At 39.4% G+C, this 72,089-nt stretch overlaps 1 protein-coding gene and 1 long non-coding RNA gene across 3 annotated transcripts; one reads left to right on the top strand and one right to left on the bottom strand.

Annotated features, from left to right (window-relative positions):
• Nucleotides 1–3,341: 3,341 nt before the first annotated feature.
• Nucleotides 3,342–45,189, bottom strand: ARG1 (arginase 1). 2 transcript variants are annotated; one of them, XM_066373218.1, is made up of 9 exons: nucleotides 45,086–45,189; nucleotides 19,017–19,133; nucleotides 12,523–12,595; nucleotides 8,120–8,294; nucleotides 6,003–6,162; nucleotides 4,714–4,808; nucleotides 4,259–4,363; nucleotides 3,912–4,048; nucleotides 3,342–3,674 (listed from the first exon to the last, which is right to left on the bottom strand). In XM_066373218.1, the coding sequence occupies exons 2-9, from the start codon at nucleotides 19,071–19,073 to the stop codon at nucleotides 3,508–3,510; spliced, it is 969 nt and encodes a 322-aa protein (XP_066229315.1). In that variant the 5' UTR covers nucleotides 19,074–19,133; nucleotides 45,086–45,189; the 3' UTR covers nucleotides 3,342–3,507. The 2 variants fall into 2 exon arrangements, with proteins under 2 accessions (XP_066229315.1, XP_066229316.1); XM_066373219.1 differs by having other exon boundaries at nucleotides 19,017–19,125; nucleotides 45,086–45,165.
• On the top strand, nucleotides 36,013–37,083 carry LOC136397214 (uncharacterized). The gene is made up of 3 exons (XR_010749853.1): nucleotides 36,013–36,073; nucleotides 36,116–36,222; nucleotides 36,632–37,083. It is a non-coding gene; the product is annotated as an uncharacterized lncRNA (long non-coding RNA).
• Nucleotides 45,190–72,089: the final 26,900 nt, after the last annotated feature.

Raw genomic sequence — 72,089 nt, forward strand, 5'->3', positions numbered from 1 at the left:
CATAAAAGAAGTGAAAATCAATGTTACTTTTCGAGAATATACACATTACAATCATTTACTAAAAATTCAGTTTTTTTCTTCTCTAGTTTAAAAAAAATGGGAATATGATTTTCTCCAAAAGGGCTTTTAAAAGACATTATAAATCAGAGACATTAATAGAAGGCAGATACTTTATTTGGGTTTAAAATGCACCTGAGGGGGGAAAAGTGACTTTATATTCATTACTTCTTAACTTTTTTTTAAATAGCAACTCAAAAGTGACTGCCCAATAGGACTTTCTGCAGCGGTGAAAATATTCTGTATGTGCTGTTCGATGCAGTAGTTAGTAGCTACATGTGTCTATCAAGCACTTGAAATGTGGAACTCAAGTTTAGATTTTATTAAGCTTTAATGAATTTAAGCAACTACAAATGGCTGCTGTATTAGACAATATAAAGTGAGATTCAGCATAATGGTGCTTATCTAAAAGTAATTCAGTAAAATTTTTTTTCTTAGAAAGTCCATACTGTCAAAGGTTAGGTTTAAAATTCTGAGCTGCATATGAAAAATATGGTAGAAGTGCTAACATATGGCTGTTACAATGGGGCCTCCTTCATTGCAGAGTCTACTTGAGTTTTGTGTAAGTTGTGCAGGAAAAGAGTTTGCTTCCCTGGTTTTGATCATAATTTACTCTCATTGTTTTGTTTTCACTCTCCTCTATTGCAGAGCCAAAATGAGGTTTGTAGGATGTTTAAAGGTTTCAGCTAATTAAACATACTATGACTGCAATGAGTGAAAGGTGGCATGTTTAGAAGTCACAGATAATTTTAAGTGAAATCTCTATCTGAATTAGCAAATTTTAGAAATGAAATAGCTGTTTTATTTATTTTTTCCACCTCCCAAAAGGCTATTATGCTAAAAATATAAACCGATATCAGTTTGAGGTTTAGAAAAAGTAAAACATGGCCATCTAACAGGAATGAACGTGGAGATTGCCGAAGCCTCGTGATGGCCCAGTTCACGGATGAAACCAGAGCCCCGAGGCCAGTTTCACCCGGGGTCTCATTGTTTGGGGGCTGAGGATTTCACTATGGCTGTTTGAATCCTTGTAGTAGTTTTAAGCAGGATATGTTTGTGTGAGTGTGTGTATTTTGCATATATTTACAAACATGTAGACATGATGGACCCTTACATAGAGTTTATTATACAAATTACATCTTTTGAACAACATGGGAACATGGTCCCTTTTCAAGTGGGGTAGCTTAACTCCTGTTTCAGGAATCCTACTATGGAGGTGTGAGTTTTATTTTATTTTTTTTAATTTATTGATTTTAGAGGGAGAAAGAAGAAGGCAGAGAGAGAAAGAAACATTGATTCGTTGCTCCACTTATTTATGCACTCATTGGTTGATTCCTGTATGTGCTCTAACTGGGGATCAAACCCACAACCTTGGCATGTCAGGATGACACTAAATAATTGAGCTATCTGGCCAGGGCTATCAAATAACTTTTAAACCTTAGCTTCTCCATTTGTCAAATGAAAAAGCAAACTTATTAAAATGGCCTTACAGCGTTATGAAGGGCCAAAGGCCTTGAAGTGGTTAGGCGAAAGTAAAGCCATTCTGGGCGCAAGCGCACGATGCCCGCCTGCCCGTCTCACCACTTACGGCAGTGCAGTGGTGTTACCGGACCGGAACCGGCCCGGAGTGGGTCCACCTCTGGCTGGTCTGTACTGTGTTGGTTCTTGACTTCATGCAGGAGAGATGTCACAACGCAAGCCCAGATGGTTTTGAGAGACCATTTATTAAAGCTGGCAACAGTGAAACAAGGAAGGGCTTAGGATAGAAGCACCAGGAAAGAGCCCAGGTGGGTTGCTTTGGCTCCTGGGAAGTCCGAGAAAAGAGGGCTTGGGAGACAGGTTCGGGGGTTTAGCCTGGGAAAGCTGCTGCTGCCCAGGCCTCCCCTGGTTGCAAGCTTCTGGGGACCCTTAGAATTTAGGAGATGCAGGCCTGTGGGGGAAGAAAGGCGTGTGCGTGCTCTGGGACAGACAGTGCCGCTGTTTATTTTTAACGCCAGGAAATTTTTTGTTTGTTTGTTGGTTTTTTTTAATTATTCATTTTAGAGGAAAGGGAAGGGAGGATGAGTAGGATGCATCAATTCCCATATAGGCCTTGACCAGGCAAGATCAGTTTGGTTTTTTTTTTGTTTTTTTTTTTTGTTTTTTTTTACAGAGACAGAGAGAGAGTCAGATAGATAGGGACAGACAGACAGGAACAGAGAGATGAGAAGCATCAATCATTAGTTTCTTGTTGCGCATTGCGACACCTTAGTTGTTCATTGATTGCTTTCTCATATGTGCCTTGACCCTGGGCCTTCAGCAGACCGAGTAACCCCTTGCTCCAGCCAGCGACCTTGGGCCCAAACTGGTGAGCTTTTGCTCAAACCAGATGAGCCTGCACTCAAGCTGGCGACCTCGGGATCTTGAACCTGGGTCCTCCGCATCCCAGTCCGACACTGCACCACCGCCTGGTCAGGCACCAGGAAATTTTTATTTAGAAATTAATTTGTACATTTTTTTTCTAGAGATTAAATCTTTTGCCAAAATGGGAATATAAGTTTCTTAAAGTAGTTGGGAGGCTGGGGGTAAAAGGTGAAGGAATCAAGCTAAAAACAAAAAACAACTCATAGACACAGACAACAGTATGGGAATTACAAGAGAGAAAGGGGGTGGGAGGAGGTAGAAGAGGGTAGAGGGGGTAAATGGTGATGGAAGGAGACTTGGCTCGGCGTGGTGAGTGCACAAAACAGTATACAGATGATGTGTTATAGAATCGTGCACCTGAAACCTAATATAATTTTATTAACCAGTGTCACCCCAATAAACTGAATTTAAACTTTTTAAAAAAAGTTAACTACAGCCTGACCAGGTGGTGGTGCAGTAGATAGATCATCGGCCTGGGACGCAGAGGACCCAGGTTCAAAACCTGGTGGGCTGGCTTGAGTGTGGGGTTGCTGGCTTGAGCATGGGTTCATAAGACATGACCCCATGGTCACTGGCTTGATCCCAAAGGTCCCTGGTTTGAAGCCCAAGGTCTCTGGCTTGAGCAAGAGGTCACTTGCTCTGCTGTAGCCCCTTGGTCAAGGCACATATGAGAAAGCAATCAATGAACAACTAAGGTGCCGCAACGAAGAATTGATGCTTCTCATCTCTCTTCCTGTCTGTCTGTCCCTATCTGTCCCTCTCACTGTCTCTCTCTATCTCTCTCTGTCTCTGGGGGGAAAAAAAGCTAAGTTTACAAAAATTGGAATTTCCAAATATTTCACACCAAAAGGGAATTGATACAGTTTATTATATTTTATTTATTATTAATAATACAGTATATGAATATTAATAGTACTAATATTGCCTAAAGCAAAAAACAGTTTTCTGAAACACCAAATCTGTAAGAGGAAACCATAAGCGCAAGTAAATTGTTAGATTCACTAATGATGTTATTAGCTGTGAAATTCTTATATAAAGTTTCCACATTTACTTGGGTGGGTTAAGGTAGTCAATAGGCTTGTGATTACCCTCTCGAGCAAGCCCAAAACAAGCCAAGGTTATTGCCACCGCTGTGTTGACTGTTCGAGTTACTTCTTCCGGTGTCTTCCCCAGGGACGGGTTGACTTCCATGATATCTAATCCAGACAGCAGCCCTGTAACAACAAATGGAAACAAGGTAACTTGTTAAATAGTTGACATTTGAAATTCAGGATCTTAGACATATCACTCCGGAGTGTGAAGAGGGGGTGACCAGCTGAAACCACGTCAGTTATTGCATCATGGGATGGCATTCTGGAGGTGACAGCTGGGCCTGATTTTCAGGTCAGGCGGTAGAAAGATAAATGGCCACATGTATACTTGCTTCTCTATTCACCCAGATTTATGCCTACCTGTTTTGCAAATTTCTTCTGTGATGTAGAGACCTTCTCTGTAAGACAGACCTCCAATGACGGGCGTGCCAGTGGCTGGTGTGACAGACGGATCCAGGCCATCAACATCAAAGCTCAGATGAATTGGCCTTTTCTTTCTTTTAAGAAGCAGAAGAATAATTTAGTTTTAAGTTGGTAGTTTAATTTTAGCAGATAAATATAGTTCTTAGTTTGCTGTATAAAAGGAACAACACAGCAAAGTTCCATGATTTTACATAAAGGCCTTATTAATAACTTACACTGACTGGTGTCAGCAGCGGGTTCTTTTAATATCATATAAGTTTATGTTACACACACGAGCATCATACCTTCCTATTAGATAGCTGAGTGTTTCTTCCATCACCTTGCCAATTCCCAGTTTGTCCACTTCAGTCATTGAAAAGTATTTAATACCCAGAGTTTTCAAAATGTAGCTATGAAAGAGGAGATATTAAGATAATCTATAATTAATGTGGAGGTCAACTCTGCCCTCTTGTTTCCTTTTAAGAAAAGATCAATGGGATAAGATCAATGGGATAAAATTAGTTAAGTTCTGTGAACTGTGTTAAATATATAATATTTTTAACATCAAGTCAATTAATATAAAAATCACCTGAATATAAACATATATATAGAAATGTATATATACATATAAACGTATATAGATAAAGGTTTAGGTATATAGACTTGATGCCTAAAATAATTTTTTTCTCATAGGTTTGGCCAGTACACTTAAATGCAAAGGGACAAAATGAAAGTAAATCACATCAAGGAATAAACTTACTGTTCCCCAGGGTCCACGTCTCTCAGGCCAATATACACAATATCTTTGGCCGACATGCAAGGCGTCACCCAGGAGAATCCTGGTATATCGGGGATCTAAAATTACAATGCGTCCATTATATATGTTATATGTGCTTCTCTTGAGCAAATCTTACACTTGTTGGATTGCATATGTCTTATACCTTGAACATAAATTTGTATGAATCATTAAAAGACAATACAAAATGAAGAGGAGAATGCCTGCCTCGCCGGTGGTCCCCTTGAGTGCTTTGGCCTGGCCCAGCCTCACCCTGTGGCCCAGACCTAATCTGAATCACTTGTCGGCGTTCATCAGCATTTAATCATTTGTGCATGATTTCCACTGGGCCCTGTCTTCCCAGAACTCATCTGTGAGAAATCATGCTGCATCACTTCCGTTCTTTCTTCTCTCTCTTATTACAGACTTGACCGAGAAGGGGGCTTAGAGGACTAAAGCAATCCCCAGTTGCTTTTCAAATGTCCTGGAGTCAACCTGGGCTGTTCCCATGTGCTAGTATATACACATTTTGCAAGTGTATATACCTATCATTTGGTTGTTAATTCAGAAAATGTTAGTTCTGGGTATTTAACAGAGCATTCCCAAGTGTCATCATAAAGACCGATATACTCCAGTTGTATCAATAACTATGGTAGTAACAAGTATATCAGTAAAAATTATGAACCACAGTGTTAAATCTTAGTCTGGAATGTCATCTTATATCTTTTAGAAAAGAAGTTTCTAGGGAGCAAGGAGGGAGTTCTGCTTACGACTTAGGTATGTGCTTCTCACACTAAAGGTGTCAATAATAAACGGTTGTGATCCGCATTTTAAAACTCCATTTTTGAAAAGGCCCTGTGATGTGAAGGGGACGCTTGGTAAGAATGAGAGCTGTGTGGCAGGTAACAGAAGTCGGCACGAGGAGACCAGTTCTGGCCCTTGCCTGGCCATATGCTTGGCATGTGATCTGGGTGAGTTGGTTAACCTCTGAGCCTTGCTAACTTGCTTATAAAAGATGACTCTCTGCCCCACCTACTAAAAAGGGTAGTTTAAGAATCAAAAGGGAAGATATCAAATCAGTTTGCAAACTGTCGAGGAAGGTAGTGGTGCAGAGCCTCACCACCTCTATCTTCCAACCCTGTGCTTATTGGCTGCCAAGGAAACAGTTTGAAACTATCCCAAGAGTAAGAAGGCAGAGGGGTCCTTGCTTCCCTCCATCTCCCGGACTCTGCGAAAGAGTATTGTCTGGTAATAGAATACACCCAGCCTTTTACCTTCCCCTTCAGTTCCTTCAGGAGAAAGGACACAGGCTGTCCGTGCATGTTCCCGGAGCTGGTCGTCTGCGGAGTGTTGATGTCGGTGTGAGCATCCACCCAGATGACACAGAGGTCTGGGTGGATCCTGGCATGGCCCAAGATGCTTCCAATTGCCAAACTTTAGAAGAAAAAGTTCGTGTGAACATCAAGTTTGCAATATCATTATATACATCCTATTATCATTCATTCAGTGCTCGGGCTGGGTTTTCCTGTAAGTCAAAGAGGCTGATATTTCTCAAAGATTTTAAATTGGAGATGCTAATTAAACAAATTAATAGAGAAACTACAGCTTACACTGAATATGTACTAAGAAGCTAGGGTTCCACTGAGGGCTCACGAAATAATTTGTAATAGTTTTCAAAATCACCTTCCAGTGAAATTGTAAATTATAGTTTCATCAAAAATTAAATATGTGCAAAAATGCTACCACATAAGGAATTCCTTAGCATGAGACTATTCCATTTTCAGGGTTAAATCAGGCTTATTTTCTGCTGTCTCATTTCTCTTGGTAAATTCTTCATTCTCCCAAGTGAATTATGTCAGAGTCCTTCCAGTCTTCTTAAAACCCAATTGTGTACTATTGGAGAGGGGGCATCACTCAGAAGCCCTTCCCTCCGCCTCCGCCAGCACATCCCAGGTGCTCGCTCACTCTATTCAATGACCAGGTCCTCTGCTTGAACTTTCTACTCTCCTCCCACACATTTCAGGACCTACTCTTAGCCAGGTCCAGAACGCTCCAAGTTCATCTCAGGCACACCAAGCTCCAGGAAATTGCCTGATCGGAGCAACAAAGTGATGTCTTTCACAAAAGTTAAAAGATTAGGACTGGCCATACAATGCCCACCTTCTCCCACGTGTGAGCGTTTCGAGTGTCATTCGGAGACTCGTGAACTTTTCAGTTCTCAACGTGGAAGCAATCATGCCTTGATGTTCAGGTATTGATTACTCAGGCTTGATGTTTGTTTTCCCTCAAGTTCTTTTTTTTCCATTTTAAAATTTTCCACTTTAAAATGTTTCCACTTAAAATAGAAAGTAAGCCTGAGCTTCTCAATTTCAGTTTTGTCATAAAAGCCCTAGTAACAGTTTGATTTTCAGGACGAAATTTGAGGGGTTGAAATAATTGACTCTTGCAATGAAAGCCATTGTAATGCTTTTACTTTTGACCTAATCATACTTCCAGTTTTTGGGAACTTAAAAATAAAGATTAAAGAGGCTCATATACAAAAATTATTTTGCCAACTATTGATAATGCTGAAAATTTGAAAATAACCAGAATATCAGACAATATGGGTATATATAATGATATAATACTCTAATGAAAAATTATGCAATGTTAAAAACATATGTTAATATATCATGAAGTATGATAAAGACATTTCTACTGTAGATTAAAAACAAGACAGACTAACACACATACACACAATTGTTAAACAAAATCATGTACAAGGAAGAAATAGGGCAGAAAGGAAAATATGACATTTTCAATTCCAGTTGAAATGGTTGTTAGAGTTAACTACAATTACCACTGGTTTGTTTTTCTTTCCTTTTATATGTGTGTGTATTTCAAAAATTGCATAATTATTACTTTTATAATGGAAAGCACTTTTAAATGTTGACCTCAATGGGATGATCCTGATGATATCAGTAATCAGGTACAACGAGTTGACTTTGAATTTCCTCAGTACTTATTTAGTGAGAAATGTAAGCCTGGGCTGAATATTTTACTGAAATGCATTCATATTTTGTTTATTTTCTGTTTAATAAAGATAATGCAAGACTTCAAGTAGAGCTAAGTCTGTTTTCAAAGCAAAGCGGTAACCAATAAGACTTTTCTTAAAGGCAGAAGTTTGGTGTGAGCTATTGGCTCAGTGCTTTCCCTTCCGTACGTGCTCTCTCACGTGGCCTCGGCTTTGCCTCCTCCGGCTCGACCCCAGACCCTACCGAGCTCGTCATCCAACCCCACCTGTGGTCTGCACCCAGCACCAGGCTGTGTGAGCTATTGGCTCAGTGCTTTCCCTTCCGTACGTTCTCTCTCACGTGGCCCGACCCCCACCGCGCTCGTCATCCAGCCCCACCTGTGGTCTCCACCCAGCACCAGGCTGGTCCTCCCACTCTTCTTCACTTCCGCCACCACGCCAGCCAGCTGCTCGTTCGCTTTCCCCACGGACCTCGGATTCTTCATGATTTGAAATGGACTGTCATTAGGGACATCAGCAAAGGGCAGGTCCCCATAATCTTTTACGTCACACTCTACAATTAAAAGGAAAAGTTGCAGGTTACTAAGTTAAAAAAAGACAACAACAGTATGTGCAGGGTACTTTTAAATGTACAAAATAGGTATATTTCCTGAAGTATAAGCACAGACAAGGTCTGAACAGACTGTAGAAGTTGTGCAGGTAGAAGCCACGTCTGCTGTTGCCTGCCTCCATCCTCCGACCCGTGCTGCGCACCGGGGCCTGCCCTCCACCAGGCTCGCAGTAAGGACCTCAGTCCATCCACTCAGGCTATGAGAGCAACAGCCGTGACCTTCGCGTTTGGGCTTAATGGGTGGTGTCACTGTCTTTATCTGTGTTTTTGCGCTTTCTGCTTTTCTGCAATAAGCATGTATTGTAACGAAGAAATTATTTTTTAAACACACACACACACACACACACACACACACATGAAAGTACAGCATATTTTAGTAGCAATTCTTGGTTTCAATTCAATCTTTCACCTACTGAAGCAGGCCAACTCCCGCTTCTGTCCCTGGTACCTGCCTTATAGTGGTACTGTCAGAATCAACGAGTCAATGAGTATGTGACTACCATCGATCCCAACACTTTAGCAAGCTTAGGGAATAAAGGCTTTATTATTTTGCTTTTTAAATAATGTAACCCAAAGTTTCTAAGGACCGGGGTGAACTTCCTAAAAAGCACTGCATTAGGCCTCAAGTAAGAGCTCCGTGTGGAGCTGTGATTCAGGCTCGGTTCAGAGTTCTGACTCATGTCATGGTGTATTGTATTTCTTCATCTCTGTGTGTATCCATGACCCAGTAACACCTTGAGGGACTTAACCTGATATAAAATGTGACCAATATGCTGGTTAACCGATGGACTAGTTCAGTTCATTTACCCAGAATTTCTGTTCTTTATTAAGGTCTCACTCTTTTTTAGATTTATGAGGTGTATTTCTTATTTGCTAAAATTTATTCATTTTAAGTGTATCGGTCAGTGAGTTTTAGAAATATCTACAGTCTATCAACTACCACCACAGTCCAGATCTAGACTCTTCCATTAGCACCCTCACCTCCCTCCTGCCCCTCTGCAGCCAGCACAGTCAGTCACCCTGTGGCACAGGTGTGCCGCCTTTCATTTACCTACCGGCTGATAGGCACTTTGCAGTTTCCCTGTTCTGGCTATTATAAATAATGTCGCTACAAACCTTCAAATACAAACATGATTTTGCAGGACACATATGTGTTCACTTCTTTGAAGTAAATACCTAGGAGTAGATTTTTTGGGTTAAAAGGTAAATGTATGTTTTTGTTGTTGTTGTTGTTTTTTGTGGCAGGGACAGAGAGAAACAGGGACAGGCAGACAGGAAGGGAGAGAGATGAGAAGCATCAATTCTTCGCTGCGGTACCTTAGCTTCTTATTGATTGCTTTCTCATATGTGCCTTGACTGGGGGGGGGGGGGTACAGCAGACTGAGTGACCTGTAGCTCAAGGCAACGATCTTGGGCTCAAGTTGGTGAGCCTTGCTCAAACCAGATAAGCCCACATTCAAGCCGCTGACCTCTGGGTTTTGAATCTGGGTCCTCTGCGCCCCAGTCCGACGCTCTATCCACTGCGCCACCGCCTGGTCGGGTAATGTATGTTTATTTTAAAAACTGCCCCTCTCCTTTCCAAAGTGGCTGTATTATATAATGCATTCTCATCACAAACATCCGAAGGTTCCAGTTGTTCCATATCTCAGCAACACTTCATCAGCATTTTATATATAAAGATGATATGTACTTTAGCTATACTTTTAAAATACAAAATACACTGTTTTGTCTTTTTCCAAATAGCTCTGATATATGGAAAAGATTTATATAGGTGGATGGGGATCCTCAAACCTTTCAGCGAGATCTTCTGAGCATGGCTTTTAAGATATCAAGAGGCAGAAAAAGCCCAATAGAGATCAGGGGAACTACCAGCTTTTAGGATACGCCCTTAAAGGCTCCAATGCCCCAAAGGGATCTCATGGGATGCCATCTGGGTCCTGCTTCAATAGTGGAAAGGAAGGTCATTGAGCTAAAGCCTGCCAGGCTTACATGCCTTTGCTGTGAGGAAAAAGGGACACTGGAAGGTAGGCTTACCCTTCGCTCCTCTAAGGGAGGGTTCAGTCTCTTCCAGCCCTGCTCCAGCCACCTATGACCTAACCTTGCCCAGAATGCTGGGGTTTGCCACTGAAGACTGAAGGTGCCCAGGGCCGTTGGCCCCATCTACGACACTGTGGACGAGCCTAGGGTATTTCTTCCAAGAAGCAGGTAAACTGATCTCATTTGCACAAGGGCCACTTAACTATGTCTTGCCTGAATAGTCAGGTTTTTTATTCTTCCCTTGAAGATCTCTGTTGTGGGTGTTGATAGTCCTATTTTCTGCTGCTTTGTTTAATATATAGTGTTTCCTTTATCCCTCCTACCTCAATGTCCCACTCATATTTCAGGCTGGGACCTACTCCTAATTTAGAGCTCTCTTTCCCCCTTTTGCCAACTTCTATTATGAATCTACCTTTGCCACCCAGCTTGGTATATCCCAAGGTTCTCTTTACCAAGCCACAGTCACAGAGCTCCAGGGAAAAGCACCCTGGTCTCATCTCTCCAGGCAGAGGAGAACAGAAGCTCCATCTCTACATATGCTGCAGATGGCTTTTCCAGTCTACCTGAATCATTACCAGCCTGAAGCAGCGGTCACTGGGACTTGGACATGAGCTGCAAAGTATAGAATTGTGACAACAATTCCAGTGCCATGCAGACTTTTCCTGGATGTGGACTTTTCCTGGACTCCTGCTCCTTGTGACAGCTCCTAACAGACTGAACGGGGGTTGGGTTGCATTTCTCAGGGATTTGGCAAGGTGCTGGGGCCAACTTGGACTTGGCGAACATGTTAAGGACACTACTCTTTTATGGATTCTTGCTGTATTGGCCAAGATTTTGCTTAAAGGCTTTAATCACTGTTAAAAAATAAAATAGAAGACTGGATAAAGATGTGGCATATATACACCATGGTATACTATTCAGCCATAAGAAATGATGACATCGGATCACTTACAACAAAATGGTGGGATCTTGATAACATTATATAGAGTGAAATAAGTAAATCAGAAAAAACCAAGAACTGCAGGATTCCATACATTGGTGGGACATAAAAACAAGACTAGGAGTCATGGACAAGAGTGTGGTGGTTACAGGAGGGAAAGAGGGAGAGGGAGAGGGGGAGGGGGAGGGGCACAAAGAAAACTAGATGGAGGGTGACAGAGGACAATCTGACTTTGGGTGATGAGTATGCAACAGAATTGAATGACAGGATAACCTGGACATGTTTTCTTTGAATATATGTACCCTGATTTATTGATGTCACCCCATTAAAATTAATAAAACTTTATTTATTATAAAAAATAAATAAAATACAAAATATTTTTTTCATTTGTATGCTGCTCACATATGTAAATATGTATGTGTGTACAATATGAGTAACGATACACACATATTAGAATTATTATTGGGTTTTGTTTGTTTAGATTCTCCAAGTTTATTCACAGCCGTGCTGTAACTAAATACTTCGTTATGATTTCTGATATTACAGTGAATTTCCCTGGGCGTGTTTTTGGATAGCATAAGCCTTCCTTTAAAGAAAAATAAGTATCAGTTCTTGCAACAACCAAGGGAACTGAACTCCAGCGAGTTCATGGAAGTGGCTGAATAGAAAGGCAAAAGCTGGGAGAAAGTCAAGTTTTGACTTAATAGCCCATTCTGATATTATAACCAGAGCTGCACTTCTGTGGTCCAGAAGTCATTTCAGACACCCCCGATGTTAGCAGGAGCCCACTCCTTCCTTCCGAGAGGGAAAGAAAGCAGCTGATCATATTTCTACTTAAAAGTTACCTTGTTCTTGGCCCTGGCCAGTTGGCTCAGCGGTAGAGCGTCGGCCTGGCGTGCGGGGGACCCGGGTTCGATTCCCGGCCAGGGCACATAGGAGAGGCGCCCATTTGCTTCTCCACCCCCCCCTCCTTCCTCCCGGGCGCTGGGGATGGCTCCTTGGCCTCTGCCCCAGGCGCTAGAGTGGCTCTGGTCTCGGCAGAGCTATGCCCTGGAGGGGCAGAGCATCGCCCCCTGGTGGGCAGAGCGTCGCCCCTGGTGGATGTGCCGGGTGGATCCTGGTCGGGCGCATGTGGGAGTCTGTCTGTCTCTCCCCGTTTCAGCTTCAGAAAAATACAAAAAAAAAAAAAGTTACCTTGCTCTTTAAGTTTCTCCAGCAGGCCAGCCTTTCTCAACACTGAAGGGCCTTCCTCCACTCCTCCTCGCGGCTGAACAATGAGAAGGTAAAGCAATTCAAACATCATCTTGATCATCAGATGCCCACAGCAGGAAACTTCTCGTTATTTAATCGGTTGAATAGCAATCTGATTTTGTGAGTCCCTACAGATCCAGGAATTTGCATTACCTTGTTTAATTATCACAGCAAGGTAGATCGGGTTACTCCTATGTTAAATTCGAGCATGGAGAATCAGAAAGGTTACATAATTTCCCTACAGGCACACAGCTAACAAGTGGCAGAGACTCAGGACCTTACCCACGTCTTTTGGATTCCAAAACCTGCACCTCCTCTTCCCATCACGACATGCTACCAACAAAGTACACATGTATTTTGTGCAAAAGCACTCGGACAGATGGAGATACAATAATTAAAAGAAGATGGTTTCTGTCTTGGAGTAACTTGTAAGCTCATAGGAGATTTGGATATTTCACTTCAATTACAGCACTTGGAAATTTTCCTCAATGCAGATACAAGATGTCATAACAATAAAAACAGGATTCTCCTAATACGGCCAGGGACAGAGCGTGTTAGGTGGAAGGGTGACGTTTCAGCTTAGTGTTGCAACACGAGTTCAGGACAATGGAGACAGTGATGGAGAAACTTTGTAAACCAGGGGGAACAGCGTGAGGAAAGGCATTTAAAAAAAAATAAAAGTGACACAGGAGAGAGCTACGTGTAGGTCCTCACGGTAACAAGGTCAGGCTCTTGGGGACAAAGCGGGCAATAGGTAAAATCACCAGGCAGCTGGCTGAAACCACTAAGACCAACCTAGTACAGAGTATTTCAAACTTTGACCTGCTTAATAAGCACAGTGAACAAAAACTTTAACCTTGCCGTATTTACATCCGGGAAGCTAATGTGCTTCCTTCTGGCAATAAAAGTTCTCTAGCCTTCTGTCACATCAGTGATCTAAAAAACAGTTCTTTCAGGTGTCTGGCTGATTCTGGTTTCCAACAAGGGTTTTGGATACAGAGTTATGTCCTGTTGTCAGATGAGGAGAGGTACCAAAAGACATGAATGTCTCTCCTTAGGATTGGGCTGTAGCCCCACCCAAGCAAATAGTTCTTCCCAATTCAAATTAGCAGATGACTTTCCCTGGCTGCCAAACAAATCCTCCATGCCAGACTCCTGTCCGGCAGAGGGACCCCAAGCGCCCTGGCTGAGGAATTTCATTCCTGCGCTCCACCCCCCTGTCCCCTGACGCTCTCCACCTCCACCTCAACCAACAGATAGTTTCTCTCTCTTTAAACCCCATAGAGTGCTGCTTGGATCAGATTCAGCCTTCAATTTTGTGTTCGTTTTTTCTTTTCTTTATTTTTTCATTCTTTTTTTAAAAATTATTTTTATTGATTTTAGAGAGAGAGACAGCAGTTTGTTGTTCTATTTATTTATTAATTCACTGGTGATTCTTGTATGTGCCCTGACCCAGAACTGAACCTGCAACCTTGACCTATAAGGATGACGCTCTAACAGCCAGTTTAGCTAAACCATCCAGGGTTCTTCTCTTCATTTTTGGATTTCCATCCAAGTTTCTTTATCCTTGCAGCACTACATTTTGTAGGGTACAGCTAACACTTAGTACATGCTCAAAAATCATCCATTTGATAAAATCCCCTGGCCTTTCCCCTGCTCCCTTAAAACGTGTAGAACAAATCAAATGTCAGTTGACACTATATTTGCATTAATGCAGTCATTAAAATTTCCCAGAGTGAGGTTTGCTAGCATTCTTTTACATTTGTTTCATTCAAATTGCTGCTCATGATTAGTCCTTTCTTATTGCTTGATTTACCTACCCACTTTGGACATCACTTGTTATCTTTACTGCCTTTGAAGCTGAGTCCCAGTTCCTCACTGGCCACGAGTGGGAGATTCCCTGCGCATTTAAGGAGGCATCCGTGAGGGTCAGGAGCACACAGGTTTTGGAATCAAACAGTGCAATCTGGAATCACACACTCAAGGCTGTGTGACTATGAGCAAATTTCCGAACTTCTCTGAGATTTAGTTAGCTCAACTGTAAAATAAACATAATACTTACCCCATTTTTTGCCACCACCTCCCTCCTACCTCCCACTGTCTTACCAGAAGGGAGACAGGGAGTAGAGTGCTTTCTCAAGCTCAGCCTTCTAGTCATTTGTCCTCTAATCCTTTCTCTTGCATGTCTGTCAAACTTTTACCTGCTGTAGGTAGGGACAGATGTTTCTATGTTGGCCATTTTTTCCTTCTATGTTATGTCTTAGTGTAGAAAAATACCTCTCTCTGAGTTCTTATTATCATGAGACAATAAGCTTCACTCTCATGGGACCACATTTTAATGGGAGAAGGGTTGTGGTGTGAAAAGAAAGAATTACTGAGGACAGAAAATACACTAGGCTACATCCCCTAGAGGGGCTGTTATCATCAGTCTAAGGCCTTCTGCTGAGGACCAGGGGCCAAAGCAAGTTCATACTCCTTCCTTCCTTCCTCCCTCTCTTCTTTCTCCCTTCCTTCCTTCCTTCCTTCCTTCCTTCCTTCCTTCCTTCCTTCCTTCCTTCCTTCCTTCCTTCCTTCCTTCCCTCCTTCCTTCCTTCCTTCCTTCCTTCCTTCCTTTCTTTCTTTCTTTCTTTCTTTCTTTCTTTCTTTCTTTCTTTCTTTCTTTCATCTTTCCTTCTTTCTCTCTCTCCCATTCCTTTCTTCCTTCCTTCCTTCCTTCCTTCCTTCCTTCCTTCCTTTGTTCCTTTTTTCCTTCCTCCCTCCCTCCCTCCCTCCCTCCCTTCTCTATTCCTTCCTCCCTTGCTCCTTTACTTTTGTCAATTATTTCAATTCTGACTTTGTTAGAACCTGCCCAAAAATAAGTGAGCAAATTGTGGATTTTGCAATTAACCCCAGCATTAAAAAAGAAACATTTTTGTGTCAGCAAAATACCCTATCTTCTGGGAAAGACCTTTGAAGGATTTCCAGAGAAAGTAACACAGTATTTACTGACATACAAATGCCGTTTGGGTCTCTAACCTCTGACCCATCCAATTTCATTTTGCAATAAAAAGCCAGATTGCAAAGCAAGACTTCAAAACTAAGAGAAGTAAAACACTACCCATGTGGGCAAAGAGAAGGTTCTGAGGAACCTGGAGAAAACTCCATTTAAAACGGTAACGAAAGAATAATCTAAGGACTTTCGATTCACACTTGTCTTATTTGTTTTCGTTGTTGTTTTTATCTATTTATTTATTTATTTATTTATTATGATCTTCTTCCTCTTTAAGGATAGATATGTGTTGAAGTCTAAGGTGTCTGTAATCTCATTATATTTACCAGAATGAGTATGGTCAGGCAGGAAAAAAATACTTTATTTCAATCTTACTGGAATGTTTGGCAATCTGGGAATTTCATAAATCTATTAGTCCTTTCACCATTACCAATGTACAGTCAGATTTTATTTTTCCTTTCCTCAAAGATAGATACACAAAGGATTCATTCTACTTAGTTGATGAACTAACACTTCTATAGAATTATTAAAGCCCTTAAAAATATGAATCGTTGTCAAAGTTGCATAAAGCAATCATACACAGGTTACCCAAATTAAAAGAACTCTGAAGGTTGACTCCAGTCGATGACATTTTTCTAGGCATTTATCACATAACTAAAGAAATATGTTTTCTTAAAATTCTCTCTATATATACACAATAGCACCAAAAACAATGAGAACATGGACATCTAAATAAGTAGCTAACCTGAAGAAATAGTCTATTCCCATTCACATAAAAATATTTTCTTTTTTTGCCTGACCAGACGGTGGCACAGGGCATAGAGCGTTGGACTGGGATGCCGAGGACCCAGGTTCGAGACTCCGAGGTCGCCAGCTTGAGCGCGGGCTCATCTGGTTTGAGCAAAAGCTCACCAGCTTGGACCCTAGGTCGCCGGCTCCAGCAAGGGGTTACTCGGTCTGCTGAAGGCCTGTGGTCAAGGTACATATGAGAAGGCAATCAGTGAACAACTAGGGTGTCGCAACGCACAACGAAAAACTGATGATTGATGCTTCTCATCTCTCCATTCCTGTCTGTCTCTGTCTATCCCTCTCTCTGACTCCCTCTCTATCTCTGTTAATATATATATATTTTTTCTTTTTAAAAATATTTTAAAAGTTTAACTTTTTATAAAAAATTTACTAAACTTACTCTAGATTTAAACAGGCCCAAGTTCCAACCCCAGCTGCACCTCTCCACCCACCGATCAGCGTGACCTTGGTGAGGTTACAGCGCCTTCCTATGCCCCGGCTTCCTCGCGTGTCAAGACCGCACCGTCACCACCTAACGGGACGACTGCGACAACCAGCCAGGAGAAGGACTCGATGGCTGTGCCTGCCTCACTGTAAGCACTCAAAGGTGCTATTTTTATCGTTAAAAAAATTTACGCATTTTACAAATAAAATTGAAATAAAGGAAACAATATTTCACAAGGAGCTTTTGGTTTTCTCCCTGCAAGTTTAGCATTGTTCATTTTGCCTTCCTCTACTTTTGTGGGTTTCTCCTGCTGAGAACAGACCACGTTTACAGATAAACTCACTGGGCGAAAGAAAGATGAAAGGAAGTGACACGGCTACTGTCAACTACTAGAACCATATACAAATGCAAGTCTACGGAGCTGAGCTGTAGAGGAACAAACAATGCCGTGTTAGTGAGAACGACACTAGAACCAGCTGACACATGTCTTCACGTTCCAATGAGGGGGGAGCCACATTTCTTGAGTAAACTTAAAATGTGATCTTCCTATATGACGGAGCTAATATTTCATTCTGATAAGAAATTAGCTCAGTGAAAAAGGAAATAAAATCCCCAAACTTAATTCCTAGAAAATAGAATGGTGAAGAGACATTCCAAAGTGGTTTGAGCACCTCGTTAGTAGAAAGAGAGGTGGGACAAAATACTGCCTAAATGGAAACCATAGTAAGTTACTTCCTAGAGAAGACTCTGTTTTTGTCATATCTTTAAATTCTGCTGGCCCTGCCAGCTGGCTCACTGGTAGAGTGTTGGCCTGGGTCGGCCTGGTGTGTGAAATTTCTGGTTTGATTCCCGGACAGGACATACAGGAGAAGCTACTGTCTGCTTCTCTGTCCCTCCCTTCCTCTCTCTTTCTCTCTCTTTCTGTCCTCATGCCATTAGTCATGGCTCTAATGGTTCGAACAAACTTGGCCCTGGGCGCTGAGGATGGCTCCATGGCCTAGCCTCAGGCGCTAGAATAGCTCGGTTGCCAAGCAATGGAGCAGCAGCCCAGACAAGCAGAGCATCTCCTGGCAGGAGGTTTGCCAGGTAGATCCCAACTGGGGTACATGTGGGAGTCTGTCTCTGATTCCCTGCCTCTCACTTAATTAAAAATAAATAAATGAATAAATAAATTCCTTATAAGCATAATGTTTGGCCAGATATCAAGCTCTGGGACATTATCAGGCACTCTGCAAAATGGTAGGGCACACTGAAGTGCTGATCTTCAAGGGGAGAAGGCTCTGGAAGCTTCTGGAGGGCTAAGGACCAGTGAAGTAGGTAGTTCTCTCCACAGGACTTTAGACTTCTCACTCTTGGTGAAAAGAATGCACAGAAGCAGCTCTATTCACCTTAGTTGTGAAAAACACATCTCTACATTGCTAGCAATTAGTACCCATAGAGAGGATTTCTTTTCCAAAGGACTTTATATGTTTAACTTGAAGTTACCATTAATTATCCTTACTTTGCCAGATGAAACGTAACAGGCAGTGGGAAAAGACTATGTTTTACAAGATATCAAAAGATGTGTTTTAAATTCATTCTTAACCCCCAAAAGTATGTTAATAGTATTAGCTTATTTGGTCCACAAACCACAAATGAATGTATTAATAGCGCCTTAGTCATATCAACATTCGCTGGGTTTATAGGACAGTATACCTACAGCAGAAGACTGTTTTCCCGTAGGTAGAGCTGTTCTTGTAAGATTTTCCATCTCCATCTGAAATAATAGCCACCTGCATACTTACTGCAAAGTCTCCTGCTTCCTCTGCTTCCTGGGAGCTGCTGACCTCAATCGGCAGGTCAGCTGCACTATTCTGAGGCTTGGGGCAGGTTGGGGAGGAAACCCACAGCCAAGGGGCCCAGAGGCTGAGCATTTCAGCAATGCTTCACTCAGGAAGCCGGCTAAAAATACAAGGAAAATTTAGTAGATCCAAATAAAAGTGGCTGTGGCTGAGATTAGGAACCGCAAAAATAAGCGGGCTGGTGACCGTATTTGCACAATGTTGCAAAATAGTGAGACAGCTTTAAACTATATACTTTTCCAGGGCCAGATTGTATCAGGGAACTTAACTAACCAGACAATAACACTTCATTTATATGAAAGTCTGAAACTTTCTAATGAATTCCAGCTATTCAAAGCCAATTGTGTTTTGTTTTGTTTTGTTTTTTACTCACCTGTCCCTTTGAGAAAGGAGCTCCGACGATTCCTATGGATTTTGACTTAGAACTCATGCTCTGATGTTTCTGGTCACTGCTCCCGAGCTGTCCAGCCAGTCACCACTCTCTGCAACCCTCAGTGACAGAAGACACATATTTTTTCCACTTATAATTGGGTTGAATCTGTTTACCTTATTCTAATGAGGGAGATTAGCTCCACCTACTGTACCAAAAAATGATAGTCAACTGAAAGTCTCACAAGTTCTTCATACATGGAATAACCATAAATCCTCTGAGTCCAGGATCTCTGCTTACGTGAGATTATTCATGTCCCCAATTCACAGCCATTTAACAAGTCAGCTAGGTTAATACCTTCCCTAATCGCAATCTTTATTCTTAATTATAACAGTCTTTTCTCATCACAACCAATTCATCATGATCACATAAATGGTGCCATGGTTCTAGTTGTGCAAACTCAGGGAAGGGCACTTACTTCCTCCAAGTCTCCAAATCCTCTGTGTCAAGAAGGGCTCGGACAGGCAAGATGGCCTCTCACACCCCTTTAAGCCCTGTAATCCTGAGTTCAGGTGTCACACACTAGGATTAATGGTAATCAGTGAGACACACATCATACACCACTAGGTTATAGTCTTAGTAGAGGCACATGACTTTCTTTTCTGCTTATTACAATACTTAAAGAAAATCTTAGTTGCCTCATTAACAGCCTAGAGATTTTTACCATACTAATTTTGAAATATGGTGTGTAGAAAAACAACATTCCAAATCATAATGCATAATCAAGATATAGAAGTAAAAATAGCCAACAGTGAGTTTTTGTAATGTGCCAGATGCTGTTCTGTTTCCTATTATCTCACTTAATCCTTATACTAACCTTATGTCAAGTCTCATCATTAGTGTCATTTTACTCATGAAGAAACTGAAGCTCAAAGAGGTTGCCAAATGTCACACACAGATTGCAGAAGAAGAGCCATGATTCACTCTTAAGCGTTCTGGATCCAACTAACCTCTGGACTTTGCAATCAAAACACAAGCCAAGTGTCAGATACTTGTGCCTGTCAGATCTGTGCGGGGAGTTATTTATTGTCATGCAGAAGTTTGGATTTAGAAAAAAAAGCACCCCAAAATTATTCCAACTTTAAAATGTGATTGTAATGTAAAAGTAAAATTCACTTAAAAGAAACTAATTTCTTTTTTCTATTGGGTGGGAAAGAACATTGTGAAGTATTTAAATTCCATGAAGGAAGATAATTTTGTCTGTTGTATTCCCAGGACCTAGAACAATGCTGATATGTGATCAGCACTCAGTAAATATTTACAAAATGTATGAATGCAAAAACCAAGATCTCACAGGTCCATTTTAATAGGACTATTTTCCAAATAGGCTTTCTCTCTTTCAACTGTGGATTTGCTTGAATATCCTAGATATTTGCTTATAGTTTTTTATATAGCTAGATATTAATCTCTTATGGCAGTGATTTTCAACCTTTTTTCATCTCAAGACACACATAAGCTAATTACTAAAATTCTGCAGCACAACAAAAAAATATATTTTTTTGCCAATCTGACAGAAAAAATAGGCATAATTTTGATTAATTTACACTGGATGGCTATTGTTGTGTTGGCTGTTGTCACTGTTTTATTTGACAATCTAAAAGAAAAGAGGTCAGTGCCCCTGACTAAACAGGTATTATATGTTTTAAAAATTCTTGAGGCACATGCTGTTGAAAATTGCTGTCTTATGGTGTTGACATTGCAAAAAATTTTTCCAACAATCAGTAATCTTTTTACCATAGACAGGGAACACAAGGGAATCTTCCCCACTGGCCAAGATGGCAAAGGGGGATGGATGTCCCTATACTGAGCGCAACAAAACTGGCACGATGATTAGGTAGAAAAAAAAGCCCTCCCCTCCATATCCCTGTAATGACCACAGGCTTGAGCATCTTCCCAGAGGAGATGGTCTCTGAGATACAGAAGTTCACCATTCTCTCAGGTTCTGACAGCTGGGTAAACTTTTGCACCAACATGTGTCTCCCAAGTTCTGCTTTCCTTGCAGCAGGTAGCCAAACCTGAGTTTTTGGTTATAATCTGATAACTTTGCATATGTTATCACCCCAAATCCTTAATGTTTAAGTAGACAACTGAATAATTTTCCTTTTATGTTTTGTGTTTTGAAAATTTTGATTAAGTCCTTCTTACTCCAAAATCACAAATATATATATATTTCTATATTTTCTTCTATTTGCAGGGGTCCCAAAACTACGGCCCGTGGGCTGCATGCAGCCCCCTGAGGCCGTTTATCCAGCCCCCGCTGCACTTCCGGAAGGGGCACCTCTTTCATTGGTGGTCAGTGAGAGCAGCACATTGACCATCTCATTAGCCAAAAGCAGGCCCATAGTTCCCATTGAAATACTCGTCAGTTTGTTGATTTAAATTTACTTGTTCTTTATTTTAAATATTGTATTTGTTCCCATTTTGTTTTTTTACTTTAAAATAAGATATGTGCAGTGTGCATAGGGATTTGTTCATAGTTTTTTTTATAGTCCGGCCCTCCACAAGGGACAGTGAACTGGCCCCCTGTGTAAAAAGTTTGGGGACCCCTGCTTTAGAGCTTATCTTTCACATTTACTTCTTTAATCCATCTGCACACCTCTTGCTGTATTGTGAAAGTTTTCCAACTGTATTTTTTCCTATACAATCCATTGGTTTTCTAAACAACATGCATTGAATAGTCCATCCATTTAGCCCCATTCATTCAAGTGTGGTATCTTCATTATACACCAAGTTCTCTTGAACGCACAGAAGCATCACTGGGCTCTTTCTTCTGTTCCACTGGCTCAGTTTCCTGTGGATGCACCAAGTCCACACTGTTTTATTATCATGATTTATAATATAGCTCACTATTCCTTGGACAAGAGCGACATGTTTGTTCTTCTTTTACGAAATTATTTAGTTATTCAAGGGCCTCTACTCTTTTGTGTACTTAGAATAAATTGTTAGATTCCAAAAAAAAAAAGTCCTACTAAAATTTTTAATAAGTTTATAAATTAATCAATAGAGATTTTCTACCTTTCGAATTTCATTGCCTGGATTTAAAAAAAAAACAAAAACTCTAACACCTGAAAGTTCTTCTATCAAGTGGAGATTGCTTTCCTGTTATTTGACCCATTGATCACAACCCTTCAAGCAAGTAAAATACAGCCTCTTGACTGTCATGTATTTCTTGGATCCTCCGTTGTTTAGCTTCAGTATCCCCAGGTAACTCATCAGTTTCTTGTGTCACATGAATTCTCAGTACCAATTATTATATTATTAATTTTGGGAATATGGTTGCCCTCCCCTTATAGTTATATCTAAGTTTTCTTTTATTGCTTTACGTAATAAATATACTCAGATTGTACTCTGTATCTGGTCATTTTAGTGTTTCAAATCTTTATAGGCCTATCACTGTTCTTATTGTTTCTTTATAAGGATGATTTCTTTTTAACATACTTTATTTTATTTTTTACTGAACTTATTGGAGTGATATTGGTTAATAAAATGATATGGGGTTCAGGTGTACAATTCTATAATACATACTGTATAGTGACTTGTTTTTTAAAATACCAGATCATCTTTTTTTTTCTGTGCTGTTCATCGTTAATGAAAATACATGGTGGCATAAAAGTAGGTTTATAGCTGTGAGTACACAAAACACAGAGTGTATGCTTGTATTATTATTTATTAATTATTGTATTATTTTCCATATGAACAACTGTACTTTTGCCCGGCCCTGTATTTTCCAGGCATAATGTGAGGATATGATGAAATTACCCTGCTCCAGAAAAGATCTGCATGGTTTCCGGGCACATAAGGGCAAAACAAGTATAGGGCTACCTTAAACCAAATTCAGAGGCTAGGGTTCTCCACACCACTTTGGAATTAAAACTTGGAAACAAACTATTGTGAAAGCTGGTTAACTTTGAACATTTAGCCTCTTAGGGTCACAAATTTTTTTATTTTAGGTGCACTCTTCAGTTCTGAGCTTTTTATACACCCTGAGTTTTTATTTCTGTCCACTTGACTCCATGAAGCTATGAAAACAAAAATTAAAATTTACCAGAATCATCAAATGTCCCAGAGCAAAAGCCGTTTCTGTTCCAGCTTACCATTTGGGCTTCCTACTTTGCATTTAAATTTTAGCCTCATAATTCTTGACTGTCATGTTAGGTCATCACTGCCTTTAGATGAGTTTTGCCCAGTATTTTTAGTTGTTTTCATTAAAAAAGATGATCTTAGAAACCTAACCTACCATTGGGGAAACTGAAAATTTACAGGTAGACTCTTGAGATTACTCAGGCAAAATACAGTGGGAAGTCGAATGTAAGATCTTTCCAGTGACGTTTCCCCAAAGAAGAAATAGACAAGATATCAAGTCTCTGGGTGGACCCTCCGAAGATGTGAACTGAGGGCGTGTGAGCCAGAAGGCTGGCTCGCTAGTTCTCTGGAGTCAAGAACAAATAAGTCAGTTCCCTTTGAGATTATGAAACAGCTTTACCTGGCAGCAAGTCAACTGATCAATTTTTATGACCTATGTACTATAACGTCACTCACATATGTCAGAATTCCTGCAATACACCGAAGTGCACACCTATACTCCATGGGTGGTTCAAAACATGTATTTCTACGTAGGGAGAGGGGGACCAGTGAAGGCAGATGACTCTACCTGTCTAGATTCTTTAATAAGTAATCATTCAATAAATATTTACTAAAATCCATTTTACTCAGTGCTTTCTGTTATGTGGGACTCCAAAGTATACTATGTAGACATTACCTTTGACCCAGGATGAATCTAGGATCACAGATTGCATGAACTTGTCATGTCTTCTTAGTCTCTTTTAATTTGGTACAGTTACCCAGTTGTTTCTTTTTGTTTATTTATTTACTTGTTTATTTATTTATTTTGTCTTTTGTGAACTTTGGTTTGTTTGTTTTTTTCTTTTTTTTTTTTTCTTTATTTGGGTGACATGACTCACTTCCGTTAGAGGCTATGTTTCTTTTTTTTTAATTTTTAATTTTTATTTATTCATTTAGAGAGGAGAGAGAGACAGAGAGAGAGAGGAGAGACAGAGAGAGAGAAGGGGGGAGGAGCTGGAAGCATCAACTCCCATATGTGCCTTGACCAGGCAAGCCCAGGGTTTCGAACTGGCGACCTCAGCACTTCCAGGTCAATGCCCCATCCACTGCGCCACCACAGGTCAGGCCATCTTCTGTGAACTTTGGACTTTTAAAGAGTCTCCCAATTTGTCTAAGGCAGGGGTAGTCAACCTTTTTATACCTACCACCCACTTTTGTATCTCTGTTAGTAGTAAAATTTTCTAACCTCCCACCAGTTCCACAGCAATGGTGATTTATAAAGTAGGGAAGTTACTTTACTTTATAAAATTTATAAAGCAGAGTTACAGCATATAATAATAATTACTTACCAAGTAATTTATGTCGGATTTTTGCCAAGTTTGGCAGAATAAATCTTTATAAAACAACTTACTCTAGTTAAATCTATCTTTTTATTTATACTTTGGTTGCTCCGCTACTGCCCACCATGAAAGCTGGAACTCCCACTAGTGGGCAATAGGGACCAGGTTGACTACCACAGGTCTAAGGGAAGATTAAACTCAAGTTTTGCATTTTTGTAAGAATACCACAAAAGTAATATTGTATACTTCTCAATGTATCACATTATAAGGAATGTGATGTCCACTCTCCTGCTACTGTTGATGTTGAATTGGACCACTTGGTTAAAGATCTGTCAGAATTCTCCACTGTACAGTTACTATTTTTTTCTTGGTAATTAATAAGTATCTTGTGGGGTGGTATTTTTTTTTTTTTTTTCATTTTTCTGAAGCTGGAAACAGGGAGAGACAGTCAGACAGACTCCCACATGCGCCCGACCGGGATCCACCCGGCAGGCCCACCAGGGGCGGTGTTCTGCCTCCCAGGGGGCGATGCTCTGCCCATCCTGGGTGTCGCCATATTGCGACCAGAGCCACTCTAGCGCCTGAGGTAGAGGCCACAGAGCCATGCCCAGTGCCCGGGCCATCTTTGCTCCAATGGAGCCTTGGCTGCGGGAGGGGAAGAGAGAGACAGAGAGGAAAGCGCGGCGGAGGGGTGGAGAAGCAAATGAGCGCTTCTCCTATGTGCCCTGGCCGGGAATCGAACCCGGGTCCTCCGCACGCTAGGCCGATGCTCTACCGCTGAGCCAACCGGCCAGGGCCCGAGGGGGTGGTATTTTAATACTATGTATTATCCTGTTTCTTGTTATACTTCAACCCACTAAATTCAGCATCCATTTATGACTCTTAACTAAAATAATTTCTTACTGTGATATTTGCCAATTGGTATTTGTTTATTTCTATCATTTTTTAACATTTATTAGTTGGGATTCTACACTAAGGAAGAGCTTTTATTTCTACCCCACTTATTTATTCAATTATTAACATTACCATGGTCTCATATATTCTTATTTTATTCTATGGGTTATAATCCAAAATCACACGTTGAAGCCCTACTCCTCAATATTGATGGTATTTGGAGATGGAAACCTTTGAGAGGTGGAGGTACATATTAGGTTTAGATGAGGTCGTGAGGGTGTGACCCTCGTGATGGGATCATTGCCCTTATGAAGGAAGACACCACAGAGCCTGCTCTCTTTCCACATAATGCAGAGGTCATGTGGGCACAATATGAGACCATGGCCTACTACCAGCCAAAAGCAGAGGCCTTGGATCAAACCTACCTTGTCAGTCCCTTGATCTTAGACTACAGAAAACTGTGAGAAATAAATTTCTATTGTTTAATCTACTCAGTTTATGTTATTTTGTTATAGCTGTATGTGCTAAGACATTATCATTATTTGTTTTGCTTCTCAGATTATTCCAGATTTGGCCAATGTTTCAAATGGACTCCTGTATCTTTTTGTTAAACAACTCCCACGAGGTGTTCCAAGCTTATCCTATCTTGTACTTTCATCTTGTACTTTCCCTCAGAGCACCCTGGTACTAACCATTGGTCAGAGGAGCCCTGGTTCCATTTATTTAAGAAGGGGTGCCGGGAGTGCCCATTAGGACTGGAATCCATTGCTTCTGCACTCTTTCAGCAGACAGAGCTAGAAAATACATGTGTACTCACACACACACACACATACACACACACACTCACACACACACACATTTCTATTCTTGTACTTATCCATCTGAAACTATAATAAAAATCACAAGTTTTTACTGATTAGAGCATAATGGAGTGTACTGGCTCTCTAATCCAATGCCATAGAATTCAAGGATTTATTCTGGCCTGACCAGGCAATGATATAGTAGATAGAATATTGGCCTGGGACACTGAGGACCCAGGTTTGAAACTCCGAGGTCGAAGGCTTGAATGCGGACTTATGAGCTTGAATGCAGGCACACCGGCTTGGGCATGAGATCATAGACATGACCCCATGTTTGCTGGCTTGAGCCCAAGGTCACTGGTTTGAGCAAGGAGTCACTGGCTCGACTAGCACTTCCCCTCCCCCCATTAAGGCACATATGAGAAAGCAATCAATGAACAACTAAGGGGCCACAACCATGAGTTGATGCTTCTCATCTCTCTCCCTCCTGTCTCTCTCTCTCTCTCTCTCTCTTTCTCTCGCTCATGTGCATACAGGATGAAAAAAAATTTATTCTAACCTGTTTTCCCTTGTTTGTAACTCCCTCTTCTGACAGCTCTCATTATCACATTTTATCATTTGCCATATATACTTGCTCTTTAAATTTTTCATCAGTTCCTTTATCCATCTTTTGTCTCTTCCTCCCCAACTCCTCAATGATTTTTAAAAATGTCTTTTACATAAAAGTGAGACTAAGAGACAATGAAAAGAGTGTGATGGTTACGGGGGGAGGGGGGAGAGGCAGAGGGAAAGGGGGAGGGGGAGGGGCACAAAGAAAACTAGATAGAAGGTGACAGAGGACAATCTGACCTTGTTGTTTTTTTTTTATGTATTTTTCTGAAGCTGGAAACGGAGAGACAGTCAGACAGACTCCCACATGCGCCCGACCAGGATCCACCCGGCACGCCCACCAGGGGGCGACGCTCTGCCCACCAGGGGGCAATGCTCTGCCCCTCCGGGGTGTCACTCTGCCACGACCAGAGCCACTCTAGCGCCTGGGGCAGAGGCCAAGGAGCCATCCCCAGCGCCCAGGCCATCTTTGCTCCAATGGAGCCTTGGCTGCGGGAGGGGAAGAGAGAGACAGAGAGGAAGGAGAGGGGGAGGGATGGAGAAGCAGATGGGTGCTTCTCCTGTGTGCCCTGGCCGGGAATCGAACCTGGGACTTCTGCACGCCAGGCCGATGCTCTACCACTGAGCCAAACGGCCAGGGCCCAATCTGACTTTGGGTGATGGGTATGCAACATAATTGAACAACAAGATAACCTGGACATGTTATCTTTGAATATATGTATCCTGATTTATTGATGTTGCCCCATTAAAAAAATAAAATTATTAAAAAAATAAAAAATAAAAAAATGTCTTTTATATTAGGGCTATTAGTCCTTTGTTGATCAATTATGTTATAAATAATACATATATAACTATATATAAAGTATATTTTGCTAAACATTTTTGTTAACTCTGAGAAATTAAACTCATCAACTGGTATTTACTTCCTTATAAACACAGATAAGGTTGAGAAGAGGAAAGAAAGCAGTGTGTACCGACCAGCTTTACCATGGTGTCTCCTGCAGGTGAATTGCTGCATTGAGCAAGACCTCATTTTCCGTGTAAGCCCAATCTATTCTTTTGGTTTAGGATGAGCAGTTGTCATATAAATGGCTATGCACATGCAGTACCAGCTCATCAATTCACACTAACTTGGAGAAAGGTCAATCTGAGTGAGAGGTCTAAAATATCAAATCATTCAAGAAAATGTTGCTGTGTTGCCTTCCAATAACATAGTAACTAAAAGTGCTGACAATTTTTAAGGAATAGATATATATTTGACAACCTCAAATAAAATTATATGATGTTGGCCCTGGCTGGTGGCTCAGTGGATAGAGCATCAGCCCAGCATATGGACATCCCAGGTTTAATTCCTGCTCAAGACACACAGAAAAAGCAACCATCTGCTTCTCTCTCTCTTCCTCTCTCTCTCCCCTTTTTCTCCCCTTTCCCTCCTATAGCCAGTGGCTAGATTGGTTTGAGATGGCCCCGGGCACTGAGGATAGCTCAGTTGGTCTGAGCATGTAAGCATCAGACTCTAAAAATAGCTTGGTATTCCAGCATCAACCCCAGACTAGGTTGTTGGGTAGATCCTGGTCGGGGCACATGTGGGGGAGTCTGTTTCACTATCTCCCCTCCTCTCACTTAAAAAAAAAATCAGATGATGTTGTTAAGCTGCTGTGTGTCTTAAATGAACTTAACTAAGTTAAAAATTCTCATGAACATCATGTTATTTATGGTATTAATGCATTTAGTTAGCTCTCTTTCCTACAAGTTATTCAACTCTAAACAAGCCAGAAAAATTACTACAAATATTAAAGTGGAAAATAAATGTTTTTTTCCCTACATGTATTTATTATATGTACTAATGAATAGTATAAATATTTACTTGTGTATATTTTATTGTGTTAGCTGGATTTTTCAAAATAGCTAATTGAACAGTGCATTTTGCTTTTAATTACCAAAAGTTTGTTACAATGTTGTGATGGATTTTATATTGACATTCATTATAATTATGATATGGTCTTTGCACATGTAAGTTAGGGATTTTATTTCCTCAGGATTGTTTAGGTTACTGTTTTTCAATTGCCAGTCCACAAGCTGGTACTTTTCAAAGATTATAAACCAAATGATTATAGACTCTATAATCTTCATACAACGTCAGAATGGTTAACTCTTGAGCAGACCGGCGTGAAATTTATGGCAAACCAGCACCTGTCTGCAGACTGGAAGTTGAAAATCACTGGGTTAGGTGAAAGCTTGTTTTGGAAAGAGGGATTTAAAAACATCCTTTTAAATTAAGGCCGTGACACACTCCTACCTACTTTATTTGATGCTAACAATTAAGAGATGATTACGAAATGCATAAATCAGTTTATACTGTAAGTAACTGGTTCAAGGAGATGTGTGCATTACTAGGATTGTAGAGGCCAATGTTCTGTTGGGAGGGCGGAGGACTAAATGTTGCCTAAAATTAGCTGTGCTGTGAATGTTTGTTTTTAGGAAACACTTGGGAATAATCGTTCTTGAGTAGCATTTAACATCTGAATTTACCAAACCTCATTATCTTTTAAGATCTGAATGAGGCACCTGACCAGGTGGTGGCGCAGTGGCTAGAGTGTCGGACTGGGTTGTGGAGGACCCAGGTTCGAGACCCCGAGGTCACCAGCTTGAGCGCTGGCTCACATGGTTTGAGCAAAAGCTCTCCAGCTTGGACCCAAGGTTGCTGGCTTGAGCAAAGGATTACTCGGTCTGCTGAAAGCCCATGGTCAAGGCACATATGAGAAAGCAATCAATGATGAACTAAGGTGTCACAACAAAAAACTGATGATTGATGCTTCTCATCTCTCTCCGTTCCTGTCTGTCTGTCCCTATCTATCCTTCTCTCTGACTCTGTAAAAAATTAATTAATTAATTAATTTTTAAAAATCTGAGCCAGGCAATAAGATTTCATCTCACATGTCAACTGAAATACAGCTCTCAATTCTGGGGCAATTTTTAAAATTCTTCTTCAAACATTTTATCAGTTGTACATACTTATTAATTAAAACTACATGACAAAATAACAAAGGGCTTGATTAAGAAGAAGAAGAAAAAACAGTCTAAGGTTTCTTACTCCTTTGAGAAGACTTCTCATCAACCTATGACATTCTGTTCCAATAACTCTCAACTTGCAGAGCAGTTACTGTCAAAGCCACTCATCGTGCCATCTGACAACACATTGTTTTAGATGCTGCATGCTAAACCCCTCTGTTTCCATTTTGCTCCACCAAGAGCATTTGGTAGGCACTCAAATACTTGTCAGGCTGAATGAGTAAAGACTTTAAGGGGAAATTATTAGGGTTATAGTCAGAACTTTTAGTCTAAACAAAGTTCTGATAGTCATTTATACAACTTTAACAGAAGTCATGATAATTTGAAGCATTTGCTTGGCATTTTATAAAGTACAATAAACTTTTAACTTATCTTCGACACTTAATCTTTGATCTTCGGTTATATATTCCCACTTCTCCAAGTGAAAATGAACTCAGAGAAGCTGGCTAACTTGCCCAAGGCCTCACTGCAATTGATGAAGCTAATTGAGGAGGCTTATTGTTAGTCCAAATGTTATTATTTCATTGGATAATTTCAAATTATTTTGTCTTACTTGGTTACAGGTTTACCTTATGCAAACATCAAATGTTACAAGTTGATATCATTAAAATGCATTTTAAAAAATTTGTTCCCAAAGTAGTTACAAAATTGTTGTTCCAATAAAACTCTAACTTTGTTTACAAGTACCTTTGTCAACAAGGAAGAAAGTTTTATCAGGAAGGATTGGTTTAACCCAGGGGTAGTCAACCTTTTTATACCTACCACTCACTTTTGTATCTGTTAGTAGTAAAATTTTCTAACCGCCCACCGGTTCCACAGTAATGGCGATTTATAAAGTAGGGAAGTAACTTTACTTTATGAAGTTTATAAAGCAGAGTTACAGCAAGTTAAAGCATATAATAATAATTACTTACTAAGTAACTTAAGTTGGATTTTCACTAAATTTGACAGAATAAATCTTTATAAAACAACTTACAATAGTTAAATCTATCTTTTTATTTATACTTTGGTTGCTCTGCTACCGCCCACCATGAAAGTTGGAATGCCCACTAGTGGACGGTAGGGACCAGGTTGACTACCACTGGTTTAACCCATGATTTTATTAAAGAATAGCAACACCAACTTTGGTTAATCTTAAAGTATTTGACTGGAAGCTCCTTCAATAAATGACACTTTATATTTATATCTATTGACAGATAAATGATGTAAGGTTAAGCTATCCATCCATTGTGATGTTTTAAAGAAGGTTTTACTCAGGGTTTGAACCAAAATTCAAGAAAGTGACATCCTTTAGCACTGTTTTGATTCACTGCAGACTGATCTCCCTGAGTTGTTTTTTAGTGTCGTGAAATTAATATTACTGGAAAGACTACAGGAACCAGTCTATGAAATTCACACCTATATTTGCTGTAGAAATGTTATTGAGGTCCTTATGTACCATGCACAGGGTGGGGCAAAAGTAGGTTTACAGTTTTGTATGGAAAATAATACAATAATTAAGAAGTAACAATATAAGAATAAACTCTCTTTTAAGTACTCAGAACTGTAAACTGACTTTTGTCTCACTCTGTATTTAAGTGTTCCTTCCATGCTGTATTTAAGTAATTCTTTCAGAACTAAGGGCTATAAAATCTTTGCTTGGCCTGAAAAACTTAAGTTTTTTTTCTTTTGGATAATGAATACTAATGCAACTGACTTTTATTTTAGACTATATTTTCCAAGAAGTTCAAAGCCAAATTTGTGTTCCAGCTCTAGCCAATAATATTGAACAGTATTGTGTGTGTCTGTGTGTCTGTATGTGTATTTCACCTTCATTTTATCTGATCCTGATTTATATAATTTATATTTTATGTGTTGCTTAAAAGCACCTTCAAATTCTTGAGAGTCTGAAAGCATAGAGGAAAAACAAAATTTAAAATATTTTTATATAGTCCTTTTTTTTTGAAATGCTATAGGGCTGATTAATTTGTATTGGTTGAAAAAAGAGACTCTAAATTGATTGTGAAAATCAATGCAAAATAGGGACTGGGGAACAGCCACAAAGCACCTCGTATAAAAATGCAACTTTCATTAAGAGTAGGTGGTTGCTCAGTAGGGTGGACCTAAACACTGCTCTTTCCTCAGATTTGGGAATATCTGTTGCTTTTTATGCACACTGAGGTCTAGCGTCTGAACCTAGTACTTCCAGAGCTTCAAAGTTTGACCAACAAGGCAGTTAGAAGCAGAGCTATGAGTGGCATTACCATGTAATGTCTGTGGACTTGATTGCCAGGCTCTATTCCAGGGGAACACCCAGGAAGGTTTGTGCTATAGGGAGGAACTTCTACTGTTTTCAAGGCTTTCACACAATTGTACGCAAGTTCAAGGTCTGATGCTTTCTTTGCAATATTGACAGAAAAATGTCACACCCTCATTAAGACACAGGTAGTTTTAGTATTAGTTGAATTCGTAATGCTGTTATAAGCAAGTAAAACAAATCCTCCTAAAGTCTTAGAGAAAATCATGTTTAAAAATATTTTTAGAAAAAAATGCATACGCACATACTTTCTGACTGATTGAAAAAAGAATTCAAGATTGCAATGGTAAAAAAAAAAGTGGGGAAAGGATGACCTCTTCACTTATCACAATCTGAGAGATCATCTCCTAGCCATTCATTTTTTCGTTCATCATTTATTCAACAAATATTTATTAAGAACGTACTTTATACCAGGCATCTTCTTTTTCTAGCATGAAAACAATACATATACACAAACCAATGTCTTATAAGACCAAACTCCCTGCCTGACTTGTGGTGGCACAGTGGCTAAAGTGTCAACCTGGAATGCTGTGCTCTCGGGTTCGAAACCCTGAGCTTGCCTGATGAAGGCACATATGGGAGTTGATGCTTCCTGCTCCTTCCCCCTTCTCTCTCTCTGTCTCTCTCTCCTCTCCCTCTCTCTCTCCTTTCTAAAATGAATAAATTAAAAAAATAAAAATAAGACCAAACTCCCCAAGGAAGATATTAGGAACCTGTGGTTCTCTATAAAATAGATTTACTTCCACGAACGTTTTACATTCAAACATGAATATCTCTAATAAGACTGATTGGGGACATTTATCATTTCAATTAAGCAATTCTTAGGTACTTACTGGAAAATTTGTCAGATTTTTCAAAATTTTCTTCCTGCTGATGGACCAAAATAATTCTTTTTATTAACTATAAATATGTGCCCATTGTAAAATATTTATTTTAAAAAAATGAATAAAATGAACATTACCCACAACCTTATCTCCCATATTTAAGTACTGCTAATATTCTACTATATTACTTTCTAATATTTTGTGTATTTGTTCATTGGGAAAAATTTTATACCTTGTTTTTTCTCTTAGAATTATTTTGTGAACATTTCCCATATTATTAAAATTTATTTGAATAATGCTTCTTCTGCTTTTAAAGAGATATCAATACTTTATCAAATGATTTTACATTAATTTATTTGAATGATAACTATATAAATTGTCTTCCTCTTCACTACTATTAAAAATATTGTATTAGACTTTAAAAGTTATTTTAACATTGCTTTTCCATAAACAAAATGCAAATAAATGACAGTGGCATTAGATACAACATTTGATAAATTTAAGTATCTCTCTTTTTGCCTATACCTGACCTAATAAATACTTTATGAATTCAAAATGCTAATTTTCTGAAAAGGTTCATTGATGTAATAAATCAACATTCATTTGTGGTTGGAAAAACTGATGTTCCTAACAAGCATAATATCTCTTTCTTGAAAATGTGGCAATTCCAGGCCAACACGAGGCCTGAGCATTTAGGGACCATGGTTGTGGTGAGAAAAAGCAATATGGGTGAAAGTTATTTTTATTATTTTTGTTTGAAACTTTTCTTTCCTCCAATCAGGCCTTTTTAATTCTATTTTTTAAAAATAATGAAATGCACCTTTATAATCCAACATGATAAAGCTGAGGATTAAAAATATATTTATCATTCATAAATCAGATTTGCAACATAGGGCAGTGAAACAGGCTTATGGGTAGAATGCAGAACTTCACAACTGTTTGTTTCCTGCGGGTAAACCTAAACAGGTAATTAATCTTGTGGGGCCAAATGTCTTCACTGGGTGTGGGAGGGGGGGGTTGTAAAACAGTCCTTCAAGCTTCTAAAAGAATAGATGGATAAATGTGGAAACTCTTTAAAAGAAAGACTTTGCATCTACTGCTTATGCCTAGGGAACACAGTATGGGTATTTTGTTACAAGCCAAATAAGTCATTATAATTCCTAATCCTTGTAAGAATCATGGTGTTAAATAGCTCATGTCCCAAAATTCTTTTTGTTTTAAGATTTTATTTATTCATTTTAGAGAAGGGGGAAGAGAGAGAAAGAGAGAGAGAGAGAGAGAGAGAGAGAGAGAGAGAGAAGGGAAAGAGAAGGGGGGAGGAACAGGAAGCATCAACTCCTATATGTGCCTTGACTGGGCAAGCCCAGGGTTTCGAACCGGCGACCTCAGCATTCCAGGTCGATGCTTTATCCGCTGCACCACCACAGGTCAGGCAAAAAACTTATTTTTTATCTAAAACTCTCTCTTCTCACAAGCTGTTGTCAAGTCAGGATCATGTAACTGAGCCAAGTAAAGATTTGGCAAAGTATGTTTATGCCAATTAATATAAAGAAATATCATATACATCAGGCCCTGAGTGTATAGTCTCTTGCTTAAACTACATGGCTAGCTTTTTTTCTCCTTGACAGCAGATAATCTTAGAGCAGTATTTTGCTCTATGTAACTTTAATACAGTAATAGATGATCGTGTGAATGAGTTAATCCATTCTGCAGGCTCTCATACATCTGCCAAGATAAATCCAATATTGAATGAGAGTATTTTACTAGCTTAAAACAGAGGCAGCTCTAATAATGAGAACAGGCAGATGATGAGCATTGTACAGCTACCTTCTCAAACATTTTAAATGTTCATTGGCAAAAGGAGTTTGAAGTTCTGTCATATAAGTCTTTACTCATGGTAATTTATGAAGCATACAAACAATAGGATTCAATGTGTCATAATAAGATGGAAAATAGTGCAATATGGTAAAAAGTCCATAGATTCTGGAATCAGAAAGGTCTGGGATTTGAATCCTGAGTATTTGAATTTGAACAACATCTACAGAACGGGAATAATAACTGAATTATTCTTTTTTTTTAGGTGAGAGGAGGGAAGATAGTGAGGCAGACTTCTGCATATGCCCCAAACGTGATTCACCCAGCCACCCCATCTGGGGCCGATGCTTCAGTACCAAGCTATTTTTAGCACTCAAGGCTGATGGGCTTGGACCAGCTGAGCTATCATCAGCACCTGGGGCCACGTTCAAACCAATCAAGCTACTGGCTATGGGAGAGGAAGAGAAAGAGAATGGGGAGAGGAAAGGGGAGAGAAGCAAATGGTCACTTCGCCTGTGTAACTTGACTGGGAATCACACCTGGGACGTCCATACGCCAGGCCAATGCTCTATCCACTGAACTACCAGCCAGGGCCTATCTGAATTATTCTTGTAAATAATATATTAACTAGTGCATGCAATATATCCACTACAGTGTCCATTTATAATAAATGCTCAATAAAATAATGATATTTATTATTTTTAAATTTTATATATATATATATATATATTCCATTATTAAATTAAAATCCCTTGATTGGGCAAGGCAGTGTCTTTTATCTGACATTAGTAGACTCCAGGCAGAAATTCCAGCGGACAGTGACTTGCAAAAATTGTCTCCCATGTGGATCAAAACACTATAAACTCTTCCAAACAAAGATTTCTCCATTACTTGTGAAATAGGTGTCTTACCAGAATTTGTTAGCAGAGCAGCTGATCAGTAACAAAAATTGATCTATCAGTCACTAAGGAAAGCAATTGGAAGTTGAAAGCCTCCACCCCAAGAATGGATCTCCTGTCCTCTAGCTTCATACAGACCACTCAGAGATTGTATTTGATCTTTTCCACCAGAACAACTCTAAAAGAGAAATTAATACTTATTAATTAACTGCAAAGCAGGACTTGGGGCTCCTGCTTTTGAACAGTAAGTTAGCTGGAGGGAGGAGGAGCGCTGGAACACAACCGGGAAGTGCCCTCTGGATGAAGCAAGACTGGTCACACTGGCTGCCGTCAAAGCTCCCAGTGCAGCGCCCCTGTGCGTGCTGGGAGCCAGAGGTAGCTCCGTGTAGGTTACAGATACTCTTCCTTGAGCCGGAGGTAGCTAGCTGTAGGTTAAAGATACTCTTCCTTTGGGGACTATATATATTTATCAGGAATCAGAGAGCACATTAAAATAAGGCGTCTCAACTATGCCTGCCCATGAGAATTTCCTGGAGGGGTTTTATTTATTTTTATTTATTTTTTATTTATTTTAATTTTTTGTATTTTTCTGAAGCTGGAAACGGGGAGAGACAGTCAGACAGACTCCCGCATGCGCCCGACCAGGATCCACCCGGCACGCCCACCAGGGGCGACGCTCGGCCCACCAAGGGCGTCGCTCTGCCGAGACCAGAGCCATTCTAGTGCCTGGGGCAGAGGCCAAGGAGCCATCCCCAGCGCCCAGGCCATCTTCGCTCCAATGGAGCCTTGGCTGCGGGAGGGGAAGAGAGAGACAGAGAGGAAGGAGGGGGGGGGGTGAAGAAGCAAATGGGTGCTTCTCCTATGTGTCCTGGCCCGGAATCGAACCCGGGGCCCCCGCACGCCAGGCCGTCGCTCTACCGCTGAACCAACCGGCCAGGGCCCTGGAGGGGTTTTAATACATACTCAAGACCATATCAATCAGAGCGTCTGCAGGGCGGGCTTGAGCGCAGCTATTGTGTTTTAGGCTACTGGCTCTCCAACCTCAATGTGCGTCACAATCAGCTGGAGAGCCCGGTAAACACAGGCTGCTACCCCGCTTCTGACAACACTTTTGCATAGTATAGATGCTCTAAAAATATTTGCTGAATAAATAGTGCCAAGTTTGCATTTGAAAAGAACAAACTTTCAGAACTGGTAGTTGACAGTTGGTGCTCATGGATGGGTTTGGGGTCTGGAGGCTCCCGAAATTGCGATATTTCATGCGCAGGTGCCTATTGCATGAGAGGCCAGTTCCTTGCTTTCCTCAGATTCTTAAGGGGGCACACGACCTGGAAATGTCACAAGCCTCTCTTATAGGGATTAAATGTTTCTTTCCTTCTTTCTTTTTCTTTCTTTTCTTTCTTTTCTTTCTTTCTTTTCTTTCTTTCTTTCTTTCTTTCTTTCTTTCTTTCTTTCTTTCTTTCTTTCTTTCTTTCTTTCTTTCTTTCTTCTTTCTTTCTTTCTTTCTTTCTTTCTTTCTTTCTTTCTTTCTCTCTCTCTCTATTTCTCTTTCTTTCTCTCTCTTTCTCTCTCTCTCCCTCCCTCCTTCCTTCCCTTCTTCCCTCCTTTCTCTCTTTCTTTCTTTCTTTCTTTCTTTCTTTCTTTCTTTCTTTCTTCTTTTGACAGAGACAGAGAGAGTCAGAGAGAGGGATAGATAGGGACAGTCAGACAGGAAGGGAGAGAGATGAGAAGCATCAGTTCTTCGTTGCGGCTCCTTAGTTGTTCAAAATGTTGTTTTCTTTTAGGCTTTGTTTTCATGAATTAAATAAATAAATAAAAGTAGTCTTTTGTTTTCAAAAAAGTAATTTCAGTATTGACAAATGTAGAAAGCCTTTGATCTTGTTAAAAATAATAAACCAGACACCAAAGACACTAGACTGCCATCTAAAAGCCTTTTTGCGGACGAAGGCCCATCTTTTGAGGAATGCATCTATGCTTGTTTTACTTTGAACAGAATTTTTTTGCACATTGAAAACTAAAGGCTAAGATTGTTGTCTCGCCAGGACAGGGAGTTTGTTTTGCTGTCTTTGTCCCCTTAGGCCTGCCCAGGAGAGGCACACAATGACTGGCTGAGAGTAGAATGCTATTGATAATGCACATGACTCAAATCTGAAAAGCATACAAGAAAAAGTAATAAAATACCATCTTAATGTGCTCTAAAGTGATGAGTTGGTAAACCTCTTTTTTCAAATATGTGCTTTTTTCCCCTTCCTCCCAGCCAATTCTTGCCCTCCAAGATTCAAAGATTCACCTTCTCCCACAGAATTCCTACAAGCTTTCCCCTTTAACAGTGTATAACAATTATTATTTTAAAAAAATATATTAGGTTTTATTTTTATAATATTTGGCTCATAAACTAATGCCTTTATATTATGTTGATGCATACATTGATATTATACTATTATGCCATCTGAAATAAAATAGTACATATTATAATTACAGTTAAAAACAATTATAATTCTAAAGAGAAAAACCCCCAGCAGTGGCTGTCAACCCCAATGTAATTATTTCTTTCTATGCCAGATCCTTCTCAAATTCACATACAACTTAATTTAGAGAAATTATCTCTTGTACACTGTTCCGTGGAAGATCCAGTGAAGCCTCTGCTGATTAAGTGGCCCAACAGCACCTGTTCACCAGAGTGCCAAGAAATAGAGCTATAATCTGTCCCTTTTAGAGCTCAGTCTGTCTCTTTCTCTTGATGTGAAGAAGCAAATGGCCTTTCAGCATTTTAAACTCATGCATACAAGAAAATATTTTTCAGTGTTCATAAAGATCTTCCTTTTCCCTTTGAAGGACTACAGAATATTCTATTGTATGGATACATGATTGTTGCTTTTTAAAAAACGAGATCCTTATTGATAAACATTTAGATTGTTTCCAATTTTTCTCTAGACCGATATAGCAATGAACATTCGTCTAAGCACAGCCTCCTGTCTTTGTTTTTCAGGGAGGTTAGTGTACTTATCATCATAACTTTTCTCCTTCCAACCTTAGCTGTCCAAAGTTCTGCATATTAGCCATGTCTGTCATCTAGTAGCCATAGGAACTTGGGGAAATTACTCAAATTGTGTGTGTGTGTGTGTGTGTGTGTGTGTGTGTGTGTGTGTGTGTGTGTGTAATGGAAATGCTAACAGCTACTCTGCCTTTCTCACATGGAGAGGAAACAGTGGATGGGAACATGCTTTGAAAACTTTATTTCGTCAGTATTTTGTATTCTTCTAACACACTCCATGAACAGTTTTTGTTTGTGATGCCCAATTTTGTCCCGTGCGCTCAGTAAATGCTCACTGAAGGAAAGACCGCGAATGGACTTCATCAGCGTTTCTCGAATTGTGGTCGGTACACTTGCTGAGTCACCTGGTGCCCTAGTTAAAAAGTCAGACTTGGGGGACCCGCTACATGACCTAGTGAATTAGAATCTGTGTGTGCAGGAGGACCTGAAAATGGAGAGGCGCTGGATTCTGACTTTCTCACATTCCCCAAGTGATTATGATATAGATAAAAATTTGAGAAGCCCGGGATGAGGCGCACATGGGCGGCATTGCTAGTCCTCATTTCCAGCTCTATGGTAGAAAGAAGTAACATTACGACCTTGATTGAAGGAGAAGCATGTTCCATACAGGAAATTGTCCCTTATACATTTTATAGGCTTAAATCCCATCATACAACCCTTAGAGATCTGCCTCAGAATGAGCATACTACTCAAATAGACAGTAAATTTCTTGCAAATCAATTTTCCAAAAGGGACTTTGGCTTTCTTATCAAGTTTTAAGATTGTGTGGATGTCTAGATTTGGCTGAATAAAATACTACCTGCCACGACTGCGAACAGTCACAGTGAATGTGGCTGCGTAAGACGTCCCTGAGGAAACAGGAAACTAGGCCAGCCTTATCTGCGTCCGGAGGCCATGAATGATGCATAGAGAATGCAGTTCCTTTTCACGTAGCTCTTCCTCTGCTAATATTGTGACCACTTCGGAAAGTAGGAAATGCAGGGAAAATAGCTGGGACATGTTCAACAACTCAGGTATTGCTTTATCATATAGTGTGGCATATGGTTACATTAGAGAAGGATGAATACAATTATTTCTCTGGAGATCGATCATAAGAATAGCTCATATTGCTTTCTCATGTGTACCTGACCAGGCGGTGGCACAGTGGATAGAGCGTTGGACTGGGATATGGGGGACCTAGGTTCAAGACCCCGAGGTCGCCAGCTTGAGCGCGGGCTCATCTGGTTTGAGTAAGGCTCACCAGCTTGAGCCCAAGGTCACTGGCTCCAGCAAGGGGTCACTCAGTCTGCTGTAGCCTCCCTGTCAAGGCACATATGAGAAATCAATCAATGAACAACTAAGGAACCGCAATGAAGAATTGATATTTTTCATCTCTCTCCCTTCCTGTCTGTCCCTAGCTGTCCCTCTGTCTGACTTTCTCTGTCTCTGCCACAAAAAGAAAAAAAAAAAAAAAAAGAGTAGCTCATATTGGGAAAGCGTGCTTGGTGTCAATGTTGTACTGTGTTTTACACATAGAGTTATATTAAGCCTCATTAATTTGCCAATCAGTGCAAAGTTTTTAAATAAAAGGCAATGTGGGACAAAGTTAAGAAAACATGAACAAACACTCCAAAACTTCGAGCCAAGGGGAAAAGCCAGAAACCCTGGTGTGTTCAAAAGGTCATCAGCTTCAGCCTCTATGATGTCATGTGCCAGACAAATTTATTGGACAAGGTTACGTTCTGGTGAGCCACTAAGGTGACATTGCTTAGAGAAATGCAAGCTAGTCCTCTTGGGAAAGAAGAACAAACATGTTTGGTACACCTAGTGCTGTTTGATATTTTCAGCTATGACGCTGAGGCGAGTCAAGAGCATTGTCATCAGAATTGATGTCAGTCAGTTAACATTTGAAAAGTCTTCTTTGTTTGCATTGTACATAATATAAAGCATCTCATAAAATGTGGGCTCCTGGTCTCGAGGCAGTGTACACTCTCTTATGAGGAAAGGAGTGCAAATCTCCACACATTTTTAAAATAAACTTTTATGTTAACCATAAAAAGCAGTCCAAGCCCTACAGATTGGCGGGCAGATCAAGACAAGAAACACAGAAGTAATGAGGCTCCCAGAGGGGTCCCAGTCTCAGGGAGAGGGTTAAGCAGAAACGGAGGAGTCATGGAAAGCATCCAAGATCACTTCTGCTAGAGAAAAGCACGAGAGAAAGAGGAGAAAATCAAGTCCCTGGTTAACAGCCTTGTCTAGGTTACGCCATGCTTTACCCAGATCATTCTGTGAGGTTTCCATGATGCCTGAATATCCAAGTCTTCTCACTTGGCCATAGGCCTCAGAGTACCCCCTTTTCCTACTCTTTTTGCCTGAACTTATGCAGCCTGACTGCTATCCTTTTAATATCAGAGACTCTTGAAGTCACCAGCATGACGCAGGGCTCCCGGCTTCCCAGAATCCAATGTTCCACTCCATTCTCAACGCTGACTTTCCCAGATCTCAGTGTTCCCAGAGCCCTTCTGCACTGATGCTCTCTTGGGAATTAGCCAGTCCTTCTTTTCAGTAGTAATTGGGTAAGTGCTTGATTCCAACAGTGTCTGAGGAGTGCTCCTGCCTATTCAAAGGAAGAGTGATAACAACAGGAGCGACATTATGACTTAGCTCCCATTTTCCAGGCAGTGAGCTAAGTGATACATATCAAGGACTATGCTATCAGGGGCAAGGATCTGCCATGTGGTCACTTCTCTGTGGACACTAGCTGCTGGTGTTAATTGTCCTTATAGTCCCTCATTGACTGCTTCTTCTGTGCTTCTCTGCTCCTGGGAAGCCAGATCCGCAAAGCTCTCTCCTATACTCCTGCATCACCCCAGGGCTTCTCCTGGTCCACTCACCCCCTCAGCCTCAGTGCCTTCAGGACTGGGAAGCATACCCAAACCCCTCCTATGGCATCCTTTAATCTTCTCAGCTCTTGTGTTTTGGCATAAACATTAGGATGTGAGTTCTCCTGATTTTACAACTGATATTTGAAGGGGAGTAGAATACACCATCCCATATTGTACCATGTTGGCATATAGACTATTTTGAGCTGAAGGAAATTAAGACCCAGCAGACTTGGGTAAAGGTTTTTACCCCCTTCTTAATTACCTAAAAGAATTTAGAGTGGGAGCCTGTACCAGCAGGAGAGCTATATCTGTTTACCAAACATCAGCTCTTCTCTTCTCCCTAGGCATTGTCCTTCTTTCCCAAGAAGTTCTAGACCTGACTCTTTGCTCCTTGGCTCAGGATGAGAGATACACCTTGACTGCCCACTACCTTTGAGTCTCATTCATTGTGGGGCTCCTGTATGTGTGTGATTAAATTTGTTTTCCTCCTGATAATCTGTCGTATGTCAACTTGATTACTAGGAAAGCCAAAAACCTAGAAGGGAAGAAGGGAAAATGTTTTCCACCCTTACATATTCAATGATAATATTTTTGGATTTCTGAAATCCAAATCACCAAATGTCTTGGTAGCCTCAAATGTCTGGCTTTGAAACTGAAAATCAAATTATGAAGATTAATGCTTCCACTGTTGAGGGAAATTTATTAGAATCTCTATAGGAACCCGAAAGTCAACACTCAATTTAACTCTCCTCTCTGTACCATTCCTATCCCGAATGCAGTCATACACAGAGTAATCTTTGTTCCCAGAGAAAGAAGAGAAGAGTAATGGATACTGGAAAATGCAGGTGTTGGGCAGAGGACTAACCTTCAGTTTAATATCTCCGATTATAATCCTGGTTCACAACAAAAGAAGAAAAACATGGAATTCAAAAATCTTAGTTGTTCTTTTCTTTCTTTTTCACCATTTTAAGCGAATAAAATGAGGATAAAAAATGTTGAGGACAAGTTAAGAGAGAGTGGGTCAAAGATAATTCATAACAGATGAAGTAAGGGCAGATAATACACTCTTTTTTTTCTCATTCTCTACACTAGTATTGTCCAATCATTATGTTTTTATAAAGAATATTTGTGTCAGAGTTTCTAGCTGTAAGTGAGAAAAACATGCTCTGGTCATTTAAGCAGCTAAAGGCATTTATTAAAAGGATCCCAGGCAGCCCAGAGAAATGTTAGGTGGACTGGAAAACCAGACTGAAGGCTTTCTGGGAGCACAGTCTCAAACGTCACCGGGTAAGGGGTCTGACAAGGGTATTGTTACTATGACTGCTGCCCACAGAGCACACGATGCTACTGTTTGCCTTGTTGCTACCATTTTGCAAAGGTGAGTGAGTGGGTGGAGCTTGACAGCCCATTTTTCTTGGCTTTATCTACCCTTGTGAAGCTACATAGTCCCTAAACTAGTGAGACTATTCAAATGATGGATGAGGGAATTTAACATAAGAAGTTAGAAAAAGGTAGAAATACACTGTTCTGGAAAGAGTGTCAAGATATACTGTTCTGTACAAAAGCAAGGGAGTGTGGTTATTATGTAGAGTCCTGCACCAGGAAGAGGAAGGTGGCTGACTCTTACCAGCGGAGAAAACAACTATTTGAATCAACCCTGTTTGCTGTGCTTTGCCTGATAACTTCCCACAAATGGCTCCCCCTACTCCTCAACATCTTGTCTGTCTTTATCTGGAGATGGTTTTTAAGGTGGAGGTTTAGGCCATTTTGGAGAGTTACTCAGTTTCCCCAGATGTCCAACATATATATAGGAGGTGTACATGTTATTAAACTTTTGTTGGTTTTTCTCCTGTTAATCATATTACAGGAAAGTCTTAGCCAGAAATCTAAAAGAGTACAGGCAAAGTTATTTTTCCTCCCTTACAAGGGTAACTAGGTAGCCCCAGCTAATAAAGAATGCCCCAAATAAGATATAGAAAATAATAAAATCAAGAAACAATAACTCCAGAACAATCCAATCTTTGATTCAGGTAGAGAACTGGTGTTGACCCCCTTAAAAGACTGATTGGTGGGGAACTGGACATCTGTATGGGGCTACAGAAACACTAACAGAGGGATCAAGATGGTATCCCCACCCCCCAGGGGTCTCTCTCAGCATGCCACTAGTGGTCAATGAGATATCATGAGTTCTCTGATGAAATAATACACATCATCTAGGATGTATTGTACCCAAATGGTTTAAGTCTAATCAAGCTTTTATATCTAATTTTCAACTTACAAGAAAAAGGTAAATGATGTCACAGGCAACAATCAGATAAATCACTATGAGCCAGTCTCTTCAGCAAGACAATGCCATTAATATGTGACTAGCCAGACTAAATAGGACTTTAAAAACTAGCAGTCAGATGAAATGTGTGATCTCATATTGGATCCTGTTTTGTAATTATATATGATTTGGGGAACATTAAGGAAAATTTAAATGTGGACTGGTTATTAAGTAATACAAAAAAATTAATACAATATTTGTAGCAGAAAAAGTGTTATTTTAGTTATAGAAGAAAGTGCTTTTATTATTTTTTTTTAATATGCACCTGATGTACTTATGGTGGAATGTCTTGACGTCTGGGAAGTTACTTTAAAATAATTCCACATAAAAATAAGTGTTCAGAAAGCTTCTGGATACGGGGGAGGAAAAATAATTTCTCAGTTATGGAGGGTTATTTGGCAAAGCACAATAAACAAGGGTAAAGTTGTTATGTAGATTTAAGTAGCTGCTTCTGTTTTGATAGAGTTTCTAGCAATTTAGTCATCCTTCTCTTTCTCATACAGGGAGGAAGAAACCTTTACAAACAGAGATTTGTGAGGAAAGGGTAGGGCATCATGAACCAACAATGATTCAAGATTGCCCTTTTATTGGAAATGACTGTTTTTCAAATATTGAAAACAGGAAATACAGAATTGTGATCCCCAAGAGAAGCGAAACAAGTCAGACAAGGATCAGGTTAAAATGGCAGAATAGGTGATGCTGCACTTATCCCTCCCACGACCACATCAAAATTACAACTAAATTAGAGAGTAATCAACCATCTGAATGGATCACCACCCGAATTGATAACCATCTGAATAGATAACCATCTAAAGACCAGTTGAAAAGAAGACCAGTTGAAAAGGAGTCTGATAACTAAGGATATAAAGAAGAGACCACTTAGAGACTGGGTAGGAGGGGCAGGGATGCAAAACAGGCTGGGCTGTCACCCACTTGTGGCAGTTGAGAATCCGGAGGGACATCTCAGCTGCAGAGAACCTCCCTGAGGACTCAGCTCCATGCTGCACTTCCCCCGTCCAGAACACCAAAGCCAGGGAAAGGAGCCCACATAACATCTGGCCGTAATTTTATCTGTCAAGGTGAGAGAGAAGGCTTCTGGAAACGCAGGTAGCCTATTAGAGGGCCAGTACAAAAGCTCTCACTTGCAAGCACTTACCTTGGGCTTCAATGGAGAGAAAGTGGCTTGGGCAGAAGCACCAGAGGCATCCAAGGAGAAAGTGAGTTGTGTGGCTCTGGGGTGAGGGCTGGAAGGATAGCTGTTATTATCCCTGTGTTAAGCCCTCCCCCTACAATGTCAAATGTGAATTTGCATTGGCTGGTAAGCTCTACTAACTCCACCCTGAGACCCCACCCTACCTAAAATCTGCTGTGCCGGAGGCTCTCTCAGCCAGTCCTGACCTGCTTGGGCTCACTTAGTAGTCTTGGTCAAAAAAAACTTTCAAGGAATTCCAGTCAAGTTGCCAGGTGGGAGGACAGAATCATATCTAGAAGAACTGAGTTGTTCAGTGTTGGGCGGATAAAATGTATTATGCTCACTTTGTTAAAGATAAAACGAGGAGGCAGTCGCCCAGGTGATATTAATGTGTGTTGGGGTGGGCTAGGGGCAAGCAGAATCCTTGTAGCCTTGGTTTTGGGATTAAGCCTGTCCCACCCTTTTTGGTGTGAGGTGGTACAATCCAATCATGCCTCAGAGAAGTGACTTTGTATTAGAGACTTCCCTATTTTGTATATTGGATTAGAGGTTGTGAAGCTACACTATAAAATAGGGGTAGAACGGGAACTTGCCCGCTTGGTTCCTGAGGTTAGCATGAGAGAGCGGAGAAAGTAGAGCCAGCAGCTAAAGGAGGCCATGTGGAGGAGGCCAGGAGAAGCAGCCAAGATGGCGGAGTGCTGAGTGAGATGCCAGTTTGTGTAGAGTTTGTATCTGGGATAAGGAAGGAGATGGGGAACTGAGGAGAAGAAGGCTGGTGAGCTAGAAACCTTTGATTCTAGGAAACTCGGATAAGTCAGTGGCTTTGTGAGCACTGAGTGTGACTGGGTTTTGGAGCCCAGTGTATGTTTTTACTTGCCCGCCGGGTGCAAGGTAGGATTAAAGGCTATGGCCCATCAGTTTTTGGCTCCGCTGTTTCTTTACCGACTGTCCGAATCCAATGCGAACCTGCATGGGCCGGGCTGCTGTGATAGTGGCCCTCGCCCTGACTTCTGGCTTTACATTCAGCTTCAGGATGACAGTTGCGTAAATGGCTGCCATTGTTCCTATGCTGAGTCCTCCTTCCACACAGCAAATCTGAATCTGCATTACCCCAGTGAACTCCACTAACTCCAGCCTGGTAACACTTTGAGACCCCACACCACCATAGATATTTGCAGGCCCCAGGCCAGTGGTGGTTGACCTTGATGTACCCTGAGACTTTTGCTGAGTGGCCTCAGACCCAGCACTGGTACCAAATCTGAATCTGTATAGCCTGATTAACACCACTCACCCCACCATAGAGACTTCCTGAGACCCTCCTTCACCCAACTCACATGGTGTTCACAGCTCTTCCAGAGGCTGAGCCTTATGGGTAGATGGCAGGCAGTGCCTGGTCTTGGTGTGCCTTACACCTTTTGTTGACCTGCCCCTGTCCCAGTGTTGGTAGTGGCAGACCTTGGTTCACAGCGCGGTTCCTCTTGCACATATCCAGGCCATAGACCACATGTGAGGACACACACACAAAAAATCTCAATAAATTTAAGAATATTAAAATTATATCAAGTCTTCCCTGACCACAGTATTATGAAACAAGAAATCAATTACAAAAAAAAACCCGGAAAAACATAAATCACATGGAAGCTAAAAAACATGTTAATAAACAACAAATGAGTCAACAGTGAGATCAAGGAAGAAATCAAAAGATACCTTGAGACAAATACAAATAAAAACACAATGACCCAAAAATCTGTTAAACACAACAAAAGGGAAATTTATAGTAATTCAAGCCTACCTCAGGAAACAAGACAGATATAAAAAGAAAAACAAAACCCTAATCTTACATCTAAAGGAATTTTTTAAAAAAATAACAAACAAAGCCCAAAGTAGGTAGAAGAAAGTAAATATTATAATAAAGATCAGAGCAGAAATAAATAGGAGTTTAAAAAATAATACAAAAGATCAATAAAACCATGAGCTGGTTCTTTGAAAAGATAAATAAGATCGATAAACTTTTAACCAGACTCATTTAGAAAAGAGAGAGAGAGAGAGAAAGAGAAACCATATAAATAAAATCATAAATAAAAGAGGAAAGTTGACAATTGACACCACAGGGATACAAAGGACTATAAGAAAATAAAATAATTATATGCCAACAAATTGGAGAATCTGGAATAAATGGATAAATTTCTAGAAATATACAATTTTTTAAGACTGGATCAAGAAGAAAAAGAAATTCTGAACAAACCAATTAGTAGTAATGAAATAAAAGTAGTATTTCATCCAGTCCCAACAAACAAAAGTCTTGGACTGGATGGCTTTACAAGTGACTTTTTACCAAACATTCTAAGAAGAATTAACTCTCATCTGTCTCAAATTATTTCAAAAAATTCAAGAGGAGAGAAGACTCTCAATTCTATTTTGCAAGGCTAGTGTTATTCAGATTCTAAATGCAGACAAAGAAGTTAGAAAAATAAATTATAGGCCAATATGCTTGATGAACTTAGATGCTAAAATTCTCAATAAAATATTAGCAAACAGAATTTAGCAATGCATTACAAAGATTATATCCTATGATCAAGTGGGATTTATTCCTGAGATGCAAATCAATTAATGTTTTACAGCACATAAACAAAATGAAGGATGAAAATATAGGATCGTATCAATAGATGTAGAAAAAGCATTTGACAAAATCCAGGACCCATTTATAATAAAAACTATCAACAAAGTTGGAACAGAGGGACCATACCTTAACATAATAAAGGTCATATATGACAAACCCACAATTAACATCATACTCAATGTGGAAAAGCTAAAAGCATTTTTCTTAAGATCAAGAACAAGATAGGGTTGTCCACTTTCATCACTTTTATTCAACATAATATTGAGAGTCCTAGCCACAGAAATTACACAAGAAAAAGAAATAAAAGGCTTCCAAATTGCAAAGAAGTGAAACTGCCATTATTTGCAGTTGATATAATACTATATAGAGGAAACCTTGAAGATTCCACCAAAATACTACTAGACCTGATACATGAATCAAGTAAATAGCAGAATACAAAATAAATATACAGAACTTGGTTGCATTTTTAAACACCAATAATGAATTATCACAAACTGAAATTTAAAAACCAATTCCAGTTACAATTGCCTCAGAAAGATAAAATACCCATGAATAAAATTAACAAGGAACTTGGAGTGGTGAACACACAGTGCAGTGTACACAGATGATGTGTTATGAAGTTGTACACCTGAAACCTGTTTGCACTGGCCAGTTGGTTCAGCAGTAAAGCATTATCCTGGCATGTGGAAGTCCTGGATTCAATTTCCGGTCAGGGCACACAGGAGAAGTGACCATCTGCTTCTTCACCCTTTCCCATTCTCTCTCTCTCTCTCTCTCTCTCTTTCTCTCTCTTTCTCTCTGTCTCTCTCCTTCCCTCCTGCAGCTGTGGCTCAAATGGTTCTAGCAATTTGGCCCCAGGTGTTGAGGATGGCTCCATGGCCTCACTTCAGGCACTGAAATAGCTCTGTTGCAGAGCAACAGAGCGAGGCCCCGGATGGGCAGAGCATCACCTGATAGGGGGCTTGCCAGGTGGATACTTGTCAGAGCACATGCAGGAATCTGTCTCTGCCTCCCTGCCTCCCCACCTCTCACTTGAAAGAAAGAAAGAAAGAAAGAAAGAAAGAAAGAAAGAAAGAAAGAAAGAAAGAAAGAAAGCTAGCTAGCTGTTGGATTTTATTAACCACTGTCATCTTAATAAATTCAATAAAAAGTTTTAAAAATTAGCCAGGTAGATAAAAGACTTATACTCAGAAAATTAAAGACATTGAAAAATAAATTGAAGAAGATACAAGTAAATGAAAGTATATGCCATGTTCATGGATAGGAAGAATTAACATTATTAAAATGTCCATAGTACCTAAAGCAATCTATAGATTAAATATAATTTTCATCAAAATACCAAAGGCATGTTTCACAAAATTAAAACAAATAATCCAAAATTTTATATGGAACCACAAAAGGCCCCAAATAGCCTCAGTAATCTTGAGAAAGAAGAACGAAGTTGGAGGTATTGCACTATCTGAAATCAAACTATACTACACGTCTATAATAATCAGAAGAACATGGCATTGGCTTAAGGACAGACATATAAATCAATGGAACAGAATAGAGAGCCCAGAAATAAATTCATGTCTATATGATCAATTAATATATGACAAAGTAGGCAAGAACATACAATAGAGTAAAGACAGTCTGTTCAATAAATGATCCTGAGAAAATTGATCAGATACATGCAAAACAAAAATGAAACTAGGCCACCTTCTTACCCCATATACAATAATAAACTCAAACTGGATTAGAGACTTAAATATAAGACCTAAAACCATAAAACTTTTAGAAGAAAATATAGGTAGTAAAATATTAGACATTCCTCTTAGGAATATTTTTTTTCTGATATAACACCTTGTGCAAATGAAATAAAAAATAAACAAATGGGATTATATCTAATTTAAAAAGTTTTTGCACAGTAAGGGAAACTACCATTAAATGAAAAGACAACTTACAGAATGGAAGAGGATATTCACTAATAATACATCTAATGAGGGGCTAATATTCAAAATTTATAAAGAACTCACACAACTCAACACCAGAAAAATCAAACAACCCAATTAAAATGTGGGCAGAAGATTTGAATAGATACTACTGCAAAGAGGACATACAGATGGCCAACAAATATATGAGAAGTTGTTCAAAATCATTAATTATCAGAGAAATGCAATTCAAAACTACAATGATATATACTGCCTTACACCTGTCAAAATAGCCATCATTAATGAATCAACAAACAAGAAGTGTTGGAGAAGATGTAGAGAAAAGGAAACCCTAGTGTACTGTTGGTGGGACTGAAAATTGGTGCAGCCTCTATTGTAAACATTATGAAGGTTCCTCAATAAGTTAAAAATAGAACTACCTATGACCCAACAATTCCACTTCTGAATACACAGAGTGGGCAAAAGTAGGTTTACAGTTGTGAGTACACAAAAAAGTTTGTTTTCATATTATGATTTATTAATTAATGTATTATTTATCTGTATTATAAACCTACCTTTGTCCACCCCTGTATATCAAAGAAATTCAAGCACTAATTAGTAAAGATATCCATGCCTATGTTCATTTCAGCTTAATTTATAATAGCCAAACTATGGAAGCAACCCAAGCTCGCATCAATAGATGAATGGATAGGGAAGGTGTTGTACATCTAAAACAATGGAATATTACTCAGCTATACTAAGGGAATGAAATCTTACCATTTGTGACAGTATGAATGGACCTAGAGGGTATTGTGCTAAGTAAAACAAGTCAGAAAGAGCCCTGGCCGGTTGGCTCAGTGGTAGAACGTCAGCCTGGCGTGAAGTCCCGGGTTCGATTCCTGGCCAGGGCACACAGGAGAAGTGCCCATCTGCTTCTCCACCCCTCCCCCTCTCCTTCCTCTGTCTCTCTCTTCCCCTCCCGCAGCCAAGGCTCCATTGGAGCAAAGAAGGCCCCGGGCGCTGGGGATGGCTCCATGGCCTCTGCCTCAGGCGCTAGAGTGGCTCTGGTAGCAACAGAGCGACGCCCTGGATGGGCAGAGCGTCCCCCCTGGTGGGCGTGCCGGGCGGATCCCGGTCGGGTGCATGCGGGAGACTGACTGCCTCCCCGTTTCCAGCTTCAGAAAAATACAAAAATAAAAATAAAATAAAAATAAAAAAACAAGTCAGAAAGACAAATACCATATATAATTTCACTTATATCTGTAATCTAAAGAACAAAGTAAACGACAAAATAAAATTGAAACAGGCTCATAGATACAGAGAACAGACTGAGCATTGCCAGATGGAAGGGCATGGTGGGGGGGGGTGGTAAAAATGGTGAAAGAATTAAGAAATATAAATTGGTACAGAATAGCCACAGGATGTAGAGTACAGCATAGGGAGCACAGTCTATGATATTGTAATAACTATGTAGGGTCCCAGGTAGCTACTATAATCATCAGAGAATCATTTTGCAAATTATATAATTTTCTAACTACTCTGTTATACACGTGAAACTAAAATAAAATAATATTTGAGTGTCAACTATAATGGAAAAATAAAAATGTTTTTAAATGAAACAAAAGAAAATGGTGATTTCCCCTGTACAAGAGTTCCTCCTCATCCATAGTTTCATTTTCCACAGTTTCAGTTATTTGTGGTCGACAATGGTCCAAAAATATTAAATGAAAAATCCCATAAAAATTTATAAATTTTAAATGTTGTGATGTCTGAGTAGGGTGATAAAATCTCATGCCTTCTCACTCCCTCCTGCGGGGGCATGAATCATCCTTCGTACAGCTCCTCCCCCTTAGTCACTGAGCTGTCAGATTATCGGGATCAGCTGTTTCAGTACTCAAGTTCATGTAACCCTTATTCACTTCATAATGGTCCCAAAGCCATTCACAAAACTTTTATTAAAGTATATTGTTATAACTATTCTATTTTACTATTATTGTCATTAATCTCTTATTATGCCTAACTTAAAAATTAAGTTTTATTCTAGGTACGTAGATGGGGGGAAAAAACATGGTATGTATATATGTCAGAATGGCTATCATCAAAAATTCAACAAACAAGGCCCTGGCCGGTAGAGCGTCGGCCTGGCGTGCGGGGGACCCAGGTTCGATCCCCAGCCAGGGCACATAGGAGAAGCGCCCATTTGCTTCTCCACCTCCCCCCCCTCCTTCCTCTCTGCCTCTCTCTTCCCCTCCCGCAGCCAAGGCTCCATTGGAGCAAAGATGGCCCCGGGCGCTGGGGATGGCTCCTTGGCCTCTGCCCCAGGCGCTAGAGTAGCTCTGGTCGCGGCAGAGCGACGCCCCGGAGGGGCAGAGCATCGCCCCCTGGTGGGCAAAGCATAGCCCCTGGTGGGCGTGCCGGGTGGATCCCAGTCGGGCGCATGCGGGAGTCTGTCTGACTGTCTCTCCCCGTTTCCAGCTTCAGAAAAAGAAAAAAAAAATTCAACAAACAAGAAGTATTGGCTGGAATGTAGAGAAAAGGGAACCCTAGTGTATTTTTTGTGGGACTACAAATTTGTGCAGCCACTATGGTAAACACTATGAAGAATCCTCAATAAATCAAAGCTAGAACTACCTTTGATCCAGCAATTTCACTTTTGGATATACAGATTGGGCAAAAGTAGGCTTACAGTTGTGGGTACACAAGAGTTTATGCTTGTATCATTATTTATTAATTATTGTATTACTTATTTGTATTATAACTATAAACAGATATTTAGATAGATGGTGATGATAGATGATAGATAGATAGATAGATAGATAGATAGATAGATGATAGATGATTCATAGATACACACATATATACATACATGCTCTATCTGTGGTTTTAGGCATCCATGCGGGGTCCTGGAATGCATTCCCATGAAGAAGGAGACTACTGTAAATGTTAAGTATCCCTTACAAAAGGGCAGCTCTACTTGGTTTTTAGAGCTTCTCCTGAATCTGCTGTTTCTTAAAAATAGCCAGCTCAAGATAATCCTTACATCAAAGAGATATATTTTGGAGTAGCATACTCTGAACCCATTCAGAGGAAATTAGAAAACACATTTTTCACTGAGTTATTTTCTTGATAGAATACTTAATTGCATTATATTACAATGTTGCTATATCTCTGTATTTTTAATTGGTCAGTCTAAACCTTAAGTCTCTGTTGGCTGTGTGACTTCAAGCAGCAGTTATAACCGCTGTGCCACTGATGGCAAATGTGGGGTTATTAGCTTGCTTGGGGGCTTAAATAACAAAAATGTACTCTTTCACAGTTCTGGAGGCCAGAAGCCCAAGATGAGTCACCTGGGCTGGTTCTTTCTGAGAACTGTGGGAAATCAGTTCCAGGCCGGCCCCCTGGCTTCTGATGCTTTATCAGCAACCTTTGGTGTGCTTTAGCCTATGGAAGCATCACTCCAACCTCTGCCTTTATCTTTACAGATTTCCTCTTTTTATAAGGACACCAGTCATGTTGGATGAAAGCCTACCCTGATTACCTTATTTTTGCCTGATTATCTCTGTAAAGATCCTTTCTCCATTCTGAGGCACTGGTGGATTAGGACTATGACATATGAATTTGAGGATGAGGAGAGAGGACACAATTCAACCCTCAACAGTGGAGGAAGAGCAAAGTCTATAAATAGTGTCAACCCATGGTCTTAAGAAGCCTAAGGGTTCACAGGCAACAGGTTACAAGCCTAAATGTCTGCCCAGAGGAAGGACCAGTGGACAGGGTACCTCTTTTCCTACCTTTGTGCTACTTCTGATTTTTCACAAGAGGTTTTCTAAAAAAGGAAAAAAATGTCAGGAAGGAGGAAGGGAGAGTTGTTTGGTGGGTATAGGGTTTCAGTTTTTCAAGATAAGAAAGTTCTAGAGATCTGTTGCACATATGTGCACATAGTTAACACTCTGTACACTTAAAGATTGCTATGAATGCAAATTTTACATTATGTGCTTTTTAGCACATTAAAAAAAATTATCAGAAAATGATACTTTGTATGAAGCACTAACAGTGCCTTTAGTCTGTGCCAGCCCCATGTGGAGACTCCAGCACCTGTACAAGAGAAAGAAGTGCCAACCACATTCCGCTCGCATAAGGTAGCCATATCTTCTTCATGCCATAGAATTTCAAGAATCTATGAGAATTAATTGTTCTGTTTTACAAAGTTGTTTTTTCCTTTTCTTCGTGAGAATAAATTTGATTTTCTTAAGAAATTTCCTGTATCTTCATTTTTATAGTTTTTATTACATATGCTTTTGTAAATGGCATAAAAGCCCCACAAAGAAGATAAAATAATGTCACTATCCACTGACTATATTCCTTTAGAATTAGAAACCAAATCATAGTATACATGTACAGACTTCTGAACTTTGGTATTAAAAACTATTACACAAGGGGGCGCTAGATTAACATGTGATAGGTCCTCCACCAAAGCTAAACATGTAGGATAGCATTTGCACATAATTTAACCAAAGATAAATTTTAGCCATTGTTTGTTTCAGAGCTGACATGGCAACTCACTAAAAAATCTTTTCCCATTACACATGGAATCTAAGATCTCTTTATAGTTAAAATTTCTTTGAATAAATCACACACACACACACACACACACACACACACAAATATACACACTCACATACGGAGACACGCAAATGCCTGCCAAATACATAAACACGCCTCTCACTTGATCTGAAATAGCAATGGGGTCTTATATTATTAAGCATTTTTCTTACCCACGTAATGTGTTATGTTTGGTAATTAGAAGCAGTTGTCAAAATATACAGTTAACTCTATTGATGATGCCGCACATCCTTACAAAGGTCACTCATTTGCATGGTTGTTTGGCTCCGACCTCCGAAGGAATCACATGTCGTCACAAATGCACAGTTCATTCTGGTAGGCTTGTTCCTCCTGGCTTTGTGCTCCCCCATGCCACAGAGTTATTTATAGGAACTACCAAGCCAAATCAGCAAAATTTTTAGGAGTGAGAAGGAAACATCTGGAAACATTCATGTCCTCATTTCAACTATATCCAGTGAGTGTCCAAAGTATATAATTTTAAATTTATATAGCAGGAAAAAAATAAAAAAGCTCTAATTAAAGTCCATGGTCGGAAAAGTATTCACAACTCTAAATCTCATTCTATAGATTGGGGTATTCAACTCATAACTTTGCAAAGATAATGATAAATTTCACTAAATCTCTCCGCACTCTCATCACACTAGACTGAGTTAAAAAGAACTGTGTAGGGTTTAAGGATAGATGCATGTGGTGTTAAATAGCAGACACTAACTAATCTTTGATTTTCTCACCTCTAAAATGGATCAATATTCTCAACATATTTGGTATATTGTAATGACTTTTTATTTATTTTTGTAAGATTTTATTTATTGATTTTAGAGAGAGGAGAGAAAATGGAGGAAACATCAACTCAATGCTTCTCATGTATGCCCTGACCGGCAAGCCTAGGGTTTTAAACCTGCGACCTCAGCATTTCAAGACAATGCTTAATCAATCCACTGTGCCTCTATAGGTCAGGCAGTAATGACTTTTAAAATAAGATAATGTTTGTACACCATGCAGGTCAAATATTATAATGAAGTATCAGATATTCCTTCTCTTATTTTTTCCTTCTTTCCTGTCTCCTTTTCTCTCTCTTCCTATATTATCTAATTTCAAATAGTGTGAGGCTTCCAAGAATGGCAAATTTTACATGTTGTTCTTGCACCGTGTTTAACATTGGGCTGTCAACCTCTCTTTGCCCCTGGCCTGGTCATCATGTTCCCTATACTCTTGTTAACAAAATCACACAGGGAATTTCTTGGGGGCTGCACTCTAAGCCCTTTGCACACTATCCAGTGCAAACTAAGTAAATCAACCATACTTAAATGTGTGTTTCAAAGGTCATATTCTTTCCCTGTTATTGTACATTTTAGCTCTACTGAGAATGCAGTGATATACTATTATATTTAACTGCCTTAGGTAGGGTTTTTCTGTAGACAACAGCACCCATTCCACTAATGCCAGACAGAGACATTTTAAAGGACAGAGGCAGCTCACGGAATTGTTGGGATGGTTACAGAAAAGGGGTTGAGTTTTCAGGAGCTGCTGCTTTTTCCACAATAGAAGCTGTCAAATCAGAAAGTCGGTATCTAAGTTGCTGACACAAGCATGCCACCTCTGCCATGATCTCTACTGGCAAAGTGGGTGTCCTAAATTCCACCTTTCCCTTCACGTAACTCGTTACAACTGAGAGCTTGGCTGAATGGTGGAACCTGAGTAACACCTGGAACTCCACCTTTAAGAGAGACTAGGGCAGGGGTCAGGAACCTTTTTGGCTGAGAGAGCCATGAACACCACATATTTTAAAACGTAATTCCATGAGAGCCATACAACGGCCCGTGTACATTACACATTATCCAATAAAAATTTGGTGTTGTCCCGGAGGACAGCTGTGATTGGCTCCAGCCACCTGCATCCATGAACATGAACGGTAGGAAATGAATGGATTGTAATACATGAGAATGTTTTATATTTTTAACATTATTATTATTTTTATTAAAGATTTGTCTGCAAGCCAGATGCAGCCATCAAAAGAGCCACATCTGGCTCATGAGCCATAGGTTCCCGACCCCTGGACTAGGGAACATAATAAATGTGATTCCTACTTTTATAGCATGGGAAGGCTATAATGGTATTGGGGAATAGTACATACAGCAGAATGGTATTGGGCAGGATTTTAAGTGAGCCAATCCAGGGAATCTCTACATTTTTCTTCTATTTGGTTTATTTTCATATAATAATTATTATTAAAGTTTCTATAAACTTTGTTAAACACAAGTCAGTGTCTTTTTTTTTTTTTTTTTTTTTTTTTTTTTTTTTTTTTTCATTTTTCTGAAGCTGGAAACAGGGAGAGACAGTCAGACAGACTCCCGCATGCGCCCGACCGGGATCCACCCGGCACGCCCACCAAGGGCGACGCTCTGCCCATCCTGGGGGTCGCCATGTTGCGACCAGAGCCACTCTAGCGCCTGGGGCAGAGGCCAAGGAGCCATCCCCAGCGCCCGGGCCATCTTTTGCTCCAATGGAGCCTTGGCTGCGGGAGGGGAAGAGAGAGACAGAGAGGAAAGCGCGGCGGAGGGGTGGAGAAGCAAATGGGCGCTTCTCCTGTGTGCCCTGGCCGGGAATCGAACCCGGGTCCTCCGCACGCTAGGCCGACGCTCTACCGCTGAGCCAACCGGCCAGGGCCACAAGTCAGTGTCTTTAACATTACTGGTGAGGAAGACTATACAGAGATTCAATAATGTGAAACTATATTTAGGACTGTCTGTTTTGAAACTATGTATTTTGAATATTTTTTACAAGTAGCCAAGTTCAGTAATATCATATTACCTGTTCTTTAGACGGGACTTTATATTATACCTGTATGGATGAAATACAGGATGTTAAACACTGAGGAAGAGCTGGGTCAGTGTATTATTATTGTCAATTATCCTTTTCCAGAGGTATTTGCTTAACCTCTGAAAAAGAGCTAGAAAACAATATAGCCTCTAACACCTTGGATTTTAAAATGCACCTGAAATTTCTTTTTATACTGGGATAATTCAAAATATATTATATGCAGGAACATCATCAAATGAAGAATGGCTACAGTTTTCTCACTGGGATGATTATTGAACAGTTTTTCAGTTTGTACTTAATCTCTGTTGGGTCTATTATGTCGGTCTATTATCTTTTACAAAACTATGGAAGACATTCTAAAGCAAGAAAGGCTGTCAGCACACCCAACAGGGAAATTAAAGTAAATGTCATTCCATTTGGTATGTGAAATAATTTCCCACATCTTTGCTTTTCAGATCTGACTTAAGGTCTATAATTTTCATTAGAATATCATAAATTGGTGGTAATTTTGGGTTTTCAGAGCACAGTGAACTTGAAAATCATTAAAATAATATAAAATTTTTACTCCTTAAACCCTTTCCTAACACCCCCCCCCCACCTTTTTTTTCTTTTAAATGAAGCAAATGTTACAGAATCTTTATAACACTCCAAAACTTTGTTCTAGGCTCTACTTGAAAGCTACAAGTAGTCCAAACCCATGGCAAAAGATAAAAACAGTTTTGATACCATCTGAGATCATAATCATTAATCTAATCATTTAGATCACTCAGGACAAGGAATACATGTTCCCCTGAACAGAAATACTTGATTTCAAAGCCATCCATGTCCATCTCTGAGCAGAATCTGGATCTGGCGATAGGAACTCAGCTCTTCAGTGGAAGGATGCAGACAGTCTGGCATGGCTCGCCAAGGAGATGGCTGGGAAAACCAACATTCCAACTTCATCCTGTCCATTTCTTCAGTAGCTTGCTGCTGCCTCCTATTGGCTGATCAGTAGGATTCAGGAGTACTAGGATACCTATTCATACAAAAAAAAATATGAAATTGAATCCCTACCTCATACCGTACACTAAAATTATCTCTATGTACAATAAAGACCTATATTTAAAAATAAAAGTTTAAGCATATAGTAAGAAAAATATCTCTGTGGTTTTTGGTAAAGGGGATTTCTTTAAATGAGATGTAAAATATATGCACCATAAAGGAAAGAATGATATATTTATCAGCATTAAAGTTGGCAAACTTTGCTTGACAGAAGACTACACAAACACAGGGAGAAGATAGGCTATGAACTGGGTACATTTTTTTGCACCATATCTCACTGACAAATCAGTAAGAAAAAGGGCAAACTAACAACAAAAGACACGAAGAAGGAAATAAAAGAAAACTGTTCTATATGTTCATGGAACCAGTTTAAACTTGTATGCGCAAATACAAAATGATTGTTTTTATTCAATGGTTCAAAGATGAAAACTATTTGTGTCAGCTTGTCTCTGACTGACCTAACCAAGTTGGTCTTACTCTATTAATTTATCTGTTGTTCTCTTCTTCTCCTATGCTCTCTCCTTGTGTCCCCGGGAAAACAAAACAAAAGTCTACATCTTTTGTAGTTGTTATGGTGCAATTTGCCATCAGATAATTCAGATAATGGTAATTTCGTGTATATGTGATTTTCAAATATGTAAACATTAACCTCTGCTTTGTATAAATTTTTAAGTGGCAGACTGTCTATTTTACCCCTGCTTTGCAAGTATCTACATGGGACACTTGACAATGTTTGGAGACATTTCTTATTGCAATGATCGAGGGAAGGCACGTAGTGGGCAGCTGTCAGGGATGTTGCCAAACATCCCAAAATGCACCAAACAGTGCTCACAACACTTAACCTGGCCCAAAATGTCATCAGTGCTGAGGTTTGAGAAACCCTGGTCTAGGCCATCTAATCATGTGTCTTGAAATTAGGACCATATTTTAATCAACCCTGGAAGACAGAATCTCACAGATCAACCTCCTTTTTTCTCCAGTCACCATGGGTTTGGATAATCAGACTACTCTCTAGTGAAGTGTCCGACTCGCGATGCTTAGCTAAGCTGCTTTCAAGTAGCCTGCACTTTGACGGTTTACCATTAAGTCTGAAATCCTCGGGAGCTCTGCTTTTTCGTTTTCTTCTTTATTTTAAACTCTGATTTTTCTTCTAAAAACCATTTATAGGACTCTGGGTGAAACCTATTTTATTCTATTAACTTTGTTTTTGTTTCCATGTTTTTCTTTCTGTTTTCAACACTAAGAAATAATATCCGGGTTTTTCTTTCTGTTTTCAACACTAAGAAATAATACTTCTCAGTCATGGAAAGATGAGAATAAAATATTTTAATGAGCCTTTTACACTACGGGGTCTCTTAGGGAATAATAACTGTGCCTTTCACAGTTATATTCCCAGTTCTGTCTGTTGCTTTAGTGTACAGCGTGCATTTTGATTTTATCTCAAACAGAGTTGTTTCCTCTCCCACCAACAGCCCTGCCCGCTGCTAATGGGCTTATTAACTAGGCTGGTTGCCTCACTGCCACCTGGAGTCATTAGCATGTGCTGTGAGTCAGGGATATAGAACAGGGCTCTGGAAGACGATGGTTGGAATAGAAACACCAACATCACAGTGACCTCAGGGGTAGTATTCTGGCTAGAGAGATTTTGGTATTAAAGAGTGACAGGAAGTAACAAGGGAGAAGTTAGTAAGATAGATGGCAAAGTACTAGAAATGTCTTCACTTAATATAATATTCCCTCGTAGTAAAAATTCTGCTACTATAGTCTATGTGACAGTTACCTTGAAGACAAATGAAAATGGACCTTTTACTGACAAAGATGGGTACCAATGAGATCCAGAATGTTCCCCGCTTTGCCTACACTATTCAGGAACTGACAAAGTTACTTAAGCTCTTTACATACCAGATTCCTCATCTTTAAAATGGGGCTAATGCCCTGGCCGGGTTTCTCGGTTGGTTTCGTCCCCATGAGCTAAGGTTCTAAGTTCTATCACCTGTCAGGACATGGATAAGAATCTACCAATGAATGTGTAAACAAGTGAAACAAGGACTCAATCTCTCTCTTTCTTTATCTCTCTCTTAAATCAATAAATAAAAATTTAAAAAAAAAATGGAGCTGATATTAGTACATACCTTAGTAGATTATTGTCAAGGTCAAATGAGGTAATGAATGTAAATGGATGGGCCTATAACCATGCCTAACACATACTAAGTGCTCAATAATATTAATATCATCATCATTATTGTTAATCTTTGTCAGTTCTGTACACCCTTTCAATCCTCAGGAAAATCTGAAAGATGATCATTAAGACTAAATATAAAATATAATTAAATAAAGTAGTTTTTTTTTTTTAATTTTCTAAAAACTTTCCTGAAGGACATCTTATTACCTGGGGTAAAGGAAAAATGCCTTCTTACCAAATGTATTTTGAAATGTAACAGGAAGACAACTCATTGATTGGAATTAATGTGCTGTCTCATTTTTTCCTAATTTAGCTACCTTGTCATCTGACAAATTCTAAACCTTTTGCTGTTATGACAAGCTGAGACTCTCAGAGTAAAATCTAAAACTGCAATATAAGAAGACATTGATAATTGGCTGTGCTTGTGTTAGAAGTGAAGGTAATACCACCTGATTATGTTATCTCTAATTTTAAATTTACGGAGTTATGCGTCATACACGTGAACATATTAGGTATAGCATTGTTAGTGTCCTGAGGGAAAGAAAGGTGTTTTTGCTTTTTGGTGTGTTTCTGGCACCTAATTTTACTCCTACCGGCTAGAAGGTTATCTGCTACTTGTTAAGGGAACAAAATAGTTTCTGAATGTTAAATACTCATGACAGGTCTCACATGATTGTATGAACTATTAAATAAAAACCTCATGAGCACACCATATTCCGAGTTAAAAAAAAGCAAACAAAACTTAACGTTTACTATCTCTGATTTATTACCAAAAAGAATAGACAACATTAAATAACATATAACTGAATATTTAACATGTAGACATATTCAACAGTATGGTGATGTCCAGAGGAAAAGGAGGTGGGGGGTGGGGTTTGGAGGCAGACAGAGGTGGGGAAAATGTGGACAGAAAGAGAGGTAGCTAGGAGTAGAGGGTGCACCATGTGGTGTGCAGATGGTGATTTGTTGAGTTGTGCACTTAAAATCTGTACGGTTTTGTGAACCAATGTCATCCCAATACACTCAAGAAAATTAAAAATTAAAAAAAAGATAACTGCATATTCTATTTGTAAAGTATCTTTTTAAAATCTAATTTTGTTTTAATTTTTTATCACAACTGACATACAATACTATATTAAATTCAGGTGTACACCTCAGTGATTAGATATTATATAACTTACTAAGTGGCTGTACTGATACATCTCATACCCATCTGACACCATACATAGCTGTTAGAATATTATTAACTATCTTCTCTATGCTGTACATTATATTACCTTGACTATTTTGTAATAATCAATTGTACATTTTTCTTTTTCTTTTCTTTTCTTTTTTTTTTAGGTGAGAGAAGGGGAGATAATGAGACAGACTCCTGCATGCACCCTGACCAGGATTCACCTGGCAACCTGCTGCCTGTCTGGCACCGATGCTGGAATATGGAGCTATTTTTAGTACCTGAGGTTGATATGCTTGGACCAATTGAGATATCCTCAGCACCTGAGCCACAATTGAGCAAATCAAGCCACTGGCTGCAGGAGGGGAAGGGGAATAGAAAGGGGAGGAAAAGGGGGAGAGAAGCAGATGGTTGCTTCTCTTGTGTGCCCTGGCCAAGAATCAAACTCAGGACATCTACACCCTGGGCCAATGCTCTATCCACTGAGCCACTGGCCAAGGCCAAATTATACTTCTTAATCCTTTTACCTTTTTCAACCATCCCCTCAACCCCCCCTGCCATCTGACAACTGTCAAAATATTCTCTGTATCTAAAAGTCTGTTTCTGTTCTGCTTGTTTATTTACATTTTATTGTTTATATTTTTTAATCTTCTTTTTAAAAAGGACTCTTTAACATTTCACACAGTACTGGTTTGGAGGTGTTGAACTCCTTTAGCTTTTTCTTGTCTGGGAAGCTCTTTATCTATTCTTGGTTCTAAATGATAGCTTTGCTGGGTAGAGTAATCTTGGTTGTCTTTGCTTTTCATCACTTTGAATATTTTTTGCCAATCCTTTCTGGCCTGCAAAGTTTCTGTTGAGAAATCAGCTGACAGTCTATGAGGGTTTCCTTATATATAACTAATTGCATTTCTTTTGCTGCTTTTAAGATTCTCTCTGTCTTTAACCTTTTATGTTTTAATTATAATGTGTCTTGGTGTGGGCTTCTTTGGAATTATCTTGTTTGGGATTTTCTGAGTTTCCTGGACTTGTATGTCTATTTCCATCACCAGGTTAGGGAAGTTTTCAGTCATTATCACATAAGTTTTCAATTCCTTACTCTCTCTCTTCTCCCTCTGGCACCCATATGATGGGAATGCTGGTACACTTGAAGTCCCAGAGGCAGCTTACATTATCTTCACTTATTTTTATTCTTTTTTCTTTTTGCTGTTCCAATTGGGTGTTTTTGCTTCCTTACTTTTTAAACTGTTGATTTGATTTCAGCTTCATCTTCTTTACCGTTGATTCCCTGTAAATTATTCTTAATTTCAGTTAGTGTATCCTTCATTTCTGACTGGTTCTTTTTTATGGTTTCTATATCCTTTTTTATGCTTTTCAAGTTCTCACTAAGTTCCTTGGGCATCCTTATAATTACTGTTCTGAACATTTCATTTAGTTCTTTTTCTTGTTCTTTCACCGGGAACCTGTTTATTTTTCTCTTCATTTAGGCTGCTTCCCTGTGTTTGTTTCTATGTATCAGGTAAAGCTGCTATGTCTCCCAGGCTTGGTAGAGTGGCTTAATATAGTAAACATTTCATAGGGTTCCATGGCACTGCCTCCCCATTCCCCTGAGCTGAGCACTCTAGGTAAGTCTCCTCCCCTGTTCTCCCTTTATGCAGACTGTGTTCACCTTTCTGTTGCAGTTGAGCTTTGATTGCTATTTTCATGTCAATAGATGGGATTTACCCCCCCCCCCCAGGCTGATCAGCTCCAAGGATTGGCTGGGACCACCATGGAGGATCAGCTGTGCAGGGGCCCATCTCACAGAGCAGGACTTACTTTAGTGGGGCTCTGGGGCCCACGAAGTTCATCCCTTCAGTGAGTCGTTTCTGGAGGTGGTTGAGTGGTGCTTCAACATGGTCTGAAGCTGCTCACTGGATGTGGTGGCTCTAGGGTATCCCAAAAATTTCAAGCCAAGGTTAGAAACTGTCTATACTTTGCCCTGGGTCCTCCTGGCATGAGTTACAAGGTGATTTGAAAATTGCTGCTTCTTATGCTGGGCTTGGAGATGCTCAGTACAAGCCAAGCTGCTACCTAAGGTAAGCTGCCACTAATGCTAAGCCTGGGGCCATTTAGTGAGAGGGATTGGGCACACAGAGACCACACGTTGCTTGTTTGAGAGATTTTAGGAGAGACTTATAAAGTATTTCTAATGCCCTGCGTGGGACTAATAAGGACAGTGTGTTGTCATGGTGACAGTATGTGGGGTTATTTTGCACACAGTATCAGTTATAAAAGGAGATTATTTAGAGAAATAGTTAATTGTTGTTTTCTTATTCAAAGCTCCTAACAACCATCATCTATGGATGATGACATTGTAGTGAAGTGGCCTGGGATTTAAATTTGAGACTATGCACTATGCATTCCCAATATAACAAAGTAAACTGAGTCATTCCCTCCATAGGCATTTAATAAGTTCCTCTGTGTGCCAGGCACTATCTAGGTTTAAGACTAAATAGCTAGGATTTGCTATTAATACAAACTTACCAGTATTAGTAAGAAGGTATCTTAGTTCATCTGGGCTGCAGACCGAGTGGCTTATTATCAGCAGAAACATGTTGCACACAGTTCTTGAGGCTGGAAGCCAGAGGTCAGGATTCCCACATGGTTGGGTGAGGGACCTCTTCCAATGGCAGACCTCTTGTTGTATCTTCCAATAGCAGAAGAATGAGCAAAGAAGGTCTCCAGAGCCTTTTTATAAGGTCATACATCCCATTCATGAGGCTCCACACTTATGATCCAATTACTTCCCAAAGGCCTCACCTAATACCATCACTTTAGGAGCTAGGATATGAACTTATGGATTTCGGGGGTTCACAAACACTTAGATTTTAGTAAAGGGTCACATTGGGTAGTTACTAGGCTTCTTTGATCTGTTACCTCATTTATTATATCATTATCTTAGAGGAGAGGATATTATAAGAATTAAACAAGATATGTATTATAACTACTTCATGCAGCACTTGTTTCATGATTATGATACTGATTATTATAATATACAAGGCCACAGGTAACACGTGTCTAGTGAATGGCATGGATGGTAAAGACAATTGGTGTTCAGGGAGAGAGTGAGTCTGATAGTGCCTGTACTGATGAGACAATCATTTTCTTTTACTTTTTTCCACTCTTGAGTCTTTATTATCTATTTCATTTAGAAACATTTTCTCCCCACTTCTTATCCCTTGTTCATTATATTATAGTGTTGATGTATAAACATCTTTTATGGAGTTTTATTTCTCTTGAAATAAACCTAATCCAATGGTATTTGAATTATAATCTGAAGTCAAACAGAAATCACCTATCTCTCAGGCTACCTTTTATGAATGATGCAATTATTCCAACTTTAGCTTGTAACATTCATGTGTAATCTTTAAAAAGCTAGAGACAATTAATTTTATAATACATACATAATGCATTCATTAGGATACCTTTGGTTGCAAGTAACAGGCAAAACAACTGAAATTAGCTTGAGAAATAAGGCTATCTATTAGCTCACATAATAGTAGAATAGATTTCTATGTCGCTTATTTCACAGCTCAATGATGTGAACAAGGCCTCAATATCTCCTGGGCCATCTACAATGTCAGTGTGAATTTTTTTTGTCACACTCAGTGGGAAAGACAGAAAACTTAGTTTCCCTTTCCATAGTTTTCTCTTAAGAGTCTAACTTCATTTTCAGATGATCCTGGTAAACCTCTCCTTGCTTGTCATTGACTGAAATTGTCCAGGCCCTGGCTACTATTGACACTTTATTAACAGGGGGATGGGACTATTATGCTCAGTTTTGGTTAATTGTTAGGAGTAGATTGGATATTGGTGAGTACGCAACAGTGTCCAATATATAGAAAGGATTTGGGATTTTATTTTCATCTTTAAGTTATTCTTCACTCAGTTCTATTTTATTTCATTTTATGATTTGACTAGGTCTTTGACTATTTTCAACATTAAATAAAGATCTTAACAAACTATACCTGTGAGACAATAAGAGCATTAAATAAGTTCTAATATAGTGACCTCAACATTTTTTCACCCCAGACACATCTTAAATAATAGTAATTCAAAAATATAAGAGATCATGAGGCCTCTCTTCTATCTATACTCTTTGATGACCTCATCCAACCTAATGACAGATTCAGCAACTAAATATTTACTGATGATACCTAAATTTTTATCTCAAGCCTGTATCTTTTCTGACACCAGAGTCTTATCAAAGATCTTAATAACATCTTCACGTAAGTGACTGATATTGCAAATTTTTAACATTCATAACTGAATTCCTGTTTATCTCCTCAAGTTCCCATCCAAAATCTTTCCTATCGCATCAACTGTCAACTCTATTCTTCTAGGACAAAATCAGAGGATCTGCTCTTATCTCAGACCTCATCAGAATACTGCCTTGGGACAGTAAGCACCTGTGCAGGCAGTAATTAAGAGGGGCCCTAGCTCACAAGTTATTATTGACCTTTGATTATTTAATCCCTTGGGAACTCTTGGAGAGTAAGAATTCCTGGCAAAACAAGATTTATGCTTTGTAGGCATGTTATAAAAACAACAAAATCAACTAATTCTCCCTAAATTCTGAAAATTGCAAGATTATAGTTTACTTTCAATATTATAAAAATCTGTCCTGGTTTTAAAAAAAGAGATTTCACATCATAATGTGGGAAGTTTATAGCATTGATGGAAAAAAATGTACCACTGAATAACAAGATATTTCATAAATTTGAATTTAGCAATATAACCTTCTGGACGTCATGAAGCTCTTAATGGCTTTAGAACAATTTGACAGCAGCCATAGCAGGGTAGATCTACCTCAGACCATTAAATGTGCTCTTCTAATTTTCTTTCTATCACTTATGCTCTACTTATTCTAGATATCTTTAAATTATTCATTATACTACACGGAAACCACTCAAAAGGACTATCTTTGCATATTTACTCATAAAAAGCAAAAGTGGTCCCACCACTCCCAACTTTCTCCATTGACCCTTCAGAAACTCCCATCACATCTAACAACAGCCTTCCTCTCTACCATGTGCCCACCTACTAATTTAGGTAATTCTTTTTTTTTTTTTAATAAATTTTTATTAATGTTAATGGGATGACATTAATAATTCAGGGTACATATATTCAAAGAAAACATGTCTAGGTTATCTTCTCATTAAATTATGTTGCATACCCCTCGCCCAGAGTCAGATTGTCCTCTGTCACCCTCTATCTAGTTTTCTCTGTGCCCCTCCCCCTCCCCCTAAATCTCTCCCTCCCTCCCTCCTGCATCCTCCCTCCCCCCACCCCTGGTAACCACCACACTCTTGTCCATGTCTCTTAATCTTGTTTTTATGTTCCATAATTTAGGTAATTCTTAAATCCATGTTGAAAATTTACTATGCAGACATCTCAATTCCTGAAACTTATCTATAAATTGAGAGTCCTCACCAAGTCAAATGAATTAATAAAGTTAACGAATTAGAAAGCGAACAGAAAAAGAAAATTAATAAATAAAAAGTAAATGAAAGAAAAAATAGCGAAGATTAATAAAGGAAAAGAAATAAAACAAAAATGTAGAACTTTATGAAAGTTGGCAATGAAAAGGCAGTAAAATCACAAATAAGAATACATTTAGAAGATCATAATAAAGTACCGTGTATAGCTTTTTGCAAAAAAAAAAATGTGAAGATCTAGATAAAAATGTTGATTTTATACAAATATAAATTTTAAAAATTGACTCAAGGATAAATAGAAAAACTGAATTGATCAAATATCACTGAAAATTTTGAAAAAATTATCAAAGATCTACTTCTAAAATGTGTGCTCTGCCCAATGAACAGGTGACTCCTGTGTTATTTAAATTATTGCTGAGCATACAAAGATAGAGACCTTTCTGGTTTATTTTTTTTAAAAAACTCGTATGCCCTTATAAATCTAGTATAGCTAACACAAAACTAAAACATAGATCAATTTCATTTATGAAGATGATGTTTCTGTAAACAATATAATTTTGGGTAGGATTTTTATGCTAAAATAATTCCAGGTTTCTTCCTCTGCTCCCATGCTGGGCTATGAAGGAAGGTTAAAGAAGCAGCAAGTAGGATTTGGAACTTCAGGAAAGGGGGTCAAACAACCTTAAAAATAGAGGAGTAGCCTGACCTGTGGTGGTGCAGTGGATAAAACGTTGTCCTGGAATGCTGAGGTCACTGGTTCAGAACACTGGGCTTGCCTGGTCAAGGCACTTATAGGAATTGATGCTTCCTGCTCCTCCCCCCTTATCTCTCTCTCTCATTCTCTCTCTCTCTTCCTCCCTCTCTCTAAAAAATGAATAAATAAAATCTAAAAAAAAATGTAGGTGTGAATAAACTCTGAGGGGTTTATAAATGACTTAGAAATTATTTTAAAATAAGGGTGTTTTGCGACTTATTAGTTCACAAAGGAAATACTATGATTAGCAGTTCATCTAGATTCTAGAGAGTGCCACCTAGGGACCCAGGCCTTTGAGGAAAACACTCTTTATTTTAACTTTACAGTTTGCGCATGACGGATTTAAATATCTGATTCGCAGTCTCAGGGTCAGCCCATCATAGTAGTTGTGTCAGTGACTGTCTCTTAGTTTTATTTAGGATGATTTATTTTTTCTAGATCATGCTCAAAATATTTGATCCAAGGGGTAATGGATAGCAATATAAACACAACGTACTTCCTAACAGCTGATTCAAAAGTGAAAGGGGAAGATTGTTAAAGTCAAGTGGGAAAGCATTAGCAATCAGACACCCTTACCCCAACACATACACTTCAAATCATACCGCTGCCAAGATGTCCTGGACAGAGTTTAGAAGCCCACTAGGGCATTGCAAACCTCTCCCATCCTATGTGCCCTCTTGCAACACAACTTTATCACTCCTCCACCAACAGGTGTAAGTTATTTTCTCTCCCCTTAAATCTGGGCAGACCCTCTGGCTTATTATTTCATAATTTTTTATTTTAAAATATTAAGCTATAGAAGAGTTGCAAACATAATACAATGGGTTCCTATATACCCATCACCTAGTTTTTCATAATGTTAATATAACCAGGGTACATTTCTCTGATCGGTTTTGATCAACAGAATTCCATGGTGGGATGTAATTTCTTAGACCACATTTGAAATGCTCTTCCTTAGAGTCCAACGTCCACAGAGTAAAAGGCTCAGACAACCGCATAAGAGATGCAGTAGAGAAGAACCAAGGCCCCCAGGTGACAGTCTCAGCTGAGCTCCCCACAGCAGCTAACACCAATGACCAGCAATGCCAGCGAGGTCATGCTGGCCCTTTTAGCCCTCCCAGCACCCCAGCTGACACCCCATAATGCAGAACCACCACCTGGTCAACCCAAAGAATTGTGAGAAATAACAAATTGTTATTGCTTCAAGCCACTAAGTTTTGAGGTGGTTTGCTATGCACCAAAACATAACCAGAACACCAACTCTAACTAGTTTTGACACTTGTACTGTGTACTAAATTAAGTTAACCCAAAACAACAAAGAAAAGGAAAGGATTTTTTAATAAGTTCAGGTAAGCAGTATTCTATCCCTCTCATTGAAGCATGCCAATCTCTTTTGTTATCAGACTAAATATGAAGCAAATGTGTTTTTAAGTGATAAACTTCAGCTTTTGCAAAAGGGACTTCAGAGATCTACCTGACTAGTTGAAAAAGGCTGATAAGGAGCCTGTGAAATTCCTATTTGAATTAAATAAAGTGTGCATGATTGCCTATTCAAAAATATTTTAAAAGGAATCTGCGGATACCTGAACTACTACTTCAGTTAGTATAAGCTCTGCAAGAGTTTATTTTTTCCCTTTTTCTTTTGTAATTCAAGGGCCTGACTGAAGCTTGGACTGCCCAGGCACCCGCTTCAAGGACGGCTAGCTCAAATAAATGCACTGCCAGCAGCAGAAACAGATAGAGAGCCAGGCCAGCTCCCACCTGGGGCTCCTTTGTTTTAGAGATCGTGGTTGATTTTAATAACTGACCATTTGAGCCACTTGTTTTTCTTTTCCTGTGCTTTAAATTCCCACTCCTACAGTTTTATATTCACAAATAAAGAGTGAGCCCTCGAAACCTTAGGCTTCTACACTCTATTCCAATAAAGACAGAACCCCCAGCCCATTACTTCTTCCTTGCACCCCCATGGCCTCCCTGTGTGGCCCCACAGTGTGCTATGCAATTTCCAGGGCCTATAAGTAATAATAGACCTGTATCTTGCCTAAGTTTCCTGATGGTTATTGCTAAAGGACATCTTGCACTCATAATAAGAACCACATGGGCCAGGCCAGCCACAATACTGGTTATTGATAGGCCGAAATCAGCACAAAACAGTCACACATTTCCTCTAAGTTTAGCTGTGAAATCAAATGACAAATAAACAGGACCCTTTGTGAACTTTCTCTAAATTACTTAGCATAGGAGCCAGCAAACATTTTTCTGTCAAGAGTCAAATAGTTTCAAGGGTTTGCAGGCCAAGAGGCAAAATCAAGGCTATTATAAAATAACTAATATAACAAGAGAGATGTGTTTTTTAACTGATAAAATTCAAAGTTTTTAAATAATAATTGAGTACACATTTTTTGTAATGTAGGTCTACTAATGAGAAGAATAAAATTCTCCTTTGTGGGGCATAATAATTTTCTTAACTGTGGTTCAAATGCAAAAAGCATTCTTAGCTCATGAATCATACAAAAACAGCTGGCAATCTATGGTTTCCAATCTCTGACTTATTGGGAGAAGTAACTTTGCCATGGGCCCTGAGCATTCCTGCACATCCTTGGTTAGAATGCCCAGAATGCAAGGCCTTGACTGCTGTTTCCCAGGCCATTCTCAGGATTGTATTTGCAAGAAGCAACCTAAAAGGATGAAGTATATCTTCACCAGACCAAGAGTGTACTTCTGTGAAAGTGTAGACTCTCCATGACCAGTGTTCCTTTTCTGCAATGGAACTCAATGTGTCTGCCAGCATCCATCATGGGCTTTTTGCACTGCACCAGAGGAACTTGGGATGCATGGGAAACTGACACAAATGAACAATAAGATCTGCCTACTGCTTTGCTGTGTGTGATAATATTCTTTATCTCTGCTTCAGGACTTTTATGTCTTCTGCCGTCATCCATAATGACTTGTTAGTTTGCAAGTAGGATAAGATCTCAGAGCCTTTACAGTTCTTGCCATGAATCTATAAAGTAAGAGCCAAAGTTATTATAAGACAATCAGCTCTACATTGTATGCAGTTAGAATACAGGGAAGAGACTGGCCTAAGAGCAATATGCCATGTTCTGGTTAGAAAGGAGAGCCATGGAAGTGACATTTGGTGAATGGGGAGGACATAGGTTGATGCATTATCACTGAGCTAATATTGCCTATACTCCAGGCAATGGAAGTAGTGGAGCTCTAATGGTCAAAAGTTTGCCAGTCTTGTCTGAGAGTTTATTGCTTTTAACTGTGTTCTAGCAAAAGTTATAAAGCATCCCTACCAGTAACCCTTGAGCAAGAGAATCCTAGAATAAAGACTTTGAAGTCAAATTTTATTTATGTATCTATTTAGCGATAGTTCACAAAAAGCTGAGCAAACACATGTATTGCAAAAATATATTTATGTAAACCTAATTGCATAGAAATACCAACACACAATTTTCTCCTTTTTATCTAAATGGTTGCACATTATATACACTACTCTGTACCTAGTTTTTTCAGTAAACTATACTTTGGATCTCATTTTAAGTCTCTTTATAGTTCCACCATTTTTACACAACTTTCATAGTATTCCCTTGTATAGATACACCATAATTTTATTTAACTAGTTCCTGATACATTGACATTTAGGTTGTTTTCAATCATTAATTTATGGTCAGCTCTCATTGATTTACTGGTGAGGTGAGCTTTTTAATCTTAGACTTACCTTGAAAATTAAAAATTAATTTTTCCATTTAGATATCTCTTCTTGGCTTTTCAATAGACACAGTACCATACTTTCCCCAATGTTTCACAAAAGAACTAACTAGCATGTACTGAAGGAGAGCAGAAGGTTGAATAACAACAAGAGGAAGAGGAAGCCCAGATCTTCATCACTTACAAAGCATTTCCCCTACTGTGATGGGTAGGCAGGTCTTTATGAATGTTTTCTCTTCCAGGCTAAGCTTTGTTTGATGTTCTAATGTATTTGTACTACTGTCCCTCAATCACACACACACACACACACACACACATGCGCGCGCGCGCGCACACACACACACACACATACATATATATATAGAGAGAGAGAAAAGTCAGTTCTAATTATAATAACCAAAAACAGAGAGGAGAAAAAAATAGCACCACATGAGACATATGTAACAATATTAAATGATCTAAAAAACAAATAAATAAAGTTACAGGCAGAGAGGTGGATATGGCAGAACAAATATTTTTATGTATAATGACTGAGAATTTTTTTAAAACGAGAGACATAGACTTACATATTGAAGAAGTTTAACTAATCTCAAGCAGTAAAAGTACAAAGAAACACATTTAAACATATCATCATCAAACCACTGAAA

Source organism: Saccopteryx leptura, chromosome 3 (genome assembly GCF_036850995.1).
Source record: "Saccopteryx leptura isolate mSacLep1 chromosome 3, mSacLep1_pri_phased_curated, whole genome shotgun sequence".
NCBI lineage: Eukaryota > Metazoa > Chordata > Mammalia > Chiroptera > Emballonuridae > Saccopteryx > Saccopteryx leptura.

Coding starts and splice junctions, on each gene's coding strand:
- ARG1 (XM_066373218.1), bottom strand. CDS start 19,073: ATGAGTTCTAAGTCAAAATCCATAGGAATCGTCGGAGCTCCTTTCTCA. Junction 8,295..12,522: donor GGAGAAACTTAAAGAGCAAG/GTAACTTTTTTT, acceptor TTTTAATTGTAG/AGTGTGACGTAAAAGATTAT. Junction 3,675..3,911: donor AGAAGAAATTTGCAAAACAG/GTAGGCATAAAT, acceptor TTGTTGTTACAG/GGCTGCTGTCTGGATTAGAT.